At 44.1% G+C, this 72,089-nt stretch overlaps 2 protein-coding genes across 2 annotated transcripts in view; both read right to left on the reverse strand.

Annotated features, from left to right (window-relative positions):
* Positions 1 to 26,927: 26,927 nt before the first annotated feature.
* zmat4a (zinc finger, matrin-type 4a) lies at positions 26,928 to 50,432 on the reverse strand. Its single transcript, XM_063018050.1, has 6 exons — positions 50,355 to 50,432; positions 42,405 to 42,506; positions 38,090 to 38,179; positions 33,997 to 34,153; positions 27,986 to 28,082; positions 26,928 to 26,980 (listed from the first exon to the last, which is right to left on the reverse strand). The coding sequence occupies exons 2-6, from the start codon at positions 42,504 to 42,506 to the stop codon at positions 26,953 to 26,955; spliced, it is 474 nt and encodes a 157-aa protein (XP_062874120.1). The 5' UTR covers positions 50,355 to 50,432; the 3' UTR covers positions 26,928 to 26,952.
* Positions 50,433 to 66,460: 16,028 nt separating this feature from the next.
* sfrp1a (secreted frizzled-related protein 1a) overlaps positions 66,461 to 72,089 on the reverse strand; it is a 13,839-nt gene continuing 8,210 nt past the window's right edge. Inside the window, exon 3 of the mRNA XM_063018033.1 lies at positions 66,461 to 68,411. Within this exon, the coding sequence (XP_062874103.1) occupies positions 68,086 to 68,411 (326 nt within the window). The 3' untranslated portion in view covers positions 66,461 to 68,085. The remainder of the gene's footprint in view (positions 68,412 to 72,089) is intronic.

The raw sequence follows: 72,089 nt of genomic DNA on the forward strand, positions 1-72,089 counted from the left end.
GCTGGGTCATCAGTCGTGTCCCATTTATTAAACCTCGACTGGTTTTAATTTGTGAACCTGGAGGCCGTCTCGGCCTTTTCCAGAGGGCATCTGCAACGTAAACGCTGACGTTCGTTCAGGTTTTACGGAGGATAACAAACACAAAAAAACTTCCAACGTTCAAGTTTCTTTTATAGATTCTTCATTCCTGAATCCTCACAGAGACCCTGAGTCCCTCGACCAGACTGTAGAGGTCGCTGATAAGAGGCTAAACCCCAGTCGGACCTTCCCTCTCTCAGACACGTGCTCGGACAGTCTGATTAACCCTGGATTTGAGATTTGGCTCTGATGGGCTACCGTATTGGTATGCTGACGTTCGTTTAGGTTTTACAGAAGATGACGAGTTCTGGAACGTCTGATGTCCACATTTAAAGGACAAGACGTCCCAATGTGAAGACCTGTAGATTCCTTCCTTCCTTCCAACTGAACGTATTTTTCTTCATTATTTTCACTTTATTTCTCTCTCTGAGTTTAACCTTTTTCCAGATTTATACCTTATATAAAATATAGATATTTTTAAACTTGGTTTATCTCTCACCCCGGCGTCACCCTGATATTTTTACGATGTGATGTGAATATAGTTTTGGATGGAGGAGTTTGGGACTGGAGGAACTGAACCTGATTGTTGCTGATGCTGTAAAAGTGAAGATGTATTTTTCTTCTTTTTTTTTTTGCTGACGTGGGAGAGGAAGATCGGAGCTCTGAGAGGTTCTGCCATTTCTATTATTATCTGTCAGGCTCCATCACCTTCAACTATCTTTCTCTCACTGTCTCTCTCTCTTACACTATCTCTCTCACCATCTCTCACACTGTTTTTCTCGCTAACTCTCTCACTCTCTCGCTATCTCTTTCTCTCACTATCTTTCTCACCATCTCTTTCTCTCTCTCACTATCTGTGCTGAAATTTCTGGTTCCTTCTCTCTCGCGTCTGTCAGTCTGAAAACTTCGCTGCTCTCCAGCTGACACAATCAATATTATATTTACAATATACGTATATACAATGCTAATAATACATACAGTATATTATTGTACAGTTTATATCTAGGCACTTGGATGGAGCAGCAGTTTCCACTCGGCACAAATTCCCAGCGGTGCTATCGACCGGTCGAGCGCCTTCACGCAGACGTTATTGGCTGCGTCTGAGTAAGGGGGGAGGCCGAGGCCCTGTGATGGATTGGCATCCTGTGCAGGGTGTGTTACAGCAATGCACCCAATGATTCTGGGAAAACTAGACCTACCACGGCCCTGACCAGGACTTCCTTGGTCCCTTCCTTCTTTCTTTCCTTCCCTTCCTTCATCACTTCCTTTATCCTTCCTTCATCCGTCCCTCCTTAATCCTTCCATCATTCCTTCTTACTTTCCTTCCTTCCTTCCTTCCTACATCTCTTCCTTCCTTCCTTCTTTTGTCCCTTCCTTCCTTCCTTCTATCTTTCTTTGCTTCCCTTTCTTTGTCTCTTCATTCATCCCTTTTTTATCCTTCCTTTTTTCCTTCCGTCTCTTCCTTTCTTCCTTCCTTTATTTTTCCTTTATCTTTCCTCCACTCAGAAAGTGGCGGAAAACGTGGAGAAACGATTTCTCAGAAAATAAGCATTGATGTCGTACCAGTATAGGTGTTAAATAACTCATGTGAAGTTTTCAGGAGTTCTATTTTTAATATTATGTTTTGTTTGATAACTGCACAACCAGAAAGGGGGGCAATTACTTATTCCTCATTTTCTGTCCTGCCACACCACATCTGTAGAACGCAGCTGAAACTCCCTGCAATCTCACTCCTAGTGGACTGTGATTATTTTTATTGCTCCATATGGGAGCAATGATAACCGAGACGTGAGCGTCTGTGAAAAAATAAATAATGAAAATGATAGATAGATGAGCTGCTTCATTTCCTGAGAAGTAGAGCAGGTCGGCTGTCTGTTTGAGACACGGAACATGTTGGAAGCTTCGTGTATTATTAACATCACTGTAATTACTGGAGAATTATTAATAAAAGATTGTCGCGACTAGAGTTAGGCACTTGATCTCTTAGTGTGAAAGTTTCTGGTACCCCGTGTGAGGAGATTTCTAGTATGAACCCAGATTCAGGACTTACAATCCATGTGATGAGTAAAAGAAACCTGATATGAATAATTATGGTTAATTAACTTTATAAAATAATAAAAACAAAAGTATAATAATAGGGGCAAAAGTATTTGGACACCTGATTGCGAGCTTGTTGGCCATTCCAATTTAAATCCATGAGCATTAATATGTATTTGCTTTCTTCATGTTGTTCTACTGGAGGTAAGAATTTGAGCTTATTCAGACAGTAGAGCACTTGTGATGTTGGATGAATGGCCTGGCTCACCTTCAACATTCCAATTCATCCCATAGGTGTTTATAAGATTGAGGTCAGGACTCTATGCAGGCCACTGTAGTTCCTTTACATCACACACGTCAAGCCACATGTTTAGAGACCTTGATTTGTTTTTCAGTGCTGAAACATACACTGTATGAACAAAAGTATTGAGACGCTCCCTGCACAGAGCCCTGACTTCAGCTTTGGAACAAACCAGAACATCAACAGATGCTTTCTTGACAGAATGGGCACAAATTCCCATACACAGACATACTACAAAGTCTTGAGAAGCTTTCTCAGAAGGTTCTTCTGACCCTGACTATAAAATTTTAAAAACCTTTCTTGCCGTTTATTCTCCCTGTTCTTCTCTCGGCTATAATCCTGTTCTCCGTAAAATATAACCCTCCAGCATTCTAAGTGCTTGTAAAGTGCTTTTTTTCCTCTGCAAAGAGCATCAACATGAGTTCTAACGCCAGGGGAAAGATGGACGAGGATACCTTTTAGGTTTAGCATCAGGGAACGCCATCATTCTTTTACAGAAGGTTCGCCAGGAAGGAAGCAGCGTGATGCTAATGATGGCTGTCGTTGCGGCATGTGTACCACGACTGATGATGACAGTGTTTGAACAGGAGGCTTACGAGGAGGCAAAGTGTGTCCACCCCTGCTGACCATGAAGAGATTACCTGAAATTGATTTACCACTAATGACCTTAGCATCAGAGGTGTCGTGAACGTCATTTGGGAGTCTCAGAAGAGCCGTTAAGAGTGGAATAGCTAAAGCACAAGGAACAGAACTGTGGGCCCCCCTTTATACTGCTCTAGTCACATTACATTGAGTGTTGGACTTTGGAACCTCCATTCTGTGCTTACTGTTTTTTCTTATCTGTTTACAACAGCCATGCTGCTTATCTCTGTACTTTAGACTCCCGGCCACATCTCAAACAGCCTTTTAAAATCTGATAAGTAGCGGTCAGCAGAGTGGCTCACTTAGTCTTGAGACCTTACACATTGTGAGAAGACAGGATGCCACCCCTACCCAAAGATCCGCCAACTGCTGACTCAGGTTGATGTTTCCGAAAAAGCCCAGGATTTCAGGATTTTCCTGCACACCACGACGGAGCTGATAGATGTTTCTCCTGAACCACTGTACGCATGAATCAATTCAGCCACGCTTCACCGCCACCGCCGCTTCCCTTACAAATGGAAGTGACAGCGGGGGCAACGTCTACATTACTCAAACCCACTTTCAGTAGCGCCGTTTCTCTGTAATAGCTAGCTCTGTTGTGTAGCGCGGTGACAAAATTGGATTATGACGATCGAATCCATCCAGTACTGGACCCTAACATTAATGGACGCCTGAGTAGACCTGGAGTACACCTATCTATGGCAATCCAAAAGTTTGTAGACACCCCTTTTATTACTGAATTCATGTTTTCCTTGTGTTCCTTAAGACACGGTTGGATGTGTTTATAGGTTGTCCAACAAGCTTACACTCAGGTGTCTACATACTTCTGGCACATCAGTGTATGTATAGTGCTGGATTTGATCCTCACCATAATTTCTTTCTTCATGTCTTAATAGAGCTCATGCAGGAACAGGAAGGGTCCTTCCCTAAACGGAAGCACATACCTTCCTTTATGCAGTATAATTGATTTATTACACCTGTTAGCAACGGTTGTGCCTGAAACCTCAAGAATTCGATAATTATAATGCATGTCCCAATACTTTTGTCCATAATGTGTATCTAGTCTTATTTATACTCTATCAAATCCCCTCAATTAGCGGCCGCGGCTAAATAAAAACCCTCGACTTGAAAGAGAAACGATCCTCCGCCGAAATGAATCGCGCCGCTTTTATTTCCTTTTATTTCACACTCCATTCCCGCTCCGCCGCCGAGGGGTCGGCCGCGCCCCTCCCGCGTCCCCGCAGTTAATTCAGCTTCGGATTTCATCGTCCTCTCAGCGGCAGCCGCTAATTGCTGGAATTAATTTTTGCCCCGACGCTGAGCGGTGGGTTTAAATGCAGCACGGTGCAATTATCTCAGCTGGATAAAAGGATCCTTCCTCGACGCTCACTGTTTATGTTCCGGTTACTGCTGCGCCGGAACGATAAAAAACAAAAAACATTAGAAAGCTTTAAACATTTTATTGTGGTGTTTTGTTCGCCTGGAAGCTTGAAGGCAAACGGACTGAACGTTTCCGAATCTGTTCAGATCGATTTCGTTTGATATTATTTGATAATCTGATGATAATTTTTACCCAATTGCACTACACTTCCTCTCTACTGATGCTAACCCCCGCCCTGATTGAGGGGAGCGAACTGACACACGCCCCAGTTCTTCCATGGGTGGCATGGCAGCACCCATTGGGTCATGTCCTTGGCTTGGAGCTTGGTGGTGGATTGAGTAGCTGGCAAGGTTGCACCCGGATGCATTGTCGTTCGTTATCGAGTCCATCCCCAGTGCAGCCTTCATTCGTTTAGTTTTTATTTTCCTTATTTCACTTGTGTTCACTCTCTATCGCAGGTACGAGGTTAAACATGCCGCCTCAGGGTGCCAGTTACGAGCTCTGCTGACGGTCGAGGCGCCTGCACAGGGGGAGAGGGGTTATGATGATCCTCCGGTGAGTAGTTTGGCTTCTATCAAGTTCTGGTCTGTTGGCGATTCCATACTTATAGGCCCACATTTTTGGGAGTTCTCCTGGTGACCAGTGGTGGCTTTCGGTTGAGGTTTTCCATGGGTGGCATGGCAGCACCTTGAGTTTTTGTCCCCTGTCTTCTTTCCTCAGGTCGGAGCTTGGCGGTAGATTGAGTAGCTGGTAAGGTTGCACCCGGTTGCACTGTTGTTTGTTCTCGAGTCCTCCTCAGTGCAGCCTTCATTCGTTTAATTTTTATTGTCCGTATTTCACTTGGGTTCACTCTCTATCGCGGGTACGGGGTTAAACGTGCCGCCTCAGGGTGCCACCCCAGGACACCGTTTCCATGTTCTAAACTGGGCCAAACCAACACAACAGCAGTGATTTAACTCCTCACGGCGGATAAGAAGAGTTGTTGTTTCCGTCCATGTTTGTCTCTGCATCTTGGGCTATAAATGTCAGCACAGGCCTAACGAGGGAGTAAAAGCCCCGCGAGTCGTCAAGTACTAATGATGTGGCAAATCCTAAGGAGGAGAAAAGGAGTACAGGGACGCGGTCGCCTGCCTAATTCGTCTCACCAGCTAGAGCTCTGTTTCTTTTCCCTGTACCTGTCAGAGTTTCCCCCTCCCGACTCCCTCCCTGCTTTCTTTTGCTTTTTCTGCCTCCGTCAGCCGTGCATTGTCCTTCAGGGACTCCGAGGAATTGAGTTTGTGGGTGCTAAAGAAATCAAAAGTGAGAGACAGTCAGCTGCCAGGCACCGAGGGCGATGGAATACAGATGATAAAATATTTATAGCTTCTGGCGGGCGGTTTGTGTGCTGTTGCTCTCAAAACAGATTTGAATCGATTCTAAACACTGCGGCGCTTTCTCTGCCCTCCAGCCCCGGAGTCAGGTAACCCTGGAGTGGTGAAGCGGTTAACCTAGTTTCAGCGACCCGGGTTCAATCCCAGCCCACGGTTGCTATCTTGTGTGGAGTTGGCAAGCGCCCTGAGATCTGCAAGGGTTACAAAGACGTCTGTGAGGTAATGGAAGTACCTTGTGTTAATCACTTCTACCTTATCTGGAAGTGGAAACCAGTGCTCTTCACATGACTGTTGCAATTTTACACCGATGCCAACCTGCCTGGAGTTTTTTTTTCTTCCACGTCAACCAGTCCTGTAAAATTCTGTCACATCTTGACGTGACTGCCTGAGCAATTTTGCACTTTTTTTTTACCGTCGCCAACAATTTCATTTAGCTCAATCTCTCAACCTGCCAGTCAGTCAAAACCTCCGACAAATCGTGTTTACCCCCTCGCGCAATCGGACGGGCACAGAGGGGAATATTTGACAGATAATTTGACAGATTCTCATTCCAGTTTTCTGGGTTTTTCACCCCCAAGTTCTCGTTCTCCGTCTTGACTCTTGAAGTTGCTCTGCTTCCGGTTTGATTTACGATCGCTCATTAAGAGGTTTGGGGATGAGCAGCTGATTCTAAATATGTGTGAGACATTAGGAACTTGAAGAACATCTCCGCTTCTTTACCCTTATTGTAAGTACAAGAGCCTCTCAAACCCTTGAACTGCCAGTTTTACAGGCCGATTCTATGTTGGTTGTTTAGAAAAACTTCACAGGGTGCCAAACTGATGCGTGATCAGTGGCGTCTGTGGTATTCTGACACTTTAGGACATGATGTTCTCACAGTATGAGGCTCATCTTTTGCTTACTGGCTGCAAGTGTGATTTTGAAGCGACCATTAAGCTAATTGGAATGACTTGCAAATGTGGTTGTGAACGTCTTCTCATTCCAGTGGTGAAACTACACCTGGTCATTCATCTCCCTCCTACTGACTACACTGCATGGCCAGAAGTATTCGGACGAAATGTCCCGTTTCAAACACAAACGCTAGAACAGCCACTCCTCTGAGAAGGCTTCCTACAAGACTCTCTGTGTGGGAATTTGTGCCCATTCAGTCAGATGAGGGTTTGTATGGCTGGCTCCAAGCTTTTCTTCATGTCTTTTTAAGAGCTTGCTCGTGCTGGAACAGGAAAGGACCTTCCCTAAATAATTGCTGCAAAGTTGGAGGCATATGATTTCCTTTATATGATTGATTAATTGCACCTGTTAGGAATCCTTGTGGCCAAACGCCACCACTAGGGGGCGTGTCTTATTTTTGAAACACCTAAAACTGCCTGGTACTACATTAATCCACTAGATTTTCATCCACACTTCATCACCAACAGTCTCAGAATATTTGATAAGGACTCAACCAGGTTTGATCGCGGTTGCTTGGTTGGCACGGCGGAAAAACAGACTAGCCAACCAGAGCTGAGATCCCGGCTTTCGATCGGCCGATCGGGACACTTGATTGGCCGTGTGTCTGTAGGGGGAAGAACGATGGCTGGTTCCTCATTGCTGGGGCAACTAGGACCTCTGCTGACCAATTGAGGAAGGGGGATTATGGTGTCGGAAGTGGGATAGGTGGGGCAAGATGTAGCCTAGTGGTTAAGGTACAGCACTAGTAATCAAAAGGTTGCTAGTTTAAGCCCACCGCTACCAGGCTGCTGCTGTTTGGCCCTCAATTGCTAAGACTGTATACTGTAACTGTAGTGTAGGTCGCTTTGGATCAAGGCGGCCGTACTAAAACTGGTACTGGTATTAAACTAGTGCTAGAACTGGTACCTTGGGTACCAAGACTACGCAGGATAGATGAAGAACTGAACTGGTCCTGGAACAGTTCCCTTTTTATTTGGAATCAGAATCTTTGCTCCTGGAACTGTTACTGGAACCCGGAACCTTTGGTATTAGAAGAGGATGTAAAGATGGTACACTGTGTGTGTGTGTGTGTGTGTGTCCACGCTTATGGGCATCAGATTAGATTTGCCCCGTCTCACCGCACCCGAGCGTCATCGCCATGCATCTTAATAAAGAAAATGCAATAATCAAAAAGGACAAACAAACAGAGCAGGCTGTGGTTGTTTCATCGAGCCTGAACCTGTAATACAGTAAAAGCTCGTTTGTTTGTGGGATACAGGCCACCCTGGGGGCATCTTTCTATTTTAATTACTCTACGTCGTCCTCATCTGCCCTGCTAACGGGCCGAGATGGACAGTCCCACTTTTCACGGTGCCAGCCTTGCCAGCGGTGATTCATATGGCATTTGAAAAGAAAAGGAAAGAAAAAAAAACCTCCCTGTTTACGCCCAGGGGAGGACGCGGCATCATTTATCCATCACCTTAGTAGTGGGAGACCCTGACGGCTCTCCAGAGGACACTTTGCATCGCCAAGCATTTTAGTGCCGACTTGAAAATGCCAGACCTGAAAGGGCATCGTTTATTCGATACCGCGCCAGCTTTTCCGGCGCTCTAAGCTGAGGGGCATCGATCTTGCCGGCTGGCGTACGTTCTCCCATACGGTTCCCGCAACCTTTGAGCCGAAGGCTTCTGCTTCCGAAGGTGAAACTACACCTGCTGGTTCATCTCACTCCTATACACTATACTATATTACATAACCAAACCATTCGGACACCTGACCGTGAGCTTGTCGGGCGTCCCGAGAACAACAAATCCCGGACAAATCCAAGAGCAACAGTCGCTCTTTTGAGAAGGCTTCCTACAAGACTTTGAAGTATGTCTGTGTATGTGTATTTGTGCCCATTCAGTCAATGGCTGGGCTTTGATGTTGGTCAAGAAAGCCACAGTCAATGTTCCGGTTCATCCCAGAGGTGTTGAGTGGGGTTGAGGTCAGGGCTCTGTGCAGGACGCTGGAGTTTCTATCAACTGAGTTTAAAGTCTTATAATTATAATTTAATAAACACATTTTAACAGGCACATAAACACGAAATGAACTTGTACACAAACGTGCCCCTGTGGAGGCTTTACATCACACCTTGTAAACCAGAGTGGGACCAGATAGTCAATTTGTCTTCTGCTGCTGGGGGATCCCCGCTTGCAGTCAAGGTTGGCCTCCTTTGACCCGCGTGCAGCCCCTCCGACCCCTTTTTCCACCAATGCACTCTGCACAGGCAATCAGCGTTTGTAGACCCCACCCACATAGTCCGGTCATCCCGCCCTAGCAAAGACGTGTCTGCTGCAGGCACTGCCGATTATGCCCACCTGGGCGTCCATTCATTTTATGAATTAAATATAATTTGATTTGTGTTCCGTTTTCTTGCGTGGTTTGTGTCGCCTGTGTTGTAAAGAAAAACCCTGTTATAGAGCTTGCTTTGTGCTCAGGGGCACTGCCACGCTGGAACAGGAAAGGACCTTCCCTAAATCATTGCTGCAAAGCTGGAAGCAGATCATTCTCTTTATATAATTGATTTATTTCACCGGTTGGGAATCGTCGCGACTGTGTCCCAATACTTTTGTCCTTTAGCGTGTATTCTCCTGCCGTGAGTGCCGATATTTCCGGGACCTTCGGTAGCCACGTGTTTTTAACGATAACCATCACAGTGATGAGCGTACGTTCTTCCCCTCCCACTTCTCACGCCGCCACCGAGCCCGCGGGAGTTCCTTCTAATTAACGAGGGCAGAAACGAGGCGGCTCATCGACAGGCTTCAGTCGTTAATTCTCCCGCTGGTACAGGAACATAAATAATGGAACCTAAATGGAGCCCCGGTGCCACCTGAGGTTTCACAGCTGGTGGCGTTTGAGGAGACGAGCGGGCGCTTCGGGAGAGTCGACCCACCGTACACCAATCCATCAGCACCGAGGTTTTAATCCTGACCAAGAGTTTAACCTCCGGCTGTTACTGTCACCCATGATCTGACTGGTCCAGAGACCGAAGAACGTGCAGCAGAAACAGGCTGGAAAAGAGAGGAGATACGACCGTAACAGACTCCACTCGTCTGCTGGAGTTTGTGCCCTGTCAGTCCAGAGAGTATTTGTGAGTTCTTGTTCTTCCTTTTCTACTTCTTCTACATCTTCTTCTTTCTTTTCTTCTTCTACTTTTTCTACATCTTTTTCTTCTTGTACCTCTCTTCCTTCTTCTTTTTCCTTCTCCTCCTCTTCTATTTCTTCATCTTCTACTTCTTTTTCTTTGTCTTCCTCTTTTGCGTCTTCTACTTCTATGTCTTCTACATGTTCTTCTTCTTTTTCTTGTTGTTGCTGTTCCTCTTCTTCTTCCTTCTCCTCTTTTTCTACTCCTTCTTGTTCTTCTCCTGCTTTTGGCTGATCCTCTTAGGGGTCCCACAGAGAATCATTTGTCTTCATCTTGTCACCTCGTCCCTACAGAACTCTCATCCCTCCTCTGCAGATGCTCAGACCATCTCAATCTCCAAACATCCTATCGGCACCGTCCTCGTCACTCCCGACGAGAGTCGCAGCGTTTTCATCTCTGCCAACTCCAGCTCCTGATCCTGGAGCCAAACCGTACAACACAGCAGGCTGCCCAGCAGGTACATGGAACAGTGGTCTTGTTGTCTCTTTTGTCCAGATGGTGACTCGTCCAGGCTGCTTCTCACACCCTGTGTTACCAGAACCCTAATTAGGATGAAGCTCTTCCAGGAGATAACCAGTCCCACCCACCTGAAGTGTAGCCAGTAAATCAGGACAGGTTTGGTTCATACGAGCTCCTAGTAGGTCATGCAGAGCGTCTCGTCATGAATAATCTGATGTCCGGCGGAACGGTGGGCGCGATCGCTCTGTTTATCCTGCTCTGAATAAATCACGCCTCCGGCCGGGGCTTCCAGGACCGAGAAGATCACAGAACGCGGTTAATGAAGCGAAGCATCCGAAATCATGGGGCTGAACTTACACCCCATTCAGAGCCGGTCGCGGTGGTGATCTAACTCACACTGACACCCCAACACCCCCCATTAAAGATGAAAGAAGAGATAAAAGCGGAGGAGGATTAGAACTGGAGAGAGGATCTCAAGCTTCTGATGCTGGTCTTCATCCACGCTGAAGCAGAGGGGAACAGACAGCGGCTAATCGTCCGTCCTCTCCGGTCATAGCCAAGTCCCCTGACCCTGGATCAGCAGCTTCTGAGGTGATGGATGATCTACAAGAATGACAAACAAGGTTTCATCTTCAAAGAGTGCAACCACTTAGATTGAATTGTTAGGATTGACAGCCAGGAGATTCTGGAACACCCCATGTTAGATCTCTGACCACGTCCACTTCCGTAGGGTTGAGTGTTGGTTTCCAGGCTCCGTCTATAAGCTCCAAAACCAGCATGATGTTAGTTTTGGTCCTGATGGAGCGTCCAGATGTGTCCAGGATTCAGAAATGTTGAGGTAATCTTGCTTCTATGTGGTCAAAAGTATTCGGACGCCTGACCATGAGCTTGATCCTTTTAGCTAGAACAGCAGTCGCTCCTCTGAGAAGCTTCTCACAACACTTGTATGTCTGTGTATGGGAATTTGTGCCCGTTCAGTGAATGGCTGCTCATCCACAGATAAAATTCTTCAGTCCAGCGTGAGCGAGAGATGAGAGAGAACCCGGAGAGTTGGAGGATCGATACCGAATCTGAGCTGTCGAGGCAGGTAATTGTGTTCCGACCCCACCGGGACAGATTCTCATTTACTGATACTGGACTCGGTGGACGGTGTGGTCAGTGCGGTGTTTAACCATGATCAATACTGCAGGAGATCCGTCTCAGACGTTTAAACACCTACTTTCTTTCCTTCTTTCTTTCTTTCTTTCTTTTTCTTCTCTTATTTATGTATTTATTTAATTATTAATTTCTTTTTTATTCTCTTTCTATTTATTTGTTCTTTTCTGTTCTTTTTTGTTAAATTTTCTGTCTGTCTTTCTTTATTCTCTTCTCTTCTCTCTTTTTTATTTATTTGCTCTTTTCTTCTTTTTTTCTTTATATATTTATTTATTCTTTTCTCTTTTCTTCTATTTCTATTTATTTGTTCTCTTCTGTTCTTTCTTTATTCTCTTTTCTTCTCGTCTTTTTTATTTACTAGTTTTTTTCTTTCTTCTCTTGTTCTCTGTTCTTTCTTTCTTTCTTTCTTTCTTTCTTTAAATATTATTCTTTTCTCTTTGCTTCTCTTTCTATGTATTTGTTCTTTTCTGTTTTTCTCTGTTCTTTCTTTCTTTTTTCTCTTTTTTATTTACTGTTTCTTTTTTCTTTCCTTTCCTTCTCTTATTTACATATTTATTTATTTATTTATTTATTTATTCATTTTTCTTTTCTTCTCTTTCTATTTATTTGTTATTTTCTTTCTTTATTCTCTTCCTGTCTCTTCTTTCTTTATGTATTTTTTTTTTTTTCTTCTTTCCCTTTTTTATTTATTTGTTCTTTTCTTCTTTTTTTTCTTTCATCTCTTTATTCTCTTCTTAATTTATTTATTTACTTCTATTCACTTTTGTTTATTTGTTATTTTCTGTTCATTCTTTCTGTATTTATTTCTTCTCTTCCCTCCTTTCATCTCTTCTTTCCTTTTTTTAATATTTATTTATTCTTTTCTCTTTTCTCCTCTTTCTATATATTTGTTTTTTTCTGTTTTCTTTTGTTTCTCTTTGATCTTTCTTGTTTTTGTTCTTCTTTTATAAAGAAGCAGAAGTTTGTTTGTGTTACTTTTTAAACTCTCTCTCACTCCTGTAATTATTATTATTATAAACATATTTATATATTATTTATAGTAAAATTGAGCTATATAAACTCCTCTGTAGGTGATTGATTATCTACAGAATCGTGTGTGTGTGATTATCCCTCGCCGTGTAATTATTTTCTGATAAAAGCACTAAAAACGACCTTCTTCTAACCTGCACCAGTGACTCACACTGAGTTGCAGCTTTTGGAGGACGACGTTAATGAGGGTTTGATGAAACTTTCTCACAACTTTCTTTTGCTCTGTGCGTTATTGTGCTCCGGAGGGAAGCAATAATCCGCGCCGCTAATCGTCACCGTCACATCGATATCTGTTTTTGGGCCTGGAAACAGAAAACTAAGATTTTAGGAAGATTTTTATTGTAATTACGGGAGGAAGAGGAACATGCAGCGAGTGTACAGCGGCGTCCCGGGGCGTCAGGGCTGCTGTTTAAAGAAAAACGTGAACCACCAACTCCTGTTATTAGCACGCTTAGCCACGGGCTGCGTTTACCAATAAACACACGGCTCTTCTCTCAGACTGGATGCGCCGATTAGCCGCGATTTCCCAGCAGGCTGCTGGCGAAGAGAGAGACGGAAGAGAAAACAAGCGAGAGAACAAACCAGTGGATGGAAAACCTCCAGAATCTTGATGAATGGATTCCCGTCATCGTTTCGTTCCTCTCCGGATTATTCGCTCATGTGAAGCCACAACAACCGACTACAGATGTTTTCCTGGTGTGTGCTGGAGACGCCCTGGTCTCCAGAGGCCTTCCAATTCACCTAAAAGCATCAGGCGAACATCTAAGATGTTGTGTTTGGACACCTTATCGTGAGGTTGTCGGACGTCCCGTTAGAACATCTACAACGCTTCTCACACATGTTTGATGTATGACTGTGGGAATTTGTGCTTGTTTGGTCAAAAAATGACAGTGTTTGTATGGCTGGGCGCTGATGTTGGTCAAGAAAGCCTCAAGTGATGTTCCCTTGATGGTCCAGTTTATTAGGGATGAAGTATTTGGACCAGTTTCCTCGATCTGAGCTTTTCTTCCCGTCTTTGTAAGGTCACGGGCAAATCGTAAGCATGTGATTTCCTTTATATGACTGATTTATTACACCTGTTAGCAACCGTCAGAAGGGGCGTCCTAATACTTTTGCCCATTTTTAATTGCCTGGAAGAGCCTGGCTGTGTTTAATAAGCCGAATTACATTTTATTCCGAGCAGGCTGAAATTTATAGCGTCTCTCAAAGCCTAATTTCTTCCATTTCACTTTTACAGCTGGACTTTCTCCCTGTCGGGTTCTTGATGACCGCCGGAGAAGCGATTGATGTTTAAATATTTAAATATGGATGGACGGGGGTCGTAAAACGCCTACGAGGCGTGAAAGGACCGAGCTAGAGATCCTGATGATCAAAGTCTTATAAACTGCGTTAAAAGTATGTAGACACCATGAGAGTATCTAGACCATGAGATGGTTGGATTCCATTTCGAATTCATGGGCATTCCAGAGGAACCCCTTCCTCCTGTTCCTTTAGATCTATAAGAGTCTCCAGACAGAATTTGGAGGGTATCTGTGAGAATTAGTGACCATTTAGTCAAAAAAGCAGTGAAAATAGTCTAAGATGTTGAGTGTGGTTGATGTAAGGGCTCAGTGCAGGTCCCACAGGTTCTACCAGAACATTGGCAGCTTTATGGACCACCATCATGGTCCACCTTTTCCAGTATTTTATTTAATACACCTGTTAGCAACACCTATGGATGTCCAAATGGGTGGCACAGTGGCTCGGTGAGTAGCACTGTCGCCTCACAGCAAGAAGGTCCTGGGTTTGATCCCTTTCTGTGTGGAGTTTGCATGTTCTCCCCATGTCGGAATTACCCTATAAGTGAATATGTGTGTGTGTCTGCCCTGCGGTGGACTGGCGCCACATCCAGGGTGTTACTGTGTGCCTTGCGCACATTGAAAAGCTGGGATAGGCTCCAGCACCCCCCCACGGCCCTAACTGGATAAGCGGTTAAGAAAGTAAGTGAGTGGATGGTCCAAATTAGGCCAATCCTAAAGTTTATCCAGAGCCCCTCCAGATCTAGAACTCGTGCTTCCTCTGTTATTAACAGCCGCACCGACGCCTTTCGCGTCGCACCGTGACACGACGTTGATTGAATTTAATGCCAAGCGATACGATACGCCGTGGAGCCAGACGTGACAACACCCCACCCCCACCCCACCGAGCCGTAAATCAAGATTAATAACGCGACGCTCGCTCGGCTGCCGGATCTATCCATTATTCCGAGCTCGGCGCCGCACCGCAATAAAATGCACGTTCGTAAGATCCTTAACCTGATCCTTTTCATTCCAGTTACTGAAGTTTATGGGTTCGCGTTCAGCGCTTGACATTTATTTATTCGGGTTCTGATTGGATTACCGGATCGGTGCAATCGCGTTCGTTCACATTCCACCGTTCAACGCTTCACTTCCTCCATCCATACTGGTTTATTTATTTAGTTATTTACATATAAACTGGCTCTGTAATTACTGGTCCCCTGGAACTGGTCATTGAGGTTTAGCATCTCTAGGGGGCCTCAGCGAGTCTAGAGTAGAGCAAAGAAGATCTTGTGATGTCATAACTCTGTTTTAAAGTACCTATAGGCTACGGGGGGTCTTTTAGATTGGACACGTATTTGATTCACCCACCACACAAGTGCAAAAGTCAACGGACGGCGACTACCAAAGATGTTGATTCAGTTGTTCATGCAGATCCCGCTGAAGCAGATCCAGGTGATGAAGCTCCTATGAGGACAATCAGCTCACCAGAAATAAACCAGTACATCAACCAAAATACACTGATCAGGCATAACATTAAAACCACCTCCTTGTTTCTACACTCACTGTCCATTTTATCAGCTCCACTTACCATATAGAACATATATGGTATACTATATATATCAGTGGTCACAGGACGCTGCCCACTGGGCGCTGTTGGCTGGATATTTTTGGTTGGTGGACTATTCTCAGTCCAGCAGTGACAGTGAGGTGTTTAAAAACTCCAGCAGCGCTGCTGTGTCTGATCCACTCATACCAGCACAACACACACTAACACACCACCACCACCATGTCAGTGTCACTGCAGTGCTGAGAATCATCCACCACCTAAATAATACCTGCTCTGTGGTGGTCCTGTGGGGGTCCTGACCATTGAAGAACAGGGTGAAAGGGGGGTAACAAAGTATGTAGAGAAACAGATGGACTACAGTCGGTAATTGTAGAACTATTGTAGAAAGTGCTTCTATATGATAAGTGGAGCTGATAAAATGGACAGTGAGTGTTAAAAATTTTCAAAGTCTATGACGGCAACCATCAAGACGTTTAGAACAAGCAGAGCTACTTTGAAGTGGACGCTATCGTATTCAGAATTCAGAGGATAAATACACACAGTGGTGCACCAAGGACGCTGGAAAAAGGTCAAACTTGCCTTAAAGTGGGTCCAATCTGGCACCGCGTGGACTGATTTGCTGCGAATTAGCTACACTGAGGTTCCAAACACTGACGGTGCTTCATTTCAGCAGAATTAGATTCATTCGTCTTTATTAAGAGCTTCATCCTGATCAGGGCTGGAGCTGAAGGTCGACCAGGAACCAACATGAGCAGAACAGACGTGAGGGGCGTCCACATACTTAAGGCATTATGGTGTATCATGAATCGCTAATGTGCTGCATCACAAACGGATGAGACGTTTTTTATCATGGTTGGATTGAAAGGTCAATTCTGTCAGAAATGTCACGTCCGGCACCCGCTGACCTTTGAGAGTCACGGGCGAGAAAATGCTCAGCGAGATAAATAATCCCAGTCTAGAAGAGAGAGAGACGGTTACAGACTCCAGGATTACTGACACCCCGGTAAAGATGGTTCATAATATCAGAATTTTATATTATAGTTTCGTAATTCTGAGAGAATTTGATTGCCAGCACAGGCGGGAAACGCCCTCATGTGTGTACTATTTATTATTTATTATTTATTTATAAATATTCTTTATTTAATTGGTTTATTTTATTTATTTATAAAAAAATAAAAAATTTGTTTGGGGGGGGGGGGGGGGGGGTTCCACGTGGAGCTTAGCGTGTCTCTCCGTACGCGATATGGCTCTGTTTGGGAAACCAGAACTGATGAATGATAACTAGTTGCCGCGAATCAGACGTGTGCCTTTTGGGACGTGTGGTGATCAGATTGGGTCTTGTGCGAGCACCAGCGCATTCACAAATCGTGAATTGTAAAGGTACAGGGGGAAAAATCCAGAACAAAAAACTGTGGAGGCTGTTATAGTTGCAGAGGACAGTCAACTCGATATAAAAGCCCATTGTTTTCAAATAGGATGTGCAAAACGTTTACAATCAGGTGTCCACATACTAATGGCTGGGAGGAGAATGAGGTACTTGGTATTTATCCAGCATTTGATCACGGTGCGCCGAGCAGGTAAATATTCGTGTGGAGCAGAAACACTTTATTAGCGGATCATTAAAAATGGGCCGGCGCTCGTTTCTCTCTCCCACAGCTTCTGTCCACTCAACCGGTCAGCTCCTGAATTTCATTAGGCAGAAACGAGCGAGTTATAACGACGATAAGCGTCTCGGTGATTCGGTGCTCCGGTGATAAAGCGACGGATTATTGACTCCCGTCCCGCTAGCCTCCGCGCGGCTCCTCTGCTAATCGTTTACTTTTTATACTGTCGTTATCGTCCGAGCTAATTAAAGCTGCAGAGAGTCCCGCCGTTTAAAGCACCGGTCAGTAAAATCAGAGTCACTACAGTAAAGTACATACACGTGTTTGTGTACAATAAACCATATATTTATACATATGTACATATATAAACAATATATACCTCATAAATGTACGTATATGTACCTTATATATAATGTATATGTATATGTACCTCATAAATGTATATGTATTTATATATATATCATAAATGTATATGTATGTATACCTCATAAATGTGTATGTATATATCTCATAAATGTATATGTATGTACACCTCATAAAGGTATATGTATGTACACCTCATGAATGTATATGTATATATCTCATAAATGTGTATGTATGTACACCTCATAAATGTATATATCTCATAAATGTATATGTATATATCTCATAAATGTGTATGTATGTACACCTCATAAATGTATATATCTCATAAATATATATGTATATATCTCATAAATGTATATGTTTATCTCATAAATGTATATGTATGTACACCTCATAAATATATATGTATGTATACCTCATAAATGTATATGTATGTATACTTTATGAATGTATATGTATATATCTCAAAAATGTATATGAATGTATACCTCATAAATGTATGTATGTATACCTCATGAATGTATATGTATATATCTCATAAATGTATATGTACTGTATATATCTCATGAATGTATATGTATATTTCATAAATGTATATGTATGTACACCTCATAAATGTATATGTATGTATACCTCATAAATGTATATGTATGTATACCTCATAAATGTATATGTATGTATATCTCATAAATGTATATGTATGTACACCTCATAAATGTATATGTATGTACACCTCATAAATGTATATGTATGTATATCTCATAAATGTATATGTATGTATACCTCATAAATGTATATGTATGTATATCTCATAAATGTATATGTATGTACACCTCATAAATGTATATGTATGTACACCTCATAAATGTATATGTATGTATACCTCATAAATGTATATGTATGTATACCTCATAAATGTATATGTATGTACACCTCATAAATGTATATGTATGTACACCTCATAAATGTATATGTATGTACACCTCATAAATGTATATGTATGTATACCTCATAAATGTATATGTATGTACACCTCATAAATGTATATGTATGTACACCTCATAAATGTATATGTATGTATACCTCATAAATGTATATGTATGTATATCTCATAAATGTATATGTATGTACACCTCATAAATGTATATGTATGTACACCTCATAAATGTATATGTATGTATACCTCATAAATGTATATGTATGTACACCTCATAAATGTATATGTATGTATATCTCATAAATGTATATGTATGTACACCTCATAAATGTATATGTATGTATACCTCATAAATGTATATGTATGTATACCTCATAAATGTATATGTATGTATACCTCATAAATGTATATGTATGTACACCTCATAAATGTATATGTATATATCTCATAAATGTGTATGTATGTACACCTCATAAATGTATATATCTCATAAATATATATGTATATATCTCATAAATGTATATGTATATCTCATAAATGTATATGTATGTATACCTCATAAATGTATATGTATGTATACCTCATAAATGTATATGTATACCTCATGAATGTATATGTATATATCTAAAAAATGTATATGAATGTATACCTCATAAATGTATGTATGTATACCTCATGAATGTATATGTATATATCTCATAAATGTATATGTACTGTATATATCTCATACATGTACAGTGTATCACAAAAGTGAGTACACCCCTCACATTTCTGCAGATATTTAAGTATATCTTTTAATGGGACAACACTGACAAAATGACACTTTGACACAATGAAAAGTAGTCTGTGCGCAGCTTATATAACAGTGTAAATTTATTCTTCCCTCAAAATAACTCAATATACAGCCATTAATGTCTAAACCACCGGCAACAAAAGTGAGTACACCCCTAAGAGACTACACCCCTAAATGTCCAAATTGAGCACTGCTTGTCATTTTCCCTCCAAAATGTCATGTGATTTGTTAGTGTTACTAGGTCTCAGGTGTGCATAGGGAGCAGGTGTGTTCAATTTAGTAGTACAGCTCTCACACTCTCTCATTCTGGTCACTGAAAGTTCCAACATGGCACCTCATGGCAAAGAACTCTCTGAGGATCTTAAAAGACGAATTGTTGCGCTACATGAAGATGGCCAAGGCTACAAGAAGATTGCCAACACCCTGAAACTGAGCTGCAGCACAGTGGCCAAGATCATCCAGCGTTTTAAAGGAGCAGGGTCCACTCAGAACAGACCTCGCGTTGGTCGTCCAAAGAAGCTGAGTGCACGTGCTCAGCGTCACATCCAACTGCTGTCTTTAAAAAATAGGCGCAGGAGTGCTGTCAGCATTGCTGCAGAGATTGAAAAGGTGGGGGGTCAGCCTGTCAGTGCTCAGACCATACGCCGCACACTACATCAAATTGGTCTGCATGGCTGTCACCCCAGAAGGAAGCCTCTTCTGAAGTCTCTACACAAGAAAGCCCGCAAACAGTTTGTTGAAGACATGTCAACAAAGGACATGGATTACTGGAACCATGTCCTATGGTCTGATGAGACCAAGATTAATTTGTTTGGTTTAGATGGTCTCAAGCATGTGTGGCGGCAATCAGGTGAGGAGTACAAAGATAAGTGTGTCATGCCTACAGTCAAGCATGGTGGTGGGAATGCCATGGTCTGGGGCTGCATGAGTGCAGCAGGTGTTGGGGAGTTACATTTCATTGAGGGACACATGAACTCCAATATGTACTGTGAAATACTGAAGCAGAGCATGATCCCCTCCCTCCGGAAACTGGGTCGCAGGGCAGTGTTCCAGCATGATAATGACCCCAAACACACCTCTAAGACGACCACTGCTTTATTGAAGAGGCTGAAGGTAAAGGTGATGGACTGGCCAAGCATGTCTCCAGACCTAAACCCAATAGAACATCTTTGGGGCATCCTCAAGCGGAAGGTGGAGGAGCGCAAAGTCTCGAATATCCACCAGCTCCGTGATGTCGTCATGGAGGAGTGGAAAAGCATTCCAGTGGCAACCTGTGAAGCTCTGGTAAACTCCATGCCCAGGAGAGTTAAGGCAGTTCTGGGAAATAATGGTGGCCACACAAAATATTGACACTTCAGGAACTTTCACTAAGGGGTGTACTCACTTTTGTTGCCGGTGGTTTAGACATTAATGGCTGTATATTGAGTTATTTTGAGGGAAGAATAAATTTACACTGTTATATAAGCTGCACACAGACTACTTTTCATTGTGTCAAAGTGTCATTTTGTCAGTGTTGTCCCATGAAAAGATATAATTAAATATCTGCAGAAATGTGAGGGGTGTACTCACTTTTGTGATACACTGTATATGTATATCTCATAAATGTATATGTATGTACACCTCATAAATGTATATGTATGTATACCTCATAAATGTATATGTATGTACACCTCATAAATGTATATGTATGTACACCTCATAAATGTATATGTATGTATACCTCATAAATGTATATGTATGTATACCTCATAAATGTATATGTATGTATATCTCATAAATGTATATGTATGTACACCTCATAAATGTATATGTATGTACACCTCATAAATGTATATGTAGGTATATCTCATAAATGTATATGTATGTACACCTCATAAATGTATATGTATGTATATCTCATAAATGTATATGTATGTGCACCTCATAAATGTATATGTATGTATATCTCATAAATGTATATGTATGTATATCTCATTAATGTATATGTATGTACACCTCATAAATGTATATGTATGTATATCTCATAAATGTATATGTATGTACACCTCATAAATGTATATGTATGTATACCTCATAAATGTATATGTATGTATACCTCATAAATGTATATGTATGTACACCTCATAAATGTATATATCTCATAAATATATATGTATATATCTCATAAATGTATATGTATATCTCATAAATGTATATGTATGTACACCTCATAAATATATATGTATGTATACCTCATAAATGTATATGTATGTATACCTCATAAATGTATATGTATACCTCATGAATGTATATGTATATATCTAAAAAATGTATATGAATGTATACCTCATAAATGTATATGTACTGTATATATCTCATACATGTATATGTATATCTCATAAATGTATATGTATGTACACCTCATAAATGTATATGTATGTACACCTCATAAATGTATATGTATATACACCTCATAAATGTATATGTATGTATACCTCATAAATGTATATGTATGTATACCTCATAAATGTATATGTATGTACACCTCATAAATGTATATGTATGTATATCTCATAAATGTATATGTATATACACCTCATAAATGTATATGTATGTACACCTCATAAATGTATATGTATGTATACCTCATAAATGTATATGTATGTATACCTCATAAATGTATATGTATGTATATCTCATAAATGTATATGTATGTACCTCATAAATGTATATGTATGTACACCTCATAAATGTATATGTATGTATACCTCATAAATGTATATGTATGTATACCTCATAAATGTATATGTATGTATACCTCATAAATGTATATGTATGTACACCTCATAAATGTATATGTATGTATATCTCATAAATGTATATGTATATACACCTCATAAATGTATATGTATGTACACCTCATAAATGTATATGTATGTATACCTCATAAATGTATATGTATGTATACCTCATAAATGTATATGTATGTATATCTCATAAATGTATATGTATGTACCTCATAAATGTATATGTATGTACACCTCATAAATGTATATGTATGTATACCTCATAAATGTATATGTATGTATACCTCATAAATGTATATGTATGTACACCTCATAAATGTATATGTATGTACACCTCATAAATGTATATGTATGTATACCTCATAAATGTATATGTATGTATATCTCATAAATGTATATGTATGTACACCTCATAAATGTATATGTATGTACACCTCATAAATGTATATGTATGTATACCTCATAAATGTATATGTATGTACACCTCATAAATGTATATGTATGTATATCTCATAAATGTATATGTATGTACACCTCATAAATGTATATGTATGTATACCTCATAAATGTATATGTATGTATACCTCATAAATGTATATGTATGTATACCTCATAAATGTATATGTATGTACACCTCATAAATGTATATGTATATATCTCATAAATGTGTATGTATGTACACCTCATAAATGTATATATCTCATAAATATATATGTATATATCTCATAAATGTATATGTATATCTCATAAATGTATATGTATGTATACCTCATAAATGTATATGTATGTATACCTCATAAATGTATATGTATACCTCATGAATGTATATGTATATATCTAAAAAATGTATATGAATGTATACCTCATAAATGTATGTATGTATACCTCATGAATGTATACAGTGTATCACAAAAGTGAGTACACCCCTCACATTTCTGCAGATATTTAAGTATATCTTTTCATGGGACAACACTGACAAAATGACACTTTGACACAATGAAAAGTAGTCTGTGTGCAGCTTAAATAACATTGTAAATTTATTCTTCCCTCAAAATAACTCAATATACAGCCATTAATGTCTAAACCACCGGCAACAAAAGTGAGTACACCCCTTAGTGAAAGTTCCTGAAGTGTCAATATTTTGTGTGGCCACCATTATTTCCCAGAACTGCCTTAACTCTCCTGGGCATGGAGTTTACCAGAGCTTCACAGGTTGCCACTGGAATGCTTTTCCACTCCTCCATGACGACATCACGGAGCTGGCGGATATTCGAGACTTTGCACTCCTCCACCTTCCGCTTGAGGATGCCCCAAAGATGTTCTATTGGGTTTAGGTCTGGAGACATGCTTGGCCAGTCCATCACCTTTACCCTCAGCCTCTTTAATAAAGCAGTGGTCATCTTAGAGGTGTGTTTGGGGTCATTATCATGCTGGAACACTGCCCTGCGAACCAGTTTCCGGAGGGAGGGGATCATGCTCTGCTTCAGTATTTCACAGTACATATTGGAGTTCATGTGTCCCTCAATGAAATGTAACTCCCCAACACCTGCTGCACTCATGCAGCCCCAGACCATGGCATTCCCACCACCATGCTTGACTGTAGGCATGACACACTTATCTTTGTACTCCTCACCTGATTGCCGCCACACATGCTTGAGACCATCTGAACCAAACAAATTAATCTTGGTCTCATCAGACCATGGGACATGGTTCCAGTAATCCATGTCCTTTGTTGACATGTCTTCAGCAAACTGTTTGCGGGCTTTCTTGTGTAGAGACTTCAGAAGAGGCTTCCTTCTGGGGTGACAGCCATGCAGACCAATTTGATGTAGTGTGCGGCGTATGGTCTGAGCACTGACAGGCTGACCCCCCGCCTTTTCAATCTCTGCAGCAATGCTGACAGCACTCCTGCGCCTATCTTTCAAAGACAGCAGTTGGATGTGACGCTGAGCACGTGCACTCAGCTTCTTTGGACGACCAACGCGAGGTCTGTTCTGAGTGGACCCTGCTCTTTTAAAACGCTGGATGATCTTGGCCACTGTGCTGCAGCTCAGTTTCAGGGTGTTGGCAATCTTCTTGTAGACTTGGCCATCTTCATGTAGCGCAACAATTCGTCTTTTAAGATCCTCAGAGAGTTCTTTGCCATGAGGTGCCATGTTGGAACTTTCAGTGACCAGTATGAGAGAGTGTGAGAGCTGTACTCCTAAATTGAACACACCTGCTCCCTATGAACACCTGAGACCTAGTAACACTAACAAATCACATGAAATTTTGGAGGGAAAATGACAAGCAGTGCTCAATTTGGACATTTAGGGGTGTAGTCTCTTAGGGGTGTACTCACTTTTGTTGCCGGTGGTTTAGACATTAATGGCTGTATATTGAGTTATTTTGAGGGAAGAATAAATTTACACTGTTATATAAGCTGCACACAGACTACTTTTCATTGTGTCAAAGTGTCATTTTGTCAGTGTTGTCCCATGAAAAGATATACTTAAATATCTGCAGAAATGTGAGGGGTGTACTCACTTTTGTGATACACTGTATGTATATATCTCATAAATGTATATGTACTGTATATATCTCATACATGTATATGTATATCTCATAAATGTATATGTATGTACACCTCATAAATGTATATGTATGTATACCTCATAAATGTATATGTATGTATATCTCATAAATGTATATGTATGTACACCTCATAAATGTATATGTATGTATACCTCATAAATGTATATGTATGTATATCTCATAAATGTATATGTATGTACACCTCATAAATGTATATGTATGTACACCTCATAAATGTATATGTATGTATACCTCATAAATGTATATGTATGTATACCTCATAAATGTATATGTATGTATATCTCATAAATGTATATGTATGTACACCTCATAAATGTATATGTATGTACACCTCATAAATGTATATGTAGGTATATCTCATAAATGTATATGTATGTACACCTCATAAATGTATATGTATGTATATCTCATAAATGTATATGTATGTGCACCTCATAAATGTATATGTATGTATATCTCATTAATGTATATGTATGTACACCTCATAAATGTATATGTATGTATATCTCATAAATGTATATGTATGTACACCTCATAAATGTATATGTATGTATACCTCATAAATGTATATGTATGTATATCGTATAAATGTATATGTATGTACACCTCATAAATGTATATGTATGTACACCTCATAAATGTATATGTATGTACACCTCATAAATGTATATGTATGTATATCTCATAAATGTATATGTATGTACACCTCATAAATGTATATGTATGTACACCTCATAAATGTATATGTATGTATACCTCATAAATGTATATGTATGTATACCTCATAAATGTATGTGGCGGAAAGAATGAATAATCTCACTCTGATCAGTTATGAGGGCTGCAGGCGTCTTTTATTCAATATTCACAATCAATCGCACTCAAGGACTTGTTCAGGAACACTAAAATAAATACATCTTATTAAATACCTCCCCAGCACACACACACACACACACACACACACACGCGCACAGCCATAAACAAAGTGATTGGCTCAGGTTTTAAAAACATTGACACGTCGTTCGTGCATCTCTGAAAATCAACAACATTTGATGCTACATATTTATTTTACCTTGAGATTAAAATGAGTCGTGACATCATAGAGTTTCATCCATCGCTCGTTATAAATATATAATAAAACCGTCGGTTCACTTCAAACATGAACAGATTCGGACATCAAGCAAAAACAACAGAAAAGAGCTTCGAATCGGACTGTCTATAACCACCCAATAAAAATACGTCCTTTATTCCTAATAAATAATAATTTTAATATGGTATAAAATGACAATGCGGTAGCTACTTCATACATGTTCATCATTTATCACACATAAAAACACGGCAATGTATTAACACTGAATAAAAACGATTCTTTTATTTATTAGGACGTTTAAAAGTCACAACAGTTCAGCCAACAATAAAATCTGCACTATTTATTATTGATTAACACAGTTTGATGTGATTTTTCTCCCTTTTTCTATCAATTTAGTCATAACCAATTAATCTTCCGATGCTGGAGACCCCAGTGGCATCGGGCAGATATAATAACCTATATATATTTATCGCACTCCCTCCGAGCCCTTACTTTGGTGGATCAGTGCGTGAGGTCGGTCTCGCATATGGAGAGTCACACACCGATCTCCACCTTCCTCCACTTCTGTACAGGCACCTCTGCCTCTTTTTTAGTCCGGCCTTTTCCCACCCAGCAGACTAGTGGCCGCAAGGGGGCGCCCAGTCGAAGCTGAGATTCGAATTCGGAGAGAGCGCAAGTTTTAAACCGAATATAAAGCATAGACGCTGCTTTTACCCCTGAATGTTACAGAAATACCTAGCGTAGGTGACTTGATTAGCCGTAATTAGATGCGAAGTGTTTTTAAATAACAGTAATAAAATTGTGCGTAATTTTTTTTAGCTGAACTCTGTCTGTAATACTTTAACGATTCATTAATTCATAAGGATTTAAATCTGTCTGTCGGATCCCTGATGTGACTAAGATAAACACTCGTACACGTAACGTCCCTTCAAATGTCGCTACGAAAACAAACGATTTTAACAGCACAAACACGTTTGGCGGATGATTTATAAATATTGCTTAGATCAGGAATTTCGTCGGTTGCTCATGCAGGCAACGCTACTGCACACGTAACGCCGGGTTCGATCCGTCCAACCCACACGGAACACCGAACACGGGACGGACGAGACGGTCCGGTCGAGCTGAGGTAAATCTGGAACGCGCCGCGACCGCAACCGTGCGTCAAACAAAGTCGAAACAGAACAAAAAGAGTCTAAAAAATAATAATAAATCAATCAATCAATCAAATCCTGCCGTTTTTTTTTTTGCTTCTAATCAGGCAGAATGAAAAAATGGTGGAAAAGGAGGCGGAGACTTCGAGCTTCGGGAAATTCGAGCTTCTCAAAGCCCGCATGACATCAATCCGGCGGTTTTGGTCCCAGCGCGGCATCACTGGACGCATAACTGGTTCTTCAAGCTGCAACACAGAGAAAAAAGAGAGAGAAATATTAATCTTCAGCTTTTGTTTATTTATCAGAATCAGAGAAAGAATCAAACCCCCTATTATTTTATATTATTTTTTTATATTATAGAGTATTATTTATTATTTAATTATTTTATATTATTTATATTATGTAGTATTATTTATTATTTAATTATTTTATATCATTTATATTATATAGTTTTATTTATTATTTAATTATTTTAATATTTTATATTACTTATATTATGTATTATAATTTATTATTTTATTATTTTATTTTATATTATTTATATTATAATTTATTATTTTATTATCTATTATATATTATTTTATTAATTTTATTTAACAGTCCTGGACTGTTTTTTGTTATGTGTGATTAATCTATTGAATTTTCCTTGTACATGGAGCACGGCGTAGAAAGTGAAACTACAGCAGCACTGCCTAGGTCAGGCCACCCGTCTGAGTCAAGAAACTAGTGGAGGAATTTTAGTGATCTCACTACACTGTCACTGACCAGTGTACTAAAACCGACGTCTCTAGACGGTCGTCCAAGAACCAACATTAGCAGGTCTGACCGTAGCGGTTTCTGTTAGCATTATTTACTTGTGTACCAAAAGCCTACGCACCATTTATTGCAGTCCCCCCCCCCCCCCCCCCCCCCCCCCCCAATAACCGAATGGGTTCCGGTCCACTCGCCGTCCGCTATATGAGCGCCGCTCCAAGTCCTGACCCAGAAAATGAGAAGTGCTTTTCGGTGATAAACCCGCCGTCCCCGAGGCTCCGCCGGCTCCCGGGCGAGTCTGAACCTACATCCATCAAAGTCCAACATCAAACGCTCATATTTCCGCCAGACCTGCCGAGCCAAGCCAGCGGAATGAAGTGAGATGTGCGAGTACAGCGCTCAGCCAAAAGTATGTGGACGCCCCTCCTAATCCTATATAATAATCCTATAATAAATGCCGTGCTTCTGGCTCCGGCTCAGGTGTTGAGGCTGCTTACTTGTTTTGGTGTTTGGAGCCCTGCAGGTGGGCGTGGTACTGCGCCACCGAGTTCAGCGTCACGCTGCACACGTCACACGTGTAGCTCCGCTTCAGACCTGCAACAGCAACACACACGCAGTAATCGTTACAGGGTGAAGGGTAGGAAACACCCTGGACAGAATGGGCACAAATTCCCACAGTCACACTTCAGAAGCTTGTGGACAGCCTTGGCCCTGATGACCACAGATGTCCACATACTTTTGACAGCGTGATGTAGCTGATGTATCGTCCAGATTGTTCCGGATCGTTATCGTCCCGGAGCAGAAACCATTCTCGATTTTCCACAGTTGCCGTCATTGTGTGTGTGTGTGTGTGTGTGTGTGTGTATGTCTGTGTGTGTGTGTGTGACAGCAGAAGAATTGATTCCACAGCCACTATAGAACATCCATACCGGGCATGAAGGACAGCAGACAGTCCAGACTCTTTACTGGCCAGACACCGACTACTACATAGTGTACAAACAGCAACAAACGGAGGAACACGCTTTACTCCATGTCCCCCTCCCCCCAATTTTTGGTATCCAATTACCCGCTCTGTATTTGCATCTCTACCGCTACAGACTCCTTGAAACGTGTGCAGTACCGACCGCTTCTGTTCACCTGCACCAGGCGGGTTCACACGGAGATCCGTATCGCGCACCGAGAGTCACGCACTGAGGTTATGAGGAATCCCTGATCAGCCGTAGTCCTTTTTAAAAAGCATAATTCTGTCCCAAAACTTATAAAAAATAAAAACATGATTTTGTCCAAAAATTGGTTTTAAAAAGCATAATTCTGTCCCAAAACTTTTTAAAAATTATGATTTTGTCCCAAAACTTTTTAAAAATTATGATTCTGTCATAATTTCGTCCCACAATAACAATAATTTAATTGTAACATAAATAACATATCTAACAGAAATAACATAATTTCGTCCCACATTTGTTTTAAAAAGTATAATTCTGTCCCTAAACTTTATAAAAATCATGGTTTTGTCCCAACTTTTTTAAAAAGCAAATCCTCTATATCATTCATTAAAAACACCCTTACAGATGAGAGTCTAAATTTTTGAACTCATCACCACCCTCGTTTAAAGAGACTTCTGCGCGGTGGTTTGACGCTTTTGCGTTTTCATCGCTGACAGACCCAGAATTTTTCAAAACGGAGTCACGTCCACACTTTAAAGATCCGTACACGAGTACACAAGTTAAGAACCAAAGAGAGAGGCTCGAGAAACAAACAAGTGGGTGATAGCAGGTGTAGCGGTGAATTTCAAAGCTAGGCTAGACGTAACACACACACACATAAACACACACACACACATAAACACACACACACACGTAAACACACACACACACACACACACGTAAACACACAACCGCGTACAACCGGTGCATCAAAATCTATGAATATTTTATAACGCCAATCTTCAAAGTCTTCCTCTCTCCCTCCCGCCCTCGTTCCTTCTTTCCCTCCCTTCCGTAGCGAATCCGTCGGCTCTCTCGCGGCGCGGAACACGGAAATAAAAAACAAACCTAACGGCTACAGCCGGGATGAGCCGGTACAATCACCGCATGACTGATGAGCCTGCCACCGGCAGCTGTGCCAGCTGACAAATCGGGCGGCCGGTCGCACCTTTCTACCGGCGTACCATGATTCACCGCGTCATTACTAATTGATAAGCGGCGCGGCGAGGCGGCCTCGTTAGGGCCGCGCTGACATTTACAGCCCGAGGACACGGACGCGTGACGTTAGCAAATATGAAGCCCAGACAAACACGGGCGAGAAAAATGACACCTCCGTCTCTCATTAGGCAGGAGGAGGGAAGGAGACGCGGACGGGAGTTTAATCAATGTCCATGTGCCAATCTGGCACTGTTGGCACGACGTGCCCGGCTCAACTGAACCCCATTCTGTCCCAAAGTGCACTTATGTCCACTCCGGTACGTCTGTGCAAAGAAAAGTGAGGTGAAATTGGAGTAGCCTAGTGAGTAGAGCTTTGGACTATCAATTGAAACCTTGAGAGTTTGAATCCCAGCTTTGCCATGCAGCCAGTTTTGGGCCCTTGAATAAGGCCCTTAACCCTCTCAGCTCTTGGTGGCGCCGTACAATGGCTGACCCTGCACTCTATACACTTGTATATGTTTATTTGACAAATAAAGGCGTTCTAATCTATTATTTTCCTAAAGGTTGGGCGAGTAGAGGCAGCAGAATTTCAGGTTTCGGGTTTTCAAGTCAACGGCTCCTTCTCTTGGAAGAAGTTGGTACTGTCATGGAAAAATAAGGTCAAACGATAAAAAAACAAGAATTAAAGTTGAATTTATTGACATGATTGTGGGTTCTTACAGCAGTGGAATAGCTGAAGAACAAGGAACAGAACTGTGCGTCTCCCTTTATACTGCTCTAGTCACATCGCATTGGGTGTTGGACTTTGGAACTTCCATTCTGTGCTAACTATTGTTTCTCATCTGCTAACGACATCCTGCAACTGCTCTCTTTGTACTTTCCACTCCATTTAAACGAGTAGGGGCAAAAAAGAAGGGTTTCAAACTGCCGTGGAAAAAGTTCGGATTTGGAAAACGTGTCGCCGACCAGTTGATGGAGGCGAGGAAATAAATGAGGACTTTTAGAAAGAAGACAGATTATAGGAGCCTCACCTTTCATCTCGCCCACCTCCAGCGTCTTCCCCAGCTGCTCCAGCAGGTCGGCCCGGGCGGCGTTCTTCTTGTGCTTCTTTCCGTCGTAGTGTTGCCGCGCCATGCCGGGGTTGTTGAACCACGCGTGGCACAGCTGGCAGTAACGCTCCGAGTCCCCGTTCAGCTGCATCCAGCTCTCAGGAGACATCTTCACCGGATCGGGTGGCACCTCTGAGAAGCGAAGAGAAACGCTACGTCATGATCGTTATTCACGATGAATAGCTCACTCACTGGCCTGCTCCAAACCCTTACGCCAGACATGTCAAACTCAAGGCCCGGATATAGGACACACACTACAAGTCCCAGAATGCACTGCAACAGCGAGCATACCAAGACCTGCAGGGCCAGCTGCTCCTTTCCCCACCACTCTATTCGGCATCACTTTTAATTACGTTTCAACAAGCCTTAGGGGCTTCCCTGTTTGGCCCTTGACAAAGTCCTGGTTTGAGCTGGACACCTCTACCCTGTGCCCATTCAACACGATGACTGCGAGCCAAGCGTTCCCGTCCAACACCAGCGCCCAGCTTTACAAACGGGCACAGACTGCTATCAAGACGATCCAAAATCTTGCGGACAACCTTCCATTCTAGAGGTCTCAGCTTTGGAACAGGACGTATCTTATTGTTTTAAGAAACTCCAGACTTCAGAAGAGCGACGTCTCGAAACCGAACCTCCTACAATCCTGCTGCAATCAGCATTAGGAAGCTAATTAGACGCAGCTTACATATGTTCCCCATTAGGAGCCGGTAGGTTCAGATGAAGTTCATTAGCGGGACCTGTTCGGCACGCAGCGCCACTTCCATTAGAGCGCCGTGAGGAAGGCGTGAGAGGAGCCATCGCCGAGGTTCTGTTCTTCGATGTTTCGTCTGATTACCGGAATAATCGCGTTTATCAGCATGGGCGCAGAAACTGGGGCAGCAGGCGTCCCGAAACATCCCGTCATCCCACCGAGATAATCGCACCGCACGCGAGACTCGCGTCTCTCCGTCTGTCTCCTGCGTTGTTGTTTCTCTCTTTCCTGTTTGATCGTCGACTTCCCCAGATGGCGTACTTTCACTCTGGGCGACATTTAATTCAGGGAAATAAAGCGAGGACGGGTACAGGGGGCGGAGCGTGGCGATACCGGAGTCCGATGTAATGGGTTTCACACGTGGAACATTTTTACCCAAATCTGGACTCTATTCTGTTCTGTTCACGCCGAGGTTTCGTTCAGCTGCTGCTGATGGGAACTCGCCAAACTATAAGGCCAAAGTCCAAAAGTATGTAGACACACAGCCTGGACCTCCTTGGACGTCCCGTTCCACTAGTATGAGGTTTAAGATGAAGTTGCAGTTGGAGAAATCCTTCCTGCTGTTGTAGAACCTTCTCTGAAGTAAACTAGCATAATAGCGTAATGAAGTTGAGATTTTTGAGCGGTTCCAAAAACACTTCTGGTGCTTATAACTAGATACCAGGGAGGAGGCGATTTTCCACATGCGATTTTCCTCTCCTGCTCCAGGACACGAGATGTTTTCACCTCAATAAAAGCCACGACCAGCTGAATAAAGCTGAGGAGACGCTGGGGATCCGTATTTCCATTTCTCTCGCTGATAGATGTTTCTTCTAAAGCGGCGTACGTGTGAATCGATTCAGCCACGCTTCACCGCCGCTGCTGCCGCCGCTCTTAGAGATGGAAGCAAGAGCGAGAGCAGCGTCTATGTTCCTCAAACCCACTCTCACTACTGGCATGCTGCTTTGTATTGCTCTCAATGGACGGCGCTGTCATCAAAGACTGTTGTGATATTATGATGTCATAATCTAACCAGCACTGAAACACTACACACTCTAAAGTATGTGGACACCTGACGTTCTGCTTCATATATTTTGCTTGATATTCTAGCTATGTGGCAGCAGTTTGGGGAAGGACCTGACTTAAATCCTGAGCATGATGGGTCCATAAAGACATCGGTGTCCGACCTCCGAACTGAGACGTTATTGGCGCAAATAGGGGGTCGACTTCATAGTTCTGGATGCTCATAGTTTTGGAATGGCATGTCCAACAAGCTCAAGGTACGGTGTGGTTACGTCCCTAGCCTGCGGTTCTGACCGGCATTGTTTGTCATCATCTCTGTCTTCTCTCCTCTAGCCTCTCAGCCAATAAAATGACACCAGCTTCACTCCGGTCCTGATGGTCCTCCAGGGGTCTCCAAACGAAGTTCCCAGCATCTGCGCTGAGATGCCTCCGGCTCTGAAGTCGTCTCTTAGCGGCAAATCGATTTTGTTTAACGTCTTTTATAGTCAGCGGGGACAGGACAAGCGTTCGGTTAGTTCGGAACCTAGACGTTGAATTAATTTAGACATGCCCAATTCCCTTTCGATGCCTTGTCAGCATAAACAGCCGTGCTGACCAAGCAAGACCTGCGTGAAGCGTTCGGGCGTAGCGGAGTACAAAGAGCAGCGATATGGTAGAACCCCTCTCCGCTCTGGGGTGCTAGCATTGCAGCACCATTGGTTTCGAGTGGACTGTCGGCTCCTATGACTAGTGACCACGGACTAGTGACCACAAGGGAATTCCTGTATTTTTGAGAGGAAGAGGGTGGGGGTATCTATTCGACAGATATTCTTGAGATAAAAACCTGATCAGCTCGTCGTGTATGGAGACAGAAAGGTTGCGTATACATATGACCCTTACGCTAAAGCCACTGTGAAGTATGGTGGTGGAAGCATCATGATATAAAGCTGATTCTTCGCAAACGGTACTCAGGGATTGCACATCATCAAAGAAAATACAAACAGAACGTCTATAAGAGAAGAACTGAATCTTATTGGCCAAGAAACTAAATATCGGACCCAATGTTCATAACCCAGCCGCCCCCACCTCCTCAGGGCCCTGAGATCAAAGGTCAAACTCGGCTGGCTTGCTAGAACACATCACCCCTGAGCACGGCGCTAAAATAAATCCCACTGACACACTGGAAAATAGTCAAGCACTGGCGACCAGTATCACAACATAGTGATGCGCTACACGGCCAAAAGTATGCGGACACGCCTTCAAATGATTGAGTTCAGGTGTTCCGGTCGCACTCCAGTGGAAAACCTTTCCAGAACAGTGGAAGTAGAACTAGATGTCCAACAAGGTCATGGTCAGGCGTCCACATACTTTTGGAAATACACTCAGCCCTTATTCAAACATAACAAAGGTCATTTTACACATGAAAGGAATTTGAATATTAGGGTAGAACACGTCCCTCCCGTTCCGCCAACTCCTTCGCCCTTGAGCAGGGTTGGCATGTGTGTGTGTGTGTGTGTGTGTTGTACCTTTGCCCGTGATGCCAGGCTGTTCTCCCAGCAGTAGTTTGAGCCTCTTGGCGTGGATCTTGCCCTGATAGTGCGACTCGGCTACCACGGCCGAGGTGAAGGACATGTTACACAAGGTGCAGCACTTATTTTTATCCACGTCTCCCTCCTCGCCGCCCTGAAAAACACACACACACACACACATCTATCATGCATGTACAGTGCTGTGTTCCAGCCAATTGAAGGTGGTCCAAAATGCCTTTGGAAGCAACGTCGGCGCATGAATGGGTCATTAGGAGCTACAAGGGTTGGGTTTTCTTTGCCTGGCAGCTGCACCCAATCCTAAGGTCACCACATGCAATGCCATGCGACCGAACCTGGTGCCAGTACATTTGGAGTCGTAGATGGTGTTCCATAAGCTAAACTGGCCCACCAATTGAAGGTGGTTCTAAATGCCTTTGGAAGCAACATCAGCGCTTGAACGGTACATTATGAGTTACGTGGGTTGGGTTTCTCGCCAAAATCTCGTAGGGAGCAGAAGTGCGGAAACCCATGAGGGATGTCGATTTTAAAACAGGACGTCCAACGCGCTCAAGGTCAGATGTCCACGTACCCTTCTCCACAGTGTATTTAATGCCGGATCGAGCAAGAAGAGCGTTCATGATTGGAGACGCTGTGTTTGAATCATTTCCACTCCGGGTCTCTTGTCTTACCTCCCGCGGTGGATAAAAGCAGGTTGGGGTCGATTGAGACTCGGCTAATTAGATCAGTAATTAAACCTCAGATGGAACACGCCGTCGGTCTCCAACACGTCCCAGACTGCTAATCACGCCGACTTTATTGGCTCTGGGATGGAGTCTGAGTAGGTTAGAGGATTGTAACTCGTCCTGTGGGAACCGTGGGGCTGCTGGGAAGCTAAATGGTGGTGTGTGGATCGAGGGTAAGCCGTGCTAATGCTAAGACTCGAATGCTGCTTGTTTGTTTATATAGTGAAAAAAAAACAACTTTATTTTTTAATTGAGTAATAGCTTATCTTTGTACGACGACCTCTGAGCTCCTCATTAGCCAGTACAGCTGGTGACTTCCCTGCGTCCTTATAAATACGGCTCCTGTTTAAAATAGTTCATATGCACCGATGTTGCTTCCAAAGGCATTTCAGACCACCTTTAACTGGTGGGCCGGTTTAGCTCATGGAACACAGTCTAGGACTCCACAGGACCACAGCGAGAGCCGGTGTCTCCAAATAAAACAGGACAATAAGAGGATACAGTGTGTGTATTGCTACCCACGAACATCACATTAGAAGCTACAAGGCAGCTGCACCCAATCCTAAGATTACCGTGTGCAATACCAGGCAACAGCTGAACAGCTACTGTGTTGTAAAGCACACCAGCAATTAACATCGGAGCAGGAGACGTTCCCTAAAGTGCCAGATCGTGTGTGAAGGCTGGTATAGGAGCATAATGGGACTCCAAATCAACGTCCAAGCTTCTGGATGGATGTGACGCTCCGGTGTCCACGTACTTCTAGAGATCTATTACGACGACGTGAGTCTGTCTGTGTCTGTGTCTTCAGCAATACATTTCTGGAGCAAACGAGGAAAGGAAACCGGCCTTGTAAGGGTAATGTAGCACGTAATAGTGATATTTTCCATTAGCATCCACGCAACGGCGGCCGTGCACAGCGCATTGATCTGGTGGAAAAATAATTGCTTCCACATCGACACTTCAGAGAAGAACTGACTTCAAACATAATGATAAAAAACATACAACCTTTTTAATATACATGATAAGAGAGATACTTGGGGGTTATTGGGGTTCTTGTCCGGCACCAGGTACCGGTACCTACTAATGCTATAAAGCGGCCTTTAGAGACACAGTGGGTCTTTGGACTGCTGACGTCACTTAACGTTATAAGCAGTTGTATTAACATGAGGGCAGCGACGATTCCATGATTCAGAGTTGCGACCATGATGAATGACGTCCCTACGTCTGTCACATTTCAGTACAGAAAATCTCATTCATCCGGACTGTTGACAATCATTTAACACATACTTTAACACATGCCAATCTGGGTACCCAGGTAGGGGGTCTACACTCACTCATCAGGAAAAGCAGGGAAAGGAGTGTGAGTGTTGGAATTTGAAGGAGCGGGCACCAATTACGAGCACCAAGTTCCATTTCCATTACAAGATGTTCAGTAGGGTTGAGGTCAGGGTTCTGTGCAGGCCACCAGAGGTCCTTTGTACACAGGGGTACAGTACAGGTATAACTTCTAGTTATTATGACTTGTTTTGGGAACACACATTGCCTGACGGTGTATACCGGTGTAGCCTCCAGTGGTCTGCCTTTAAATGCCGTTGGGGTGAATTGGAGCGTCAACTGTGAGCCTGACAGTCATAAAACCCAAAAACATTCCAAAATCCAATGGAAAGTCTTCAGACGAGGGTGGAGCCTGTTATTGCTGCAAGTAGGGTAAGTATATTAATGCACTTGGTTATGTAACAAGACGTCCAACAAGCTCATGGTCAGGTGTCCAGATACTTTCGGCTATATAGTGCACCTATATAAGACCTGGTTTAAACCCGTTTCTCCAGTTCAGTTCCTTTAGGTGTGAATTATAGGCATTCAAATTTACAGCTCCGGGTTTGCAGCAGTGTTAAGAGGTGACTTAACGCCCCACACGGAGGGCGCCCCGGCGGCTCCCGTTTAAAAGGAAGCGGGACGTTAAAGTCAGCATCTGTGACTCCGCGGGAAACCAACACTTCTGCAGCGCCGCGCGCCGCAGGAACGCAGCGGAGCGGAACCGGAGGCTCAGATCTGCTAAACTGCTGAAACTAGCGGCAAATTAACCGTGGACACGTTTTTAACGCCTCGCTGAAGGCTTACGGCCGGGGAGAAAGAATTCTGCTTATTCGGGGGAAACTGGCAATAAGAAAATTCCAGCAGACTCATTCATGAGCGGTTCGTACACACAGACGTGTCCTTTCTTTTACGACCATCCAGCGGAAGCTTTTGTTCTTCAGTAACCCTCAGGACGACTGACTGCCTGCCACCAAAAGTTTGATGCTCCTGATATGGTAGGCAACCTTAGCTGAAAGGGTCTGAGGTGGGAAGACGGGAGGTCACTCCAAAACCATCCTACAGTCCCCCATTGGAGGTACAAATAAGACTGAACACACCTTGCCTGGATTAGAGGTACCGGGAGTCACCCCTGGACTTTGGTCTAGTGGTGGCTCCTGGTGGTCAAGTCTCTCACGCAGTTAACTGGGCAGACACCAACTGGGCAGAACCACCGGACACAAGTACGCCCTTCCTGACACAAGCCTCCTATTTTTCTTGGCTTGGTGCTGGAAATAAGGGTGCGCAACATCTCGGTTCATGTAATCCCATGTGACTTCCGAACTAGTGGTGATCTTTCATCAGCTGGGTCAACCTAGCAGCAACAGCACCCAACGAAAAGTCTCGAGGACTATACCAATGGGTCAATGTATAGCAAAACAGGTGGTCAGCAGGGTCAGCCATTGTACTGCAGCCCTGGATCCTTGGTCCTGCTCAAGTAGCTTCATGAACCCACAACCTTTGAATTAATAGCACCAAGCTCTCGGCTCCCACTGACCCATGTGCCACAGGTTGAGAACACCCGGACTAGACCTCGGAAATTGAAATGAGAGCCCTTTGGAAGTGTCAGGAACCCTTGGAGGAGCTCAGAATGCAGAATCGAGTTCTATAGAAAAAGGATTACGGGTGCAATGCAAGTCAGCATCTGGAAACCGAGCATAATTCTTCCAAAAAGCACCACACACAAACACACGCTTCCGTGAGGCCTGTACACCAATTTACCTCCAATTTACACTCTGGGAACGAGACAGCGCATCACAGTTCTCGCTGTCAAAGCGATGCGATGGTACAACCTTTTACTGCGAGCACCGGGCATTTTCTTCCCCTCGCTTGACGGGAAATTGGAATGACACTCAAATCGCTTCGAATGCGCATCACTCGCCGGCTCGGCCGTCGGCCGTTTAACCATTCGACGTGACGCGTTTCAAGCAATCGACGGCGGGAGGAGTGAAAATGCACAGGGGGGTATACAGGATAAATTGAAGGTGACTTACGTTGTGTGTTCGGAGTTTCTTGGCCGGACAGCCTCCATCCACCGGGTGGAGCATGTAGTACAGCCGCACTTTGTTCGCATGTTTTCGACTCTGGAGAAAAAACAAGAAAAAGGACAGGAAGTCAGGAGCTGTGGAAGGCTTAGAGGAGTCGGTAAAGGACATGACGGTCTCTGGACTCCGCCGTTTGTAAATGAGGTGTGAAAAACTAAGCACATCTTTCATACTTCAACAATTATCAGGGGAGTAATAAGCAGCCGGGTGTTGCTAATCGATCGCTTTATTATTGCTGGGCCTGCCAAAAGACAAATGCCTTGGGAATCCAGTAGAAGTCGGTAGCAGACTGTAGAACGAGCACCGGGTGGAAACTGACAATTGGGATGATCACAAAGACCTGGGAATAGAACTAGAACCTTAGAGATCTTAGAAATCAAAGAGCCAGGGCAACTTGTAGACAATTTTGGCTGCCAGACAACACGAGGCAAAATTAAGCTAAGTGGCTTTGACAGGCCTGTCATGCTTCCCATTTCCTTAATTGTGCTTTTAAGTCGAGTCCCTGCTCCCTTTCATTTTGACAACGCGAGGACAAGAAACAGATAAAGGTGGAATAAGAATCTAAGACGAGAACCAGTCTCCAACCTTGGACGACCTTCGTTCTGATCAATTCTCGATTCCTCTGAGGACATTTCAAGAATTCTAAGAGAGTTGATCCTCTGAGAACTTGGCAGGGATGACAAACTTCCATCGGTTTCCGTCTCCTTGAAGTTGGACCTTGACTAGAGGAGTCAAGGAGTCATAAACGAGTTCCCGTGACATTAACTCTCATCCTTTTTGCAAAGACGTCAAGTCAACCTGGGGTATAAATAAAGTTCAAGGTGTAAAAATGATAGTTTGAGGAGGAAAAAGTGCCAGAAACTCCAAGTTTTCATTCAAGAGAACTTTATTTTTTAGGTCAAATCATCATAAAATGAAAATGAAGTGGAGAAGAAAAAAAACCCAGAGCTAAAATTTATCCAAACTGACAGTTTGGGAAACGAATGAGTCACTTGAGGTCTCACTTCCATTCCTTCACTGCTTTATTACCAAATTCTTCAGCTATTTCAGTCTCGATGTACCCGAAAGCATCAGGAATCTATTTTAGCGCACGATAGCTGTGCAGAAATATGAAAAAAGTCAATTTTCCAATCCCGAGTGCCAAAAGACCGGTAGCAATTTAAGAGTATATAGCGACGTAGAGGCGCTTTGCACAGAGAATACCGAGCTAATAGTGACAAATTGACAAACGCTTCTGCGAGTCACAAGTTTTGGACCCATCAGTCTGCGTTTATTATAAGTGCGGGGGTGTTTGTGGGAGTAAACAGGTTATTAAGGACCTGAGGAAGGGAATCTCCAGGGAAATCAACAGGAGAGCTTCAGTCTGACGGGCGACCGGTGACTCTGGGACGCGTCGGACGTCAATAAGAGAAAAAACAGAGAGAGAACGAGGTTTAAAAAAAGTGATTTAAGATAAGATATAAGCCTGGACATGGAAGAAAGAAGAAGAGAACAAGTGCATCAGAAAACTGCTGAAAATGTAATGGAGGAAGATGTGGACCACTGAGCGAGTGTACGAGACGGCCTGAACAAAAACTCGGACTCTGAGACTCGCCAGACGTCAACAAGAGAGAGAACAGTAAGAGCTAGCTTACGTAATAAACAAAAAATGAAACTTCATGAAGAAGAGACGGAGATGATGGTTTAAGGTTGGAACAAGTGGACTCCTTATCTTTTGAAGGAAGATGATCACCACTGAGCGAGTGGACGAGACGGTCAGAACAGAAGAAGAGCCACAGAACCAAGAGAAGTCCCGCAAGTTCGGTAATTTGGGCAGGTGATGAGGCGCCCACATGACAACATTGAAGGCAGTATTATAGGGACTTGTGGAAGGACTCAGAAGACGAGACAGCCAACCATCACAAAGTGTCAGGAAACAGCTGCCGTCTCTGTGCCTGTCTCCATTTCTATTTCTCATAGTGGATTCCACATTCCGAAAACCTAAACAAACATCAGCGGTTTAGGAAACGGCACCTTCAGAGCAGAGAACAGCCGGAACGGCCACCGGGCTGGCAAATGAAAATCGTCCAGCGTTTAACAAATGCGACATGGTCGATGCGATCTCATAACGAAATTCTTTTGATGAATCGTGACCCCGCGGCACCAAGCCGGCCTCTTCTGTCGACCGTCTCATTGAAAACGTCCCCGCTTATCGAGCAAACACGACCTTGTACACATCTGGGGGGATCAGCCGATCAATAAATCAATCGATTCATCGAAGGTCAATGAGGGATGAGGTATCTGTCCATGCATGCGATTTTAATCCCTCTCGAGTAAACCTTCGATAGTAATTGAGCGCATGAACAGCGCAGAATGCATTCTAGCTCGGATGCCGACGTTCATGCGTGTTCGCCATTGTTTCGGATTTTTAGATGAAGCCTGAACAGTGAAAAATGAAGGTATAAAGACACACTGAGTGCATCAGAAAACTGCTGAGACTCTAAGAGAGGAAGATGACGACCACTGAGCGAGTGTACGAGATGGCCAGAACAAAAACCGAGCTACAAAACCACGTTAAGTCCCGCAAGTTCAGTTACTTTCAATGTCGGAAAACTGGTGAAAATCTAAGGGAGGAAGATGACGACCACTGAGCGAGTGTACGAGATGGCCAGAACAGAAAAGGAGCTACAGAACCACGTTAAGTCCCGAAAGTTTTGGCGTGTGATGCGTTATGAGGACTTGTGGACGGACTCCGAAGACGAGCTACGGTGCTAACAGCAGTCGTAAGCGAACGGAAGCAAACGAAGCAACATTAGCATCATTAACTGTCTAACCGCGCGTGAATCCGTCGTCCTCATGAACACACGGGAGGCGCCGAGCGAGACGCTGGTGTCTAATCCACCGCCGAGGGGGGGGAATCTTTCGGGAAAAATGTCTTCATTTAAATTCTGCAGCGCTTCTCGCTTTATAAAAGCTCCACCTGACACTTTTCAGATGGTTTCTGCTTGATGTTTTCATTTCGTGCTTTATTTTGTCTCCGGTGGAACCTCGAATGGATAAAAAAAACAAACCCTGTCTTACCCGCTGACTTCAGACGGAACGTTACTGTCAGGAGGCTTCACGCTCGGCTTTCAATGGTAGGAAAAATGAAAACAAAATAACTGTGTTATTGTTTCTGATAGAAGAAAATATCTATAAAAAATAGAAGAACACGATGCTACGGCTGCTCAAAGCTAAACTGAATGCTGAACATAAATCAAGACCCGATATTGCCAGGCAGGACCTGCTAACCTGGACGAGACCTCTTGGAAATTGTACAGCATCGATCTCATCCCATTTTCGGTTCTTTTCCCCCTGGTGAGGGTTGTGGTGGCAGCAAGGTTTCTATTCCTCATCACCCTGTGGACTAGTCCAAACCACCTCACCTGGCTCCTCTTGATTTGTAGGAACAGTGGTTCTACATAAAGGTTCTCCTAACAGCAAACATCACACAGCCCTTCTCCACCGAAATAACTCTGATTCCTAAACCGGTTCCGTTCGGGCTTCTGGGAACCACCAGTTTCCACCAGTTTTTACAGGAACCAAAGACCAGCACCGAAAGAGTGGATTACCCACGAGCATTTGTGCCATCGCTATAGATGTTTGTTTTCATCCGAAAAGCGAGCACGGATCGAATATCGGTCATGAGAAGACGTAGAAGGGCGTACTTCACCCTCACGGATGTCGCCACGGTTCACGCTGAAAGACTTACTGTTTTCTGGTTCCAACTGGGAACCAACAATCCCGGTTCGGAACCTGTTTCTTTTTGGACTGAGCCCGTTCCACGTCCAGTGAAAAGAGCAAACAGGAAGTAAAAGCAGCCAGCTAGGAACTTGTACCAATGACCTTATTATTTTGGCTTTTACCAAAAGTCCATGGTCACATGATTCGGGTCAAACGTCCGGCTACATTTGTATGGGAAATAAACACTATGACCAAAAATATGTAGGCGCTTTTATCCATTTTAGGCCTTGCTCAGGTGTTGGGACTTGAACCGGCGACCTTCTGATTAATAGTCCAGCACTTTTCCTGCTGAGCTACCACCGCCTCCCGTTCTTTATACGTCTTCATAACAGCTACTCACTCACCAAAGCCAGACTCGCAGTTGCCATTCCAATTTACCCCAGAGATGTTTGATAAGGTTGGCGTCAGAGCAAAACCCAAGCTACACAAGACATGTTACACATGAGACAGGAGGACAGACAGACACAGAGACAGACAGGAGACAGACAGGAGACGTCCTGACCTCGTAGTGGGCCACTCTCTGAGACTCGGAGATGAGCTGGGCGCTGCACACCTTGCAGTAGCTGTCCGTGAAAAGACCCTGATCCAGCTCCGTCGACTTCATCTGGAAAAGACAAAAGAAGAACAGAAAACACGTCGTTTCTTTCACTGATGAACTCATGAACCCTGGATCGGAGCTCTATCAAAGGCCAGGCGATTTTTTGGAGGTAATTTTGAAGTGTGATGTCACAACTTCTCCCACATTGGGAGATGCAATGAAATGCCAACGTACGGAACATCTCCCGAAAGGTCTCGATTTGTCTCGCAGCTGACATCCGAATCCAAGCTGACGTCTCCACTAGAGCCTCTCTCAACAAAAGGAAGCGAGAAGGGATTACGGTTTTGAATATGCATGACGTCCTGCCCTTTTTCTTTCTTTTTAGAAAAAGATGAAACATGACCAGGCATAAAATATGAAGCTGCGAAGCGAGGAACGTGATCAGAGGAAACTCGAACACCCACACAGAGGAGTAATGGGGAAAAAAGGGACCCGGGCGTACAAGGTGAAGCTAAAGAGTCCTGGATCCTCGCTCACCTGCCCGAGTCCCTGTTCAGCTCATTAGATTTCGATCTAGAGACGGTGGGAATCGCAGAGAGAAAATAAAAGGCAAAGTGAGATTTTTTTGGGCGAGTTTTGGAGATCGAATGCCAAGTTAATTTAAAAGGAAACTTCACACCACTGGCTAACGAGGACAAACAATCACTGACAAGCAGAACCACTGAGGCGTGGTTAAAAAAAAACACAGGTAACAGGTTAACATATGTCATCCTTTTTTTTTTTTTACCACAATCCAACCCTGAGCCAGGTCTTTTGGACATGTGATGGCTTGACATTCCCAAAGCTCATGTTCCAAAATCTGGTAGAACATCGTCCAAAAGGAGTGGAGGCAACTACCCATGGTGCTGCTTTTCTGAGCAAGAGCACAAACGGGTTCCCAGCTCTCGGGAACGTGAGGAGAACTTCGCCGAACCTTTTCCTAAAATACGTATCTGATTAAAAACTCAATGACGTTCCACCCTGGGAGAAAAACATCTAATGAATTTCTGCATCCTGCTTTAAGACAAACCGCGCAATTGAAAGCTTGTGAAACGTGGACAGGTTCTGGTTATTGGTGAATATTATTCCTCGGCGGAACAGAAAAACACTTCCTGCCAGACGGAGTGGAGCAATTAGATTGTTATGTAAAATCTTCTGGTCACTAATCGTGTAAAATAAACAGGATTATAAAAGTTAGAGGGAGAAAGTTTTAAAGGAAAGTACTTTTTTAAGCAGGAGAAAAGTCGTCCGTCAGGAAACGCTCACGCAGCTCAGAGGAACAAACAAACAGAAGGAAGGAGGAACACCGGGAGCCGTGAACTCTCACTAACCTTTAGAAGAGTTAGAAAGGTTCCTCAACCCTCGGTCAAGTCCAGAAATGAAGACGTGCCACCATTTCTCCATTAGAAACAGTATATTTTATTTTTAAACTACAGAGTCCCGTCACGGCATCCCTCTAGCAATCCCCAAAATGTATTACCAAATCAGAGCACTGCTTAGATCCCAGTATCCAACGTTTTCCTCGCCAACCAAGTCGTTTCCATTCTCATGTTTAATGTGATTGCACTAAGTTACTAAATACATACTCGCACACACAATATCACAAATCACCAAACTCTCCAGAAGTATTCAACCCCAGTCCCTAACCCACGAACCCTGGCACTGCTGAGCTACAATCACACTGGCATTTTCCTCAGGGAACGCACCTCTCTAGTTCCCTACTGTAACTCCCAAATGATTTCCTTTCTACCCCAAGCTTGTATCCAACCTCCAGTCTCAGTACTTCCACGATGTACCCATCAGTACCCCCAGACTGTTCATTAGTACCATAAAATTGTACCCATCAGTACCCCCATAATTTTTCTCAGTACCCCCAGAATGTATTTATCACTACGCGCAGAATTTGTCTCAGCACCCCCAGACTGTACCCATCAGTACCCCCAGACTGTATCCAATAGTACCCCCAAACTTGGTCTCAGTACCCCAGACTGTACCCATCAGTACCGCCAAAACTGGTCGCAGTACCCCATGACATTCCCCCAGATTGTATCCCTTTGAACCCCTAGACTGAATCCCACCCAAATGTAATTATCATTCACCCTATCAAAGCATAGCTGTCCCTCTAACCCAAAAAAGTACCCCCAAGCCTCGGTCCACCCACTTACCACCCCCTCAGAAACCCTCGTTAGTGCCCCTCGACTCCTCATTACAATAAAAAAGCCTGGCCGACCCTTCGTAAAGTATTAATGACGTCAGAGATTAAATCCTCCTCCGTTTATACAGCGGACGACTCCGGTCCCGCCGAACAGTGGCATCTTTAATCCAGCTTCATGAATTTTACATTTGTAAGCTATGAACACGACAAAGGAGGATTTTTTTCCACTATCATAGAGAGACGGCGGAGTCGCGTATCTGGTGTCTCGTCGACAGCCGAGCATCAGGTCTCTAAAGCTAGCTCGCTCTACTTCCTATAGAATGTAGGAATGAAATGTGTCTACCTGTGTCTAAATAAAATATATTCGTTTATTTGGGCCAGGAGTTCTTAAGTCCAGTCCTGCAGTCCTACTACGACACCTGAAAGTCTCTCATGAAGGTACTGGCCAGACGTTGACCCATGTAGCTAACTGACCCCTGTATATTTGGATACGTTGGAGTCCTCACAAATGATTAGCGTACTAACCCTGGTCATGGACAGCTAGCGAGCAGCCTCAATGACGGCAGGTCGGTAAAGACCCGTCTTTAACCATTTGACCACCTTGGCGCCAAGGTTGCGAGGTCTGATGCGCTTGCCCACCACAGGTCTGTGAACCAACCAAGACTGCAGCTGCCTAAGAATCTGTAGATCACGGCTTAAATGTGACCAAACAACCAAACAATGCTAACTTCATACTAAATTCATTGCCAGTTCTCACTTGCCAGCTCACGAGATGCCACAGAACAGACCAATATGCTGGCTGTTAACCTCCGGCCATGGATGGCTGTGGCACTGCCAGGGCTCCGCCCCTACAGTCAGTCTTTGTTGAGGTAAACGTTGAGCAAAATTGTTCCTCAGTGAACATTCATCAAGGTTATAATACGTCAACTCTTCCACATATTCTTGCCTGGCATCCACTGACCCAGCAGATCCACGCTGGCACCGACCGAACACCGAAAACAAGTCAATTAAGCTCGGAGTCATTAGCCTCCTCTGCTCAGCGCGGCCAAACGAACGATGCTCAGGGGCGGATGTTAATTACACACCTCGTTCTTTTCCGTAGGGGGGAGAGGCGCCAGGCTGAACGCGTACCAAAAATCTGATTCCCTCTGTACTGAGTCCTTTGGAGGTTTTTGAACAGCGGCTGTAATCACAGACCCGATTAGCTGGACAAAACGAGGGCAGCCGGTCAGATCATCAATCTAAACACGGCACATGCTTCCTCTGCCAAGCGTCCAGCTCTGGGTGCCCGTGTACACAAGGGCCAGATTGAGCGACCCCTGGTGAGCATATTATTCCAGGCTGTAACTGAGAGCAGGTCTCTCCCGTCCTGTTCCAAAACCAAGAGCGCTCATATGGAGAGGCGACCATAACAGCCTCAACTCTGCCGGGACGGTTTTGCACTAGAGCCTTTCTGAGGTCAGACAGTCTTTACATGGTTCAGTTTGTCATCCTGAAGATGATCAGTGGGCTTCAGGTCTAGGGGACTCGTCCAACAACGTCTTCCATGTCATCAAACCTTGGTGTGTACCCAAGGGTCAGGAGTGGACGTGTACTAGAGTACCCCAACAGTACCAGGGTCACTTAGGAAGTGGAAGAAAACCTGACTACTTGTAGAAAACACTTGCAGATGAGAGAAGACCATGCGGAAGTCCTCGCAGATCCCCAGGAACCTGGTGCTGTCCTGCCAATGTGGCCAACACGACTGGGTCTACACCCTAATTATTTGTACGTAGACGTCCAAGAAAAACAAACATCTTTATTTACTTTATACGATGGGAGCAACAATAGACGTTGGGGGAACTGATTTTTTGAGAGAGCCAAAATACCACCACTTGACACCAGTTGTAGTCATTCAAACACCTCAAAGTGGGACTGAGTTCCAGGGTTGGTCCAGTTTTGGGAATCACTTGGCGCAAATCAGTAACGCACCCCAGACAGAACGCCAATCCAATACCCTGCTCCTCGGACACTGCCCAACGGGCCGATTTAGAGCAGCCGGCCACCTGAAAAGTGTTCCAGGAGGAAACCGGAGTACCAAGTGGAAACCCAAATGGGTAAAGGAAGAGCAACCCGGGGCCAGGACCGCGGTACCAGGCTTATTTGTGACTGTGAGATGAAAACAAACAGGACAGAAGACGTGACTGGCGCAATTTAACCCCTAATTAGCAGGGCACCATCGCCAGGTAGATGCCCACAGGCACTGTGCAAGTCCACTGAGGTCCTGCAGAGCCGAAAAGCCAAAAATAGACAGCAATTGAAGCGGGAACCTTCCGGCACAAAGCATCCTGCCTCTGGAGATTCGGCTTCCTGCTGGTCCCCCAGATGAAAGACCACGATCTGTGTCCGAATACTTTTGGCTATTTGTACATATTTCTGTCCAATAAAAAAACAACTTGTTTTTCTCGACCAGCTTCAGCACCATCAAGAGCCATCAGATCTGTAACGAGACGTCAAACGCGCCAACCTAAAGTTCATCCCGCCCGGGGACGGAGGCGAGGCGAACGGCGGCGCTTAAACACCCTTCAAAGAAAAAAATCAAAGGCCGAACGTCGGACTCGGTGCAGCACGGAGCATCAACAGCGCTTCAATAATGCATGACCACGCCCGCTGTACGCTCATCACGCCCGGCTCTGATAAACAAGCCGTTCGGATTTTTTATTCCAACGATTTTTATTTTATTTATTTTATTTCCACCCATTTTTCTCTCGTAAATTATTCATATCCGCTTCCCAACTCTTCGCTGAAGGCTATCACAGTCAGCCAACGTTGAGAAATGTGCCAATCGCTGGTTGACCCCTCGGGCCTCTGTTCGAATCTCAGTTCTGCTTCCGGAAGTCTGGCGCCCCCTAGCGGCCACGATCAGCAGTGCAGACAGTGCAGCAGACAGAATCGTCCATTTAGCAGACACGTTTATCCAAAGCGACTTACAGTACATCCAGCCGTTTTTTGCTCCCACTGAACGAGCATCATCGGCTTCGTCACACCCCCGTAACCGGTCACCGTGGCGATGCCGACCCTGCCGCGTTTGGCTCCGGGTTCGTTTTTTGGCTCCCGTGTAAGCGGGCGCGTGTTCGTGCTCCGGAGGATAACGCCGAGCCGAGAGCTGATCCGCTCTGCACCTGGAGAGGAAAATCTGAAGCCCGGCCAAGACGTCTGCACACAGACGGGATTCTGTATGCAAATGAGGCCCAATTTCCCTAAAAATAAAAGCTGGCACGCCGGGCGACGCCACATCTGCCCGCCGGGCGAGACGGAGAAACCGAACAAGCCTGATGGGTTCAGGACGGTCGAATCAGGGCGTGCATTTTCCACGAGCTTTTTAGACGTCTCGTTGATCTGAATACAATTTAAGCAATTGAGGGGTGAGGGCCTCGTTCAGGGGCCCAACAGTGCGAGGCTGGGGCTTGAACCAGCGACCTTCCGATTACTAGTCCAGTACCTTAACCACTGAGCTACCACTGCCCAAAGCGACTTACAGTTATCACTAAATGCAATCAAGCAATTGAGAGTTTAGGGCCTCGCCCAGGGGCCCAACAGTGACAACTTAGTAATCGCGGGGCTTGAACCAGCAACCTTCTGCTTACTGGTACAGTGGTTTAACCACTGAGCTACCACTGCCCAAAGCGACTTACAGTTATCATTAAATGCACATCAAGCAATTAAGGGTTAAAGGCCTCGCTCAGGGGCCCAACAGTGACAACTTGGCGATAGTGGGGCTTGAACCGGCAACCTTCTGATTACTAATCTAGTACCACTGTCTAAAGCGACTTACAATTATCACTGAATGCAAATCAAGCAATTGAGAGTTAAGGGCCTCGTTTAGGGGCCTAACAGTGACAGCTTGGCGATAGTGGGGCTTGAACCAGCAACCTACTGATTACTAGTCCAGTGCTTTAACCGCTGAGCTACCACTGCCCAAAGCGACCTACAATTATCACCTAATGCAAATCAAGCAATTTAAGGTTAAGGGCCTCGCTCAGGGGCCCAAAAGTGACAACATGCCGATGGTGGGGCTTGCACTGGCAACCTTCTGATTACTAATCTAGTACCACTGTCCAAAGCGACTTACAATTATCACTGAATAAAAATCAAGCAATTGAGGATTAAGGGCCTCGCTCAGGGGCCCAACAGTGACACCTAGGCGATGGACATAGAGTTTCAGCTATAAGAGCAGCTTTTCCACCAGATTCTGGAGGGTGCCATCAAAACAGAGCCCTGACACACTTCAAAGTCATGTGAGGAACCTTATCAGAAGGTCACATAAAGGTCGTTCTGTTTTAATACAGGTCGTTTTTGAAACAGACGTCCGACAAGCTCACGGTCATGCGTCCGAATACTTTTGGACATACAGTAAATATATATTTACTAAATAGCCAGAAGTATGTGGACACCCATCTAACTATGAGCTTGCTGGATGTCCTAGTCCAAATAAAGAGGCTTGTACAAAAGCTGTATTAGTTTTCTGTAAGATTTCGGAGTGTGACTGTGGGACGAGCATTTGTGAGCACCTGATTTCATATACACACATTATATTGCAGCCAAACGCAAGTAAAAATGCATCCATGCGACTCTTTGATGCATTTGTTGCACGTGCAAAGATCAAGGTGTAAAAATCACATATAAAAATCTATAATAATTTACACTTTATAATATTATATTATCATATAGTGTTATATTATTGTTATATATTATATTATTAAAATATATTATTATATTATTATCTCACTCACTCTCTCACTTTCCTAACCGCTTATCCAATCAGGGTTGCGGAGGGGTGCTGGAGCCTATCCCAGCTTTTCAATGGGCGCAAGGCACACAGTAACACCCTGGACGGGGCGCCAGTCCATCGCAGGGCACACACACACACACACACACACACACACATTCACCTATAGGGCAATTCAGTGTCTCCAATTAACCTGACTGCATGTTTTTGGACTGTGGGAGGAAACCGGAGCTCCCGGAGGAAACCCACGCAGACACGGGGAGAACATGCAAACTACACTTGCTGTGAGGCAGGAGTGCTACCCACCGAGCCACCATGCCGCCCTTATGTTATTATATATTAAATTATTATTATTAATATTGATTATTAATATTATGATTATATATATAATTTGTATACTATATTATGTTATATTATTATTATATTTTATTATTATTATATACTGTATATATATATTATATTATTTGTATACTATATTATTATATTAATTTATTATTATATTTTACTATTATTATTATTATTATTATATTATATTATTTGTATACTATATTATTTTGTTATATTATTATTATATTTTATTATTATTATATATATTATGTTATCTGTATACTATATTATCATGTTATATTATTATTATTATATTATCATATTATATTATACTTATTATTTTATATTATTATATTATACTAATTATTATAACAACGCGTAAACTGGCTATTCGGTGGTGTGGTGCGCGCGCAGAAACGTCGGCACGTTATTGCACACCGACCCGCGCGCGCGAATATGAGAGCAGATACTGAAGCGCGAGCCCCAGCACTTTGTAAACAGAGCAGCATGCGGAGCGCGTCTCGTGCTCTCCTCGCGCCCACAGCGTACTGCGTCGCGCCACGAGCGCGCACAGCCCCGTAAATCAGTGCACCGCGTGCGTGCGCGCGTGTGTGTGCGCGTGTACCTGTAGCTGCAGCGTGTACTCCCGGTGCAGACTGAAGCGCAGACCCGGTAGATGCTCGGTGAGCTCGTGCTGCACCTGTAACGAGACGCTGTAATCCATGCAGCGCCGTGTGGGAACTGGATCAGGAGACGCGAGCTCGCGCGCGCTACCGTTCCTCTCGCGGTTCGAAGCTCCGCCCACACTCCAGCCAGCTCGCCTCTCATTGGCCGGAGGTGTCCTCTGTGATGTTTTCTGTGTCGGACGCAGCCTTGGCTTGTTGATGCGTCTTGAAAGTGTGTGGACATTGTGGACGTTCCTTCCTGACTGTCGAGTTCGGGTTGCATCAACAGTTTAGGGAAGGACCCTTAATGTTCCAGAGAGAGCTCGCATCCAAAAGCTTTCTCACTGACGATCAGCGGACGCTTTCTTCCAAAGCACCTTTCAATACTGTGACTGTTCAATCTGAGCAATTGCCAAGCGGGCACGGTTGGCAGTGCAGTCTGCTTTGTGGGAAAAGACCGGACTAAAAAAGTGGGCGGGGTCTTCGACGCTGTGTAAGGACCCTGGTTAGTAGCCCGAGGTGCCTGTACAGAGGTAGAGGAAGGTGGAGATCAGCGCGTGGGTCCGTGGACCTTGCACCCTCCACGTACGCTATTAGTTTTTAAATTTCATGTATTTGATCAGGTGTCCAAATACTTTCGACTCATACAGTGTGGAGGGTATGTGGACCTTCAGCTGCCTTTATTTTGGTTGAATATTCTTAAGGAGGAGCGTTTGGGGGATGGATGGTCCCCCCGCCGCCAGATCTCTTTATCCGTTCTGTTCTCTTTCTAATCCACGTGAAGCCTCATCTGTATTCTCCTCAGACGCGGCGGCTCAGTGTACAGTACAGGCTCGGATGGAACCCCCGCTCCGGCCTGGCCTCCACCGGCGGGGTGGCAGGTATTCGTGTATTCGCTCACCTGTCTGACTGTAAGTGCTGCTCCTCTTTGTGGGGTTTTGTGACCGACTGGGTGCCAACGAGCCGTTAGATGGCGGAAATGAAGCAGGACGGTGCGGGATGAGGTGGGAGGATGAAGGGTGATGAGTAACCTGTCGAGAGGCGGCATGTTTCACTTCACGGGTAATGCACACACACACACTCACACACACTCACACACACACAGATATTGGCTGGCCTGCACACACTCATACACATGAAATAAAAACACAGTGGACTGTGGAACACCAAAAGGGCCACAAGTAGTTTTCAGACTGATGTGTGATTATATATAAAATATAATTATTATGCATACTTTTACATGTATTATAAATACATTACATGTAAAAAAAAAATTATTATTAATATTCAGACTTTAAAAATATTAACATGAATTTAGCAGAGCAAAAAGTTTCCAGTTTAGAATGTAAACATGATTTTAATTAGAAGAAATGTTTATTTTTATATAATAATATGTAATGTTCAGGCTGCCACATTAAAAATATATGAAAATTATATATAAAACATATTAGTGCTCAGGTGGTGCACACCAGCACCGAGATTCTGAACTCCTCGGTTCGTAACTCGGCGTTTCCACCGGTTGGCTGGGCGCCATCTAGCGGGCATAATTAGCAGTGCTAGGAGCAGACACGTTTCTGCTAGGGCGGGATGACCGGACTATGTGGGTGGGATGACCGGACTATGTGGGTGGGGTCTTCAAACCCTGATTAGCAGATAGAGAGGTGCCTGTGCAGAGTGCATGAGTAAAAAAGGTGTTCCGCTAAGGGCTGCGCGCGGGTCGGAGGAGGCGTGAGGGAGAAAACACATACATCAAATAGCAAAAATAAAACACATTTAATAAATTCATATATTTGTCAAATTCTTGCATTATTTATTAATATTTAAGAACCAATAAATTAAAAACATTATATGAATATTTATACTTAATAAAAATAGTTACATGAATTTTGCAGTGCAAAAAGTTACCATTTAAAATGTAAATATTATTTTAATTAGGAAAATATGTTTTTAATAATATTTTAAATGGTGGTATTAAATGCATTAATTTATACAAATGGTCCACACTACTACACTAAAATATTTATAATTAAATATAACATTTATTTTAATATATTTGCCTAATTTTGGCATTATTTATTAATATTTATGACTCTAATATGAATATTTAGACTAAATATTATTTGAATTAGGAAAATGTTTGAAATATTTAATAATTATGTATTTTATATTTTTGTGTTGGTGTTAAATGCATTACTTTATATACAAATGGTAAATTTAAAATAAAAAATATTAATACTGATATAATATATTAAGTATATAATATTTATGACTGTTGTTTGGTTTGTATTTTGCTCTCCACATTATCCAGCGTATAAAGAACATGATGTTCTGGTACACAGTGAAATTAATCATACTGTGTTATTAATTTCAAGAATTAATAATTAATTAAAGGCACGTTTTGTTGTATTTGTGACCATGCTGGTGCACACACACACACACACACACACACACACGGACCAGCAGACAGCTCAAGGTTAGCCGCAATAACATGACGGTTCCCTCCTGAGGCGTTCATGTATTCACCCCCCACCGCCCCACCACCCACTTTACCTCAGCTTTAAATGAAAGCAGGAGGGAGAGAGAGAGAGAGAGAGAGAGAGAGAGAGAGAGAGAGAGAGAGAGAGAGGCAGTGAGAGAGGCTGGATATCCGCCACCCCCAGGGAAATACTGTCCCAATATTTTCTCATTTAATCCTCTTGAAGCTGGAATGCCATGCCGCGCCCGGGCGCCCTGGCACGCCGGGGTTTCAGATTCTCCTGTCGGTTCATCCTTTAACATGGACGAATAATAATACAAGCGCACGTGAATAATTCAACAATATTCATGAACATCGACCCATATTAGGTTTTAACACAGGCGAGTGTTAATCAGGGGCGCGGTGACGAGCGCGGCTCCGGGGTCGCGGGTTCAGTCCTGAGGTGCGGTTCGTATCTGTGGAGCTTCACACGTTTCCACTCGTGTTCCTGTTATTTCCCTAAGATTTGTTATTCATTCATTCAATCATTCATTTATTTATTAGTTTATTTTACATAAGTGCGTCATCCTGGTCAGGGTCACAGTGGGTCCGGCACCACCCACAAACTGAATGCAAGACAATTACACACACGTGGGTAAAAGAGTGCGCTGGTGAGTGTGTGATGCCCTGCAACGTATTTCCAGGATGTAATCTCGCCTCAAACCCAGTGTTGCCAGGACCCACTGAAACCCTGACCAGGTAAACAAATAAATGATAATCAGAAGACAATAAAAAAGAATCAAATGAAGCCGTAGCCTCAATATCCACCTTGTAATAATGGTAGAATAAATGTATAATAAATGACCCGGTGTGGTGTTACCACAGACTGGTCATCCACGTCCACTAATATTAACATAACTGTCCATATACTTTTGACCATTTACCATATACAGGCTTTTAAGAGAGGTCCGACCTCTGATGTTGGGACACGAGCGACGTTAATGGCTGTTTAATCAATAATTGATCGTGGCAGCCATAAAATGACGAGTAAATTTAATTTCGGGGAAAGAGGGAAAAAAATCAGTGCAAATGAAATGGTTCCTGGTGGCTGGAGTTCCTGATGACCAGAGTTCCTGATGGCCAGAGTTCCTGATGGCCAGAGTTCCTGGTGGCTGGAGTTCCTGATGACCAGAGTTCCTGATGGCCAGAGTTCCTGGTGGCTGGAGTTCCTGGTGGCCGGATTTCCTGATGGCCAGAGTTCCTGGTGGCCGGATTTCCTGATGGCCAGAGTTCCTGATGGCCAGAGTTCCTGGTGGCCGGATTTCCTGGTGGCTGGAGTTCCTGATGGCCGGAGTTCCTGGTGGGCGGAGTTCCTGGTGGCCGGAGTTCCTGGTGGCCGGAGTTCCTGATGGCCGGAGTTCCTGATGGCCAGAGTTCCTGATGGCCGGAGTTCCTGATGGCCAGAGTTCCTGGTGGGCGGAGTTCCTGGTGGCCGGAGTTCCTGGTGGCCGGAGTTCCTGATGGCCGGAGTTCCTGACGGCCAGAGTTCCTGGTGGGCGGAGCTCCGGGCTGATCCAGACATATTATTTGGTAGTTTGAGGCCCGGGGTCAATCGTAGATTTGAATATGCGTCTCTGTACCCTGTTACCGTGGACCATGCGCTAAATGAAGCGGCCGATATAAAGAAGCGAAGAAAAATCCATCTCTGCCCACAGGAGAAGCCTGCAGGTCACTACGAGGAGGAGGAGGAGGAGGAGGAAGAGGAGGAGGAAGAGGGATGGAGAATCATTCACCGGAGGATTGAATTCTGTTTGTGGAGATTGCTCTCGCTCCTGATGAATAAAGATGTGCCGTTATAGACGCGCCATTAGGGATGATTTATCCAGCCGGCTTCGTACTGAAGACGCCCTTCAGACGCCCTTCAGATGGTTGGTAAGGTGCGTCCCTGTAGGGGGGTAGGGGGTGGGCGAGTAGTCCTCGGTACAGTAAGTCCTCAGAGTCGCAGAGAAAAATAATAATAAACCAGTTTTAACAGGTCCATAAACACGAAATGAAGTTGTACATGAACGCCCCCCTGTGGAGGCTTTACGTTACATCTTGTAAAGCACAGTGGGACCAGATTACCACAGTTTTTATTAATGACGTATATTTCGTTTTGTGTTTCGTTTCAATGCGTCATTTGTGTTGGATGATTGGATGGACGGACAGACAGACGGACGGATGGATAGATGATTGGTGGAATGATTGGATGGATGGATGGATGGATGATTGGATGGATGTTTGAATGGATGGATGGATGATTGAATGGATGGATAGATGATTGGTGGAATGAATGGATGGATAGATAATTGGATGGATGATTGGATGGATGATTGAATGGATGGATGGATGATTGAATGGATGGATAGATGATTGGTGGAATGAATGGATGGATAGATAATTGGATGGATGATTGGATGGATGATTGAATGGATGGATGGATGATTAGTGAAATGGATGGATGGGAGAGCCAGTTGTTCGATCAAATGCCCAAAGCTCTACCTGCTAGTCTTCCACTTTTCCATGACTTAGAAACTGGATGCCAAACAAGCTCCTGGTTGGGCGTCCACATACTTTAGGTTCTGTGGTGTGGTTTGCTGCCCTGGTGATCACACCAAGTGAATGATCCACAATCTCTGAAACTATGATTTCATGCATGATAGTTCCAACGATACTGACAACGACCTACGCACCGGAGGAGGAGGAGGAGGAGGACGACGATTTTCAATTCCGAGCGCCAGATTAAAAACTAATCAGCTACAAATTGAGGCTGACCTGTCGTATCGTATAGCGTTTATTTCTCATATCTGCTGCGGCGGCGGCACAATCAAGCTGCCGTTTCGACCAGCTCCGCTCTCTCGTCAGCACTTTCGTTTTCATTACCTGGATCGAATTGGAATCAGAAATTGTCTGAAAAAAATGAGCGACCTGCGTGGTCTACGGTACGGATCAGAGAGAGGCTAGCCAGGTTTCCGCCGGACAAATCCATAATTGGGTCTCAGATTAGTAAACCGGACACGGTGCATGTGGTTTTTGAGGTGGAAGAAATACACAGTGTGGCCAAAAGTGAGACCAGTGACTCCACCAAGACTTGAGTCTTGAGTCTCAGCGGTGGTGGGCTAACGTTTTAGACTTTTCTCTCACCTCTGTGCTAGCAAAGATCACGTCTTTATCTGTTCTCTGCTTTTCTGAAGATTTTAAGTGATTTAACTCATTTATTTTTGTTCTATTTTCATCTCTGATGAGCAAAACCTGATTAATTCTGTGCTGCTCATGTAGGAATGAGTTTGGGCTTTATGTAAATCAGGGGTAAATGGGGCGTCAGATGTAAATAGCTTGTAAACATAGATAAAGATAGATGAATGGATGGATGGATGGAGGAAGGGATGAATGAATGAATTAGGTGATGGATAGATGATTGGTGGAATGGATAGATGGATGGATGGTGGAATGGATGGATTGTTTGATGGATGGATGGATGATTGGAGGAATGGGTGGATGGATTGATGGATGGCTAGATGATGGATGGATAACTGGTAAAATGGGTGAATGGATGATTGGTGGAATGGATGGATGGATTGATTGATGGATGGATGATTGGAGGAATGGGTGTATTGATGGATAATGGAATGGATGGGTGGATGAATGGATGGATGGATGATTGGTGGAATAGATTGATGGATAATTGTTGAAAAAATGGGTGAATAAACTATGAAATACATGGATGTATGGATTGATATATGATTTGTGGAATGGATGGATGAATGGACGGATTATTGGAGGAATGGGTGGATGGATGGATGATTGGTGGATGAACAGATGATTGGTGGAATAGATGGATGGATGGATGGATGGATGGATGAACGGGTGTTTGGTAGAATGGATGATGCTAATTTTGTTATGCACATCGCCGGTACGCGGAGGTAGAAAAGCTTTTGATGAGACACAGGGCGTGTGATTGCACCCCGTAGATGAAACGTTGAGATTATTTACTCTCCTGGGTGTTGAGGAACGTCTGCTGGCTGGTTGTAATTAATTAGAGTGATGGAGGCTCGTCTCTGATGGGCTGTTTGGCAGCTTGTCAGTCAGCGAGACGTGCAATTAAATGTGTAAGAGACGAGACGATGCAGCAACAGAGTTTGTTGTCGTCGTTGTTGCTGTTGTTCTTTCTCTCTCGTATGAAGCCGAATCTCCTGTTCTGTAAAATTGAGTCCGTACTCAGAGCTTAGACGTCGCGTGACGGCGATGATTGCGGTGATAATGATAACGTAAGGTGCAGAGAAAAATCGTTAGCGCATTATTCATCCAGTCGAACGGCTCCGTAGGAAAAGCTGGTGCTCTTTCTTCACGCCAATTTGCATGTGGAAACCTCCTGATATCACACATGGTGTATCTCGGGCGTCTGAGATATTTACATTTAATGTTGTGATGTTTTCTCAGTTAGGCTGTCGGTTCAAATGTTAAATAGGTGCGGAAAAGTCAAATTTACACCAAATGCCCCAGTGGCTGGGCAGTACACCCGACGATTCTCTGAAACCATCTCCACGTGTCCGTCCTACATTCATGAATACGAATGGCACCATCACCATGTATCAATGTAGCAGGTGACACCAGCGCCATTAGAACATTAACGACCACTATTTCGTCTGCCTGAACATCATGTTCTCATCATGTCAGCATCTCCCATGGTTTCATTGGTTGGCGGAACAGGAGGGCGACTCTATCTTCACACACATGGTTTTGGATTGGGATGTCTAACAAGCTCAAGGTCAGACGTCCACATACTTTTGGCCATATGGTGCAAATTCCCAAACAAAGAAGCATCGATCAGGAAGCTAAACAGAGTCGGAGGATAAAAATGGGTGGATTTGCTCCCTGACTCACAGTTTGGTATCAGACCAGCACCTCACGCTGTGATGTTAGCCAGCGTGAGTCACTGCCCGCGGAAACGTGGTGGGCCGAGCGTGTAATTGGCCCACATGCAGACGAGTGTAAATCAGGACGCTCTGCGAACACAGGTCTGTTTGTGTAACGAGAATTGGTAGAAGTACACCACATGGCCAAAAGTATTTGGACACGTCTTACAATTAGCGTCTAGGTGTTTTAATATACACGTTGCTCAAGGATGCTGCTGAAATCAATCCACTGAAATCAAAATCAATACTTATATCAAATTAATGTGGCACCCACGTGCACAAGGAAGGTCAACAGAGAAAAGAATATTCATATATGAATTTAATTACATGCCTTCATTTGTACCCATCCCAGAAACCATGGTGAACTACAACTTCTACCAACTGCCAGTCAAGGTCAAATTTAAGACACACTGATTTATGTCTTAAAATTGCCAGTTAATAAAAACAATTCTTACAAATACATTTTATTTTAGGACAGGTGATTATATAAATGAATGATGTGTGGTGTTTCTGACGTGTGGTGTGGTCCTTTCTGTGCGGAGTTTGCATGTTCTCCCCGTGTCTGCATGGATTACCTCTGGATGCTCCAGTTTCCTCCCACAGTCCAAAAACATGCAAGTGAGGTAAATTGGAGACACTAAATTGTCCATGACTGTGTTCGATATAACCTTGTGAACTGATAAATCTTGTGTAATGAGTAACTACCGTTCCTGTCATGAATGTAATCAAAGTGTAAAACATGACGTTAAAATCCTAATAAATAATAAACAAACTGCTCACCCAGGGTTTGTTTACTTTCTGATCAGAGCTGTTCTGCGCATGCGTGTCGGTTTAGATTCGTGTCAGGTTCAGAAAACATTAAAAGTGAACACGAACAACATTAAACATCAAATTTGAGAGAACAGTCGAATATCGCAATTGTAATAAATATCGCAATTTTGATGCAGCCGAAGATTGAAGGGTTTGCTTTAACGTGTGGTTTCATGTTTATACATTTGACAGCAGCGCCATCTAGTGGCAATGCTGTTTAAGCACTAATGCTAACACACATGAAGCGTTTGCGTTTCTCATTCATGACTTTCTTAGTGGTAGTTCAAGTGCTAGTTAAGGTACTGAAGTAGTGATCAGAAGGTCGCTGGTTCAAGCCCCACCACTGCCAGATTGCCACCGTTGGGCCCCTGGGCAAGGCCCTTAACCCTCAATTAGTCAAACTGTTTAGTCGTAATTAAGTATTAAGTCATAAGTCGCTTTCGATAAATGTGAATGTTAAGTGTCAGACATGTTATTCCACCGCTTCACCTGCAGGGGTCGCCAACCCATTAAGGAACAAATACATGTAACTATAACGCTAATGGAACTTCACTGATCGGTGAAGTTAGCAACTTAGCCTCGACTTAGCATTTTAGCTACATCTAATTACTCATTTTGGAGTTTTTTAATGCAAATTTAGAGACTTTGCTAAATAAAATGAAACTTTAAGTGCATTTTGGCCATTGTGTGTGTGTGTTTAAGAAGGATAGCCATGCAAAATCGCTAACTGCTGCCAATTTTCTTAAAGAAAAGGACATTTTGTGTGAAAAACTTTGCACCTGAGGCACAATTTCATTTAGAAAACCTTTTAAAAAGCTTTAATAAGTTGTAAAATAGATAATAAAGTCCACTTTATGGCCGAAAGTATGTGAACATCTGAACATGACATTGTTAGACATCCTATTCTGAAACCAGGGGCATTATTGTGGTCTTGCTCTCCCACCCCTACAGTTTGAGCCTATATTAGCCTCTACGTATCTGGTAGGAGTTTCCACAGGATTTTAAAGTGTCTGTGGGAATTTGTGACCATTATTAAAAGAGCATTTGCGTGTTTGTCAGGCCGGACTCAAAATCAGTCGTCTAAATAATTCAGCAGGGTCGAAATTAGGGCCAAACTTGTCAATATGTGTCTTAATGGGCCTCAGTTTTGGTAACGCAACTGATTAGCAAACAGGGTGTAACTAAAACGCCTGAACTACAACCAGCAGGTACTTTCAGCCACATACTGACATTAAAAATAGCTCCATAGATGCTGGACTTGCACAAGAGTCACCCACGAGTTCCAAATGGACCTGACGGAGACTCTCTGAGCGAGTCCGGTGAAGCGGTGGAAGAATAATGTCTCTCGTCTGCGTGGCAGGAAATTAGGAGGAAACTAAAAGGATGCGAATACTTAGTGAAACATCACAGCGACAGCGAGCGAAATGAGGGCCTCATTTCATCCTCCGTTCGTTCCAAACCGCAGACCTCGTTCTCGCTCAGAAGCAAAAACAGGCTCCTGCTGGGGAGGTAAAATACGCACCCTAAGAAGCCGAGAGCGCTAGCCAAGGCGGCCAAGGCAGATTTGGCACGGCGGAGAGGAACGGGAGCCAGCGGCCCCGGGGCTGTTAGACTTGGATCGGGCCGGACTCATTCCTCAGGTTTGGAGAGACGACAAGTTCCCGTCGTTTTCTCCCAGGCGGAGTATCGGGTTCAGGTGCAAATGTCCAACAAAGTCTCACCTCGGGGCTCCAAGGCCCCCCAGGCTTCATGTCTGTTTCCCCCTCGGGTTAGAAAGAGCTGCCGACTGGATTCAGTTCTTGTTCTGCTGACTATTTAGCATAGAATTATTTTGCTAATGACTAGTCCGCTGGCTAATTGCTAGCGAACAAGTACCAGCCAATGATAAAACTGTCCTTACGCTTGACATGTGATGGTAGTTCTGTCATTTCTCTCTCTCTCTTGTTTTCTCGGTGCCGGGTTGAGGAGCCGTGGGTGACTTGGAAAGATGATATTGCTCCATTTCCAAGCTGTTCACAAAGAGACATTGTTTACCGGGACGTCCGCAGGTATGAGTCCACTTAGACCTCATTAGAGTGAATCTAATACCCCCCTCGTCCTTACAGGCGCATTTTCTGGCCGCTTCACTGCGGCTCTGTTTCTCAAAGCTCGGCTTCATCACCAAGAAGCAACAGAAAAGCCTTCAGACCTTATGTTTCCTTTCACGTCAAGTTAGCCGTTAGCCTAGCTTGCTAAATTAGTACTGAAATATTTTCATTACATTTTATTTTATACCCTGGACAGGGAACAGTCCATCGCAGGGCTTCGGCCACGTCCCTCCCCCGTCAGACACAGCCGATCGTGTCTGTGTGGACGATCGTCAATCCGATAGAGCCGCTTAGATTCGAACCCGAGTTCGAATAGCATAATAGACCGCTGCGCCACTCGAGTGCCCACTCTGATATGTATGATTTCAAAACAACACAAGGCAACCAACAGAGTTCCAAAGAGGACAGATAGTGGGTGAGTATACTGCTCTGAAACAGCATCAGCCATGAGGATCAGTGGTCGCAAGTCAAGGCTCAGAGACAGGGATCGACTTGCCCTGCCGTCCACATGACCTTGGAATGGGATGTCCACCAGGCTCCTGATCGGGTGTCCTAATACTTTTGGGCATACACTTATATTCCTGTTAGAGTGACTGGCACAGACAGCTGCATCTCCATTCTGTTTACTCTGTGAGTTTGGCATGTTCTCCCCACCCCCACATGGGTTTCCTGTGTCAGTTCCTACTTTTAAAAACACAGGAAACAAATCGCTCCCAGGTGGAAGTGAGGTTCTATATTTGAACCCACTCTCGTTGTTACTGGGTGGCATCGGACCTTGTCCACCAGACCTTGACTAACAGACCCTGACCAGAACGACAATAAATAATTCCTTTGATGGAATGTTATACAGAAAATATAGAGTTCTGAAATGACACCACATGAACCGAAAGTATTTGGACGCCTGACCACAAACTTGTTGGACACCCAGTTCCAAAACCACAGGAATGAACATGGATCTGCTCCAGCTTTGTGGCTTCGCTTATACTGTTTCAGATTGGCTTTACGTTAGATTTTAAGGAGTGCGCCTGTGGGAATTTGCGCCGGTTCTGTCTGAAGTCGTCGTTCCGATTCGTTCCAAAGGTGTTCCTTGGGGATGAGGGCAAGGCTCTGGGTTCTTGTCAAACTGTGCATCTGAACCTCGCTTAGTTTAAAGGTGCACGGTACTGCTGGAGGAGGAACGGGCCTTCCTCAAACTGCTGCCAAGACTCAGGACCCACTGTGACCCTGATCAGAATAAAGCATTGGTTGAAAATATATAATGAATGAATGATTGGAAATTAAGATGGCGACTTCTGATTATTTGTTATTATAATTTATTATTTGTTTATGATCCCGGTGCCGCCCGGAAACCCTGGATGCGTATAGACCCTGGATAATGCGACAAGTATTCCAGGGGACTGACTCAAACACTCACCCGTTTACAAACCAGAAACCAGAAACCGCCAGCAGCTCTGCCACCGTACCGTGCACTGTAAATATTTGCTCCACAAAAGTAAAAGGATTTTAGTGGTGCGTGTACGGGGTCACCATTCTCACCCCGAAAATCCCCGCAGAGTAAAGAACCCCGGTCCCGTACAGTCGCACATTGTTCCCCCCAAAACCACAAATCACCCGGCGTAAGTGCTGCTTTCACTTAGCCCAGCGCCAGGCTCCGAAAAAAAGCGGAGCTAAGAGCTCGGCGTTGGGTTCGTGTCAGCGCTCTTCTGCTAGCAATTTTTATTTCCTTCATCACTTAGCACTCCATTACTCAGCCTAATGTTTACGGACGGGGCCGGCAGAGTCCCGGTCCTTAACCTCCGCCTCGCTCCGCCGGGCCCTCGGGGGCCACGCGTCGACAAAATACAGCGTCCCCTTTTTTATCCAGGCTGCAGATTTTCTGGATGAAGGTTTCAAATCTGTGGCGCAGCAGGACGTGTGTGTGTGGGTGCAGCGTAGCTCCAGGGTTCAAACCCGGCGTGTGTGAGGAGTTACTTTAGGTAAATCATTCAGACACAGACATACATACTCTCACACACACATGGCACATACACACTAACACACACAGATGTAAAGATACACAGACACACACACACACACACACTGAGAAAAACAAACAGACCCACACACACACACACACACACTCTCACACAGACATACACACATACAGACACACACTCTCACGCACACACAGATGTGAAGATACACAGACACACACACACTTACACACGGACATACACACATACAGACACACTCTCACACACACAGATGTGAAGATACACAGACACACACACACTCTCTCACACACACACACAGATGTGAAGATACACAGACACACACACACACACTGAGAAACACACACAGACACATACACACACAGACACACACACACTCTCTCACACGGACATACACACATACAGACACACTCACACACACAGATGTGAAGATACACAGACACACACACACTCACACACGGACACACACATACAGACACACTCTCACACACACAGACACACACACACTGTCTCACACACACACACACAGATGTGAAGATACACACACACACATACAGACACACTCACACACACACACACACAGACACACTCACACACACACACAGATGTGAAGATACACAGACACACACACACTCTCACACACGGACATACACACAGTCTCACACACACACACACACAGATGTGAAGATACACAGACACACACACACTCTCACACACAGACACACTCTCACACACAGTCTCACACACACACACACACACACACACACAGATGTGAAGATACACAGACACACACACACACACATACAGACACACTCACACACTTAGAAACACTCAGACACACACATACATACTCTCTCTCTTACACACACAGACACACTCACTCTCACATAGACACATACACACAAACACAGACACACTCACACAGACACACTCTCTCACACTCACACAAACACATACAGACACACTCACACACTTAGAAACACTCAGACACACACATACATACTCTCTCTCTTACACACACAGACACACTCACTCTCACATAGACACATACACACAAACACAGACACACTCACACAGACACTCTCTCACACTCACACAAACACATACAAACACACACTCAGACACACAGACACACAGACATACAGACACAGACTAACACACACACACTAAGAAACACACTAAGAAACACACTCAGACACACACACACTCTTTCGTTCTCACACACACACTCTCTCTCTCACACATGCAGTTTTAACGATCTGGTCAGCACTAAACAGGAGTAAATCCACTTACTGCAGCTAAATCTCTCCTCGCTGGTTCCGCTGGAACGCCGGCGCGGTTCATACGTGTAACATGTCATGAGCGCCGCGGTTCACATGAATTACAGCACAGAGACGTTAATAACCTCCTCACGACCATAAAACACACCGAACCCCTGAAACGACTGTTTACTTTTACCCGTTTCAACATCAGACGGTGGAGGTGCTGGAGCACCCAACGCATTTTTGTTTTTATTAGAATTCAGAGAGACGCGGTTCAGCGCTTCATACGCTCGGACATATTTACGACCCGCGGTCAACAAGTTCACGTATCGGAAAAGCCGCCAGAGCGACCGGAACAGGGAAGTGGTTTTCCACTCAGAGAAAAAAACTAGTGTGGAGTACACCAAAAGAACAGCACATGTCATAATGCTAGATCCCAGCTATGAGGATGAGGGGTCTGGAAGCCAAAGGCCAAATACTTTTGGCCATGGTGGTAAGGTCCTGCTACAGATGCTTAATGGGCCTCGAGAGTCTCTGTCCGGTGCCTGGTTTACTCTAGTCCCATTTTTTAAAACACGATGCTACCGCCACCATATTTCACAGTACAGACAGTGTAGCCTGGCTGTGAACGTTTTGATTTACATGACTCGTGATGGTCGGAATTCCAGCTGAAAAGGTTTCCTGTCAGACCAGAAGATCATCTGACCCTCTACTCTGTCACAGTAGGCATTCTAATACACGCCTTTATTTAGAGGTGGGGGTCTGACCTAGGCAGTGAGGCTGTAGGTTTATTTTGTCTAGACGGACTGACCTGAGCTCTGAGGTACGACTGGTGCCTTTGAGACACTCCGGTATCCTTATTCGCCTGTGGTGACGTGTTCTGAGGGCTTTGTTGTGTGGACGGTCTCTACCATACCAACAGACCTCACAAAGACATGATATTTATTGTCATAAAGCGATTTAAACCAAGCTACACATTTTTATTTAATTTAATTTTTTATTTTTTGTAAAATGGATCGATCGACTGCAGCCCCACCAGCTTCTGGCACCCGCAGCGGACTCCGCGGCCGCCGCTCTGCCCGAGAACCATCTTCCAGATGCTGGGAAGGAGCCATAAATCACGCGGAACATGACGGGCGGGGACGAGCTCCTCATCCCTCGTGGATTTAGGACGGCTGCCACGTTTTCTGAGGGGATTAGGAACTGGACGCGGTAACAGGAGACGGCGCGAGAGAAAATCTCGCTGACGGATTCGAACCCCGCCGAGTTTTACAGCCGCCGTCGGACACGCCGGGAGAGTCTCCGGCGCGGGTCGTAAAGTATCGGCGTTGACGTAACCCTTGATCCTGCGGATATGGGAGCAATTTTCCGGTTCCTAGATGGACGGAGGAACTCTATTTACTGTCTAAATACAACATATGGCCAAAAGTATTTGGACACCTACTGTGGGCTTTCAAAAACAAATGGTATAAAATGCTTCTCACAGGACTTTGAAATTCTGTGGGAATTTGTGCCTGTTCGGTGAATTTAAATGAAGAGCGTTTGTATGGCTGGGCACCGACGTTGATGTTCCAGTGTGGGCTGAGGTCAGGGCTCATGTCTTTATAGAGCTTGCTCATACTGGAACAGGAAGGGACATTCCCTAAACTGTTGGAAGCATTTCATTTCCTTTATATAATTGATTACACCTGTTAGCAACTGCTGTGGCTGAAACACATAAATTCAATAAATAGAACTGGCGTCCCGATACTTTTTCACAGGAACAACCGGGGTGAATAAAACGCTCCTACAGAATCGGTGCTGATGGTTGAAAGACGCTTTCTGAACCAATCAGAGCTTCTGATTGTAATTGTTAGTAAGAAATGCTGTTATTTGCATTTATTCAGTTTGCGTCACACAGATGACGTGGTAATGAAACGTTCGATCGGCTTTCTGACGACTTCCTGTTTTACTTCACGACCAGGAAAAGTTTGGAGGTTTTTAATTATAAGCACATTTACAAAATAACAGATTATATTCCTAATGGGACGCACGCTTATAAATGTAATAGCATCTGGAAGAACAGAAGCTCAGGTAAGCAGCGGTTATGATGTTTTTTGCTGTGTTTTGTGCCGTGATTTATCGAGCGCTTTTGTTCTGTAATGAAAACAAAACGTATCAGTTGAAGCTTTTAACTGGAACCTTCTTGTTACAGAAATTACATTCATTTACACAGTGAGGAGGAAAGTAAAGACACGAAGTAAAACAGCTAAATACACTCGCTAATCTGTTGTTGTTTTTATCTGCACTTACAGATTATTTCTTATTTCTACGCTACATTTATAATATATCTTTTGTGTAGATTATTGACCCAGACTCTAGCCTAAAGACTCGTGACTAAACTCTGACTCGTATTTTGTTACTGGCTCTATGTGGTGATGCTGGAAAAATGCATCGGAAGGTGAACATGTAGAGTTTCTGAAGATCCTCGTATTTCAGCGTAAGAAAGGAAGCAGATCAGCCGGTGTTCGTCACAGTTTCTTTAATATTCGGGTTAGAATTTTATGTACAAAAATGATCGGCGACATTTTACAAAAGACAAAAAAAAAGATCAGACTAATAGTGCTACACTGAAGAGGAACAAAGTGAAAGTGAAAATAATAGACGTGTGATTTGCGTATTTGTGCATTTTTAACCAAGAGAAGCGTTAATCAGGTCAGTCCAGTCACGCTGCGCCCGCCGTTCGTTTCTGTACCGGGTTAAAGGCACGTGGTCTGTTTTCGGCTCGGATCGACGCTATAATGAAGGCGACGGCGAGTGGATTAGCGAGCGGTTGATTATGACCGGCGAAGCATGAAGCGATCCCGCTAGGATGAAGATAAAGTTCGAGGCTCCGAGAGTTCACAGTTTGAGTATACGAGGACCATAAAGGACGAGCTAATGGCGGCGGCCGCGGTACATTCAAGAGCAGATCCGATCGGTTTCCGGTCGGCACATTCTTCTCAGAGTATAAACACGTACAGATCGGTGATTGATTATTATTTTTGGTGTGGATAGCGTGTCGGGTAGATGGGGTTCCATCCAGCCATGAGATTTTCCACTGAACGGTACCGGCTACCGCGAGGGCTTCGGATACATCAGAGAGAGAAGTTAGTGGTGCGCCACTGGTTGACATGCATCGTTCTGGTAGAGCTGGCTGGGTACGTGGGACTAGTGGGATCCTGACCCTTGATCTCCACCTTATTTGCGCGTCTGTGTGAAGTTCCTACAGAACTTCCCAACAGAACCCAGGAACATGTGACATACGCATCAGTTAACAGTGTCTAGGGTCAGCTTCTGGTGTACTGGCCAATCAGTGGAGTGGTCTGCGTGTTCACAGGTCTGTTTAGATGCCCGTCCTTGTTTACCCCCTTGACCGGGGTACCAGGTGAACCGAACGTTTCAATCCAGGAGTCGTGTCGGGTTGTTTGTATATACGCTACATGGCCAAAAGTATTCGGACGTTCTCACCAGACAGTGAAATACGTCTGTCAGGATTTGAAGAGCGATCGTACGACTGGGCGTTGACGTTGGTTGATGTTCCGGTTCGTTCCAGAGCTGTTGAGTGGAGCTGAGGCCTTCAGGAAGCTTCTCACAAGACTTTGAAGTGTGTCTGTGTATGGGAATTTGTGCCTGTTCAGTCAAAAGAGACTTATATTGTATTCTCAAGAAAGCCTCGGTTGGGGTTCTGGTTCTTTCCAGAGCTGCAGGACACTGGTGTTTCTTTAAACCAAGCGGGCAACGGTCATGCTGAAACAGGAAAGGGCCTTCCCTAAACTGTTACCGCATGTATCTTCCATTATATGGTTGATTTACTACACTTGTTGGAAGTCGATCATTAGAAGGGCGTCCGAATACTTTTGGCCGTACAGTGTTCTAGTTTCTGGAGCGGATCCGTATCGGTACCGTTCAGTGGAAAAAGCGAAGAACCCAAACGAACAAACAAACAAGTAAACCAAACAAAACTAGGCGTCGGTCTGGAAGTACACGTAGAAATATATAATATAAGCTGTATATCGAAGGGGGCGGGGCTCTTTCGGGTCGCTCACGTGTGCAAGTTCATAGAATAAAAAAAAAACACTCAGGACGTCCACCGGACACCGTCAGCGCGCCTCATTTGAAGATGTTCTCGAAGACGGGGCACTTGTGGCTCTTGAGCTTCTTCATGGTCTTTTTGAACTCCTTGTTGGACTTGTCCCACTTGTGGATGCCGGTGATGAGGTACTGCTTGTCCATCTTGCGGCCCATGATGAGGTAGGTGCTGCCCAGGTTGTCCAGCTGCGCGCAGGGGCAGTCGGCGCCGTTCTTCAGGTACATGGTGAGCGTCTTCAGGTCCTTCTTCTTCAGCGTGCCCAGCTTCAGCGCCTTCTTCTTCTTCTGCAGGATCACCTTGCGGTCGCCGTTCTCGCGCTTCACCTCCTTGATCTTGGTCTTGACGGCTGCGGAGAGGGGAGAGCAAAGGAAGGTCAGAGGTCGGTCGGGAATGGAAGACGCGCCCCCGGGACGGAACCCGGGACCCTAAGACTTAAGAATCCTTATGTAGCTGCTCGAGATGTGGCTGAGAGTCTAAAGTACAGAGATAAGCAACATGGCTGTTGTTAGCAGATAAGAAACAACAGTCAGCACAGAATGGAGGTTCCAAAGTCCAACACCTAATGTGATGTGACTAGAGCAGTATAAAGGGAGACGCACACTTCTGTTCCTTGTTCTTCAGCTACCAATAAATTCCTCCACTCATTTATCATCTCACCGTATTTTATTCCATGACAGGTGACGGTTTTCTAATTCTGATTTATTTTCTTTCTCCACCTTGGCCGGGACTACTGTTCTAATGAATACACGCATTCAACACCGCCGTCGGTTCCGCACCAACTCCGGGGACGCTAAAAGCCCCTCACGACCCAACCTGGACTCCAAAAGCGGTTTCAGATTACGCAGCAAGAGTCGGACCACTAACGAACAGTGAGAGAGGGGCGAGAGAGCATCACAAGTATAAAGGAGAGAGAGGTAATGGTGGGGAGAGTGGGGGGGGGGGGCTAAAATTGAGCCTGTAATCAATCCCAAATCCCCCCAAAATGCTCCATAATGACCCGGCTCTCGCCGAACAGCCCCGTTTAAGAGGAGAGGCCTCATCAGGACGCCGCATCGTCCACGTAAATCAATCCCCCACCGCCCCTCCACGTGTAACCCAATCTACCACCGCTGCCCCGCCGGGGACCAATTATACGCTCATTTCAATTACCCCCCACCACACTGACCCTCAAACCTGAATCTTACATTTTTGTACTGCGGTAGAGATTTACTTGCACTTTATTAGGAACACCCGTCATAAACGTGGGCATTTTACAAGCTACTGGGTATACAATCATTGACTGTAGTCCACGAATTGCTCAGCACACTCCGTCACCCCACTGATAAATCTGTCTGTCTATCAATCTACCTACAATCTATCTGTCTATCTATAATCTGTCTGTCTGTCTGTTTATCTATAATCTATCTGTCTATCTATAATCTGTCTGTCTATCTATAATCTGTCTGTCTATCTATAATCTGTCTGTGTCTGTCTGTCTGTCTGTGTCTGTCTGTCTATAATCTATCTGCCTGTCAGTCTGTCTGTCTTTCTTTCTATCTGTCTGTTTATAATCTATCTGTCTGTGTATCTGTCTGCCTGTCTGTCCATCTCTCTCAATGTCTGTCCGTCTATCTATCCGCCTGTCTGTCTATCTACTTACCCGTCTGTCTTTATCTTTCTGTCTGTCTCTCTCTCTGTCTGTCTGTCTCTCATAAGCAGTTTTAGCTCTGACCCTCCTGCCCGGTTCTCACACCTCCGCTCAGATAATCTCCACCTCACACACTGGTGCTCCGCCGCTGCAGAATTAGCTTCACACACACGGCGGGGATTAGCGCTGTGGTATGAAGTTTTAGCAGCATGTAGCGTTCCTCTCACAGGAGCTTAGCGTCTAATGGAACGTCGTGTCAGACAAAAGCTGCGTCTCACGGTTTGAACCCGGCGCTGAACTGTCACGGCGGGGGCGGCCTTTCAACTCTGGCTTTACGCTTAATACCCATAATTCCAACCTGCATCTGACCAGAGGTAACCGGGTTCAGGCTCGAGTGCGGCGTGCAGCCGAGCGCATGCTCTCGTTCGAGGATTCAGAAGACGACCGAGCAGGTAAGTGACCGTGAAGCCTGCTCGACTGTGGACACAATCACACGTGTGATAGAGAAACTATACGGCATTTAGCGGACGCTTTTATCCAAAGCGACTTACAATGTGACAGTTTACAGTCTAAGCAATTGAGGGTCAAGGGCCTTGCTCAAGGGCCCAACAGTGGCAACCTGGCGAAGCTGGGGCTTGAACCAGCGACCTTTTGATTAGTAATCCAGTACCTTAAACGCTGGGTTACAACTGGTCTATCCAGACATATTTCTTATTTTGTGTGTTTTTTTCTGCCCTTGGCAGGGGAACAACTGTTCCATGTACACTATATGGCCAAAAGTATTTGGACACCTGACCATGAGCTTGTGGGCTTCAAACCGAGCCACTTCTGTGCAAGCTAGAACAACAGCCGCTGTTCTGAGAAGACATCTCACAAGACTGTGGGAATTTGTGCCCGTTCAGTCATTTGAATGGCTCGGCACTGATGTTGGTCAAAAGGTCAAGAGCTTCTTTAAACCGAGCTTTTCTTCATGACTCTATAGGGGACCTTCCCTAAACTGTTTCTGCATAATTGCAGCACATCATTTCCTTTATATAGCTGATTTATTACACCTGTTAGTAACTGTTGTTTAATCATTAGAAGGGGCGTCCTGATACTTTTGCCCGTGTAGTGCCGCGGGACCCCAGTAGCCGTTTCAGGAAGCCAGCTGACCAAACAAGCGGCGACCCCCCGTCCACCCCGGCGCGGTCAGATCCTCCCGATAAGCTCCGAAAACATTTCTGCTCGGCTTTATACAGACGATTAAAAAGCTATAAAAGCTCGTTATCGCTGTCCAAACACGCCGGCCATGTGTGTGTGAGAGAGATCAATCCGGCCCGGTGCACACGGGGGTCGCGGCCCAAATAAGTACAGCGCGCTCGCACGGCGTTCTGGTAAATATTTACCGAGTCTGCGTTCGGCTCGGCTCCGGGCGACCCGTGTTCCCTCCCAAACCTCTTTACAAAATAAACACGAGCCGCAGCTGAGCGCATCTGTTCCCAACTACGGCCGAGCCCGCATGGACCCCCCACGGCCGCCAGAAATAGAACAGAATTTAATAGAAGACGATTATTTATCATCTGGACATATACACGAGTACAGTACAACGAAACAATTTTGGGGGTCAGCCATTGTACGGTGCCCTTAGAGCAGACAGGGTTAAGGGCCTTGTTCAAGGGGCCCAACATCTGGGATTCGAACTATCAACCTTTCAATTAAAGTCCAAAGCTCCACCCACTAGGCTCCCACTGTCCCTGTATGGTCCCTAAAACAGCAGCGACGCTCCCCATATTTACATTTAAAATAATAATAATATTAATTTAATATTAAATTAACAAACCTTTGATTAAATGCTAGTTTTGCCTTTATTTTAATTTATTTAATTCCATTTTTATCAGTTTATTTTTTTATTAAATTATCAAGCAATGAAAATCAAACCATACATTTCAGATTTTATTTTTATATATTTTTTCTTTTTTGTTACAAATGCTTGTATTTTTATAATTATATATTTTATATCAACTGTTAATAAAAACTAATATTATTATTATATTTGTATTGTTTTTAAAGAATACATGTATTGTTTTTTTATTAATATAATTATTACAATAATATATTTATTACTACTATTATTCTTAATATTGTATAATAACTACAATAATAATAATCGTTTATATTGTTTGTATGAACTATAAAACAATGCTTTGTTAGATTAATAAATTAATTTTTAATATAAATAAAATTGCAGTTTTATACTACTGTTTATTCTTTTTAATATTTATTTTTTACATTGATTTTATTTTTATTTTACGAGCTCACTGAAGATCAAATTGAAACCAGTGGATAATACACATTAAAACATTAATAACTGCTTAATATGCTGTTTTTTAAAATAACTGTATGTATTTTTATAAATTC

Source organism: Trichomycterus rosablanca, chromosome 21 (assembly GCF_030014385.1).
Source record: "Trichomycterus rosablanca isolate fTriRos1 chromosome 21, fTriRos1.hap1, whole genome shotgun sequence".
NCBI lineage: Eukaryota > Metazoa > Chordata > Actinopteri > Siluriformes > Trichomycteridae > Trichomycterus > Trichomycterus rosablanca.

Bases quoted from the DNA above. Each gene is read 5' to 3' on its own strand.
- zmat4a (XM_063018050.1), bottom strand. From the start codon at position 42,506: ATGAAGTCGACGGAGCTGGATCAGGGTCTTTTCACGGACAGCTACTGC. The intron at 34,154-38,089 runs GTAAGTCACCTT...TGTGTTTTTCAG, and splicing joins AGAAACTCCGAACACACAAC to GGCGGCGAGGAGGGAGACGT. The intron at 28,083-33,996 runs GTACAACACACA...TTGCTGTTGCAG, and splicing joins GCCTGGCATCACGGGCAAAG to GTCTGAAGCGGAGCTACACG.